At 48.1% G+C, this 70,254-nt stretch overlaps 5 protein-coding genes across 16 annotated transcripts in view; 3 read left to right on the forward strand and 2 right to left on the reverse strand.

Moving 5' to 3' along the window:
* The first annotated feature begins 4,067 nt into the window (after nt 1-4,067).
* Nucleotides 4,068-4,686, forward strand: LOC133930091 (secreted RxLR effector protein 161-like). Its single transcript, XM_062376795.1, has 2 exons — nt 4,068-4,190; nt 4,279-4,686. The coding sequence occupies exons 1-2, from the start codon at nt 4,068-4,070 to the stop codon at nt 4,684-4,686; spliced, it is 531 nt and encodes a 176-aa protein (XP_062232779.1).
* Nucleotides 4,687-10,495: 5,809 nt separating this feature from the next.
* On the forward strand, nt 10,496-13,277 carry LOC133931146 (cytochrome P450 711A1-like). Of its 2 annotated transcripts, XM_062377952.1 has the most exons (6): nt 10,496-10,902; nt 11,089-11,241; nt 11,411-12,206; nt 12,300-12,395; nt 12,521-12,888; nt 13,091-13,277. In XM_062377952.1, the coding sequence occupies exons 1-5, from the start codon at nt 10,670-10,672 to the stop codon at nt 12,866-12,868; spliced, it is 1,626 nt and encodes a 541-aa protein (XP_062233936.1). In that variant the 5' UTR covers nt 10,496-10,669; the 3' UTR covers nt 12,869-12,888; nt 13,091-13,277. The 2 variants fall into 2 exon arrangements, with proteins under 2 accessions (XP_062233936.1, XP_062233935.1); XM_062377951.1 differs by having other exon boundaries at nt 12,521-13,277.
* Nucleotides 13,278-13,725: 448 nt separating this feature from the next.
* Nucleotides 13,726-19,653, reverse strand: LOC133883570 (putative pentatricopeptide repeat-containing protein At2g02150). 7 transcript variants are annotated; one of them, XM_062322926.1, is made up of 5 exons: nt 17,174-19,653; nt 16,904-16,971; nt 16,553-16,737; nt 14,284-16,455; nt 13,726-14,086 (listed from the first exon to the last, which is right to left on the reverse strand). In XM_062322926.1, exon 1 carries the CDS (start codon nt 19,567-19,569, stop codon nt 17,479-17,481), a length of 2,091 nt encoding a protein of 696 aa, XP_062178910.1. In that variant the 5' UTR covers nt 19,570-19,653; the 3' UTR covers nt 13,726-14,086; nt 14,284-16,455; nt 16,553-16,737; nt 16,904-16,971; nt 17,174-17,478. The 7 variants fall into 7 exon arrangements, with proteins under 7 accessions (XP_062178910.1, XP_062178909.1, XP_062178908.1 ...); XM_062322925.1 differs by having other exon boundaries at nt 14,284-15,146; nt 16,452-16,737; XM_062322924.1 differs by having other exon boundaries at nt 14,284-16,359; nt 16,452-16,737.
* Nucleotides 19,654-27,714: 8,061 nt separating this feature from the next.
* Nucleotides 27,715-33,438, forward strand: LOC133883571 (ARF guanine-nucleotide exchange factor GNOM-like). 2 transcript variants are annotated; one of them, XR_009902915.1, is made up of 3 exons: nt 27,715-28,600; nt 28,962-32,648; nt 33,232-33,438. XR_009902915.1 is itself a non-coding variant. In XM_062322929.1 (2 exons), exons 1-2 carry the CDS (start codon nt 27,884-27,886, stop codon nt 32,502-32,504), a joined length of 4,260 nt encoding a protein of 1,419 aa, XP_062178913.1. In that variant the 5' UTR covers nt 27,715-27,883; the 3' UTR covers nt 32,505-32,923. The 2 variants fall into 2 exon arrangements, 1 of the variants encoding a protein (XP_062178913.1); XM_062322929.1 differs by lacking the exon at nt 33,232-33,438 and having other exon boundaries at nt 28,962-32,923.
* Nucleotides 33,439-63,715: 30,277 nt separating this feature from the next.
* The window catches only part of LOC133883573 (diacylglycerol O-acyltransferase 1-2-like), a 13,002-nt gene continuing 6,463 nt past the window's right edge, over nt 63,716-70,254 (reverse strand). For 2 of the 4 annotated variants that reach the window (XM_062322932.1, XM_062322931.1), the window contains 4 exons: nt 65,114-65,161; nt 64,789-64,851; nt 64,350-64,403; nt 63,716-64,262 (listed from right to left, as the gene is read on the reverse strand). In XM_062322932.1, the coding sequence (XP_062178916.1) occupies nt 64,155-64,262; nt 64,350-64,403; nt 64,789-64,851; nt 65,114-65,161 (273 nt within the window). In that variant the 3' untranslated portion in view covers nt 63,716-64,154. Of the gene's footprint in view, nt 64,263-64,349; nt 64,404-64,788; nt 64,852-65,113; nt 65,220-70,254 lie in introns of those variants that run through there. The other 2 variants (XR_009902917.1, XR_009902916.1) reach the window with 1 other exon arrangement.

The following is a 70,254-nucleotide window of genomic DNA, read 5'->3' on the forward strand; positions in this document are numbered from 1 at the left end:
GATGCGCATGAACTTGCAAGCCTAAGGGCTATGGCAGGCTGTCGAGACGGAGGAGGGCGAGGTCATTGAGTACCGAGAAGACCGCCTCACACTGGCGGCGATTTTGCATGATGTGCCGCCCGAGATGCTCAAGTCGTTGGCGAGCAAGCGCACGGTGCGTTTCGCTTGGGAGGTGGTGAAGACCATGCGTGTCCACGTTTAGCGCGTTCGCGAGGACAACGTGCAGCAACTGCTCAAGCAGTTCGGTGAAATCTCATTTAAGGAGGGGGAGTCTGTCAATGACTTCTCGCTCCGAATCGTTGGTCTTGCCAACAACATTCGCATCCTCGGCGGCAACGTCACGGATGCTGAGATCATAAAAAAGATGCTCCAAGTCGTCCCTAAGCACCTGGAGCAGATCGTGGTCTCCATTGAGACACTCCTCGATGTGAATGAACTATCAGTCGACGAGGTCACCGGACGTCTGCGTGCTGTTGAGCAGAGGAAGAAGAAGCCGACACCGCCACCACCCACCGCCAACAAGCAGAGTCGTCTTCTTCTCACTGAAGAGGAGTGGCTCGAGCGGCTGAAGATGTGCGACAGTGATGAGGGTTGCGGGTTCAGCAGCAGCAAGAGGTGTAGCAAGACGCGGTAAGGCCGTGGCGGCGGTGGTGGCGGCGCGTGCCACACAAGGAGCAGCACGTCATTAGGGCCAGAACAGGAGCGAACGGGGGATAGGTGCCCGAACTGTGGCATGTCCTACCACTGGGCCCAAGACTACCGCAGCAAGCCCACGAAGACCGAACTGGCCCACGTCGCCCATGGTGAAGATGATGAGCCCACACTGCTGGTGGCATCCGCATCACTCCTCTCCTCTTCCCCTCCGATGACGGCGCCTGCTCAGATCCCCTCCTCCGCTCCGCCGCGCTCTGCTATCCAGATCCATGAGGAGCACATCTTCGCGCAGCTCGGACCATGTGAGGACCGCGACAACCATCAATGGGTGCTAGACACGGGCGCCACCAACCACATGACAAGCACGCGGTCAACCTTCTCCGAACTCAATGAGGGCATATGCGGCACGGTCCGATTTGGCGACGGATTAGTGGTGGAGATTGAGGGGCGCGGCACCATCGTCTTCACGTGCAAGAATGGCGAGCATTGCGCGCTGACGGGAGTCTACTTCATTCCCCATCTAACAGCAAACATCATCAGTCTTGGTCAACTAGACGAGGCGGGCTGCCAGGTGGAGATCGACATCGGCATCCTCCGCATCTTTCACCAGTAGTGCAAGCTCCTCATGCGCGTGCACCGCTCCTTGTCTCGGCTCTACGCCCTCGAGCTGGACGTTGGGCAGCCGGTGTGCTTGTCTGTGCGCAGCATGGAGGCGGTCTGGCACTGACATGCAAGATACGGTCACATCACCTTCAAGTTGCAGTGTGAGCTCGCCCAACAGGAGATGGTGTGTGGGCTGCCGTTAGGGATGAAAACGAACGGGAACGGTCGGGAAAACCCCCTAACCGTTTTCATTTTCACATTTTATCTTGAAAACGGAATCAAAAACGGGAAAGCCAGAAACGGGTACGAACTCGGGAATGTCGTGATATCAAAAACAAACCAATCCGAACATAAATATGCGGGTATCAATCAGGAACTGATAATTTAAAATGAGAACACCGATCCGTAGAACAATGATTTCAAGCATCGGTGCGATACATAATTAATTCACACCAACAAAAGTAATTTATATCATACACAGATAAACCATGTAATGACATAAGTATCAACTGAAAAACAACTACCATATCGTAACTCGAGTACTCGACATAACATACAATCACACAAAGACTAGGATTGGAGGTGGTGCAAGAGCTTGAACAATATCGGTAGGTCAGCAGCCGACTGAGACTGGACCACTGGGATCTGATTGAACTTTGGGATAGAGGTTATGTTTGGACTGGCCAGCCGGGCTTGACATGTGGGCTACATTGTGATTTGTGAAGTTTGATCTCAATTAGAAAAATGGAAAATTCTAGATTAAAAATGGGAAATTCGAAAACGGTCGGAAAAACCCCATAACTGTTTTCATTTTCACATTTTCTCTCGAAAACGGAATCGAAAACGGATGAGAAAATATAGAAAACGGATCGAAACGGAACGGAATTTATCCCGTCCATTTTCATCCCTAGCTGCCGCCGCTTGATCATGTTGATCATGTGTGCGACAGCTGCCTTGCCGGTCGCCATTCCCGGACATGGCGCTGCGATGAGCGGAGCATATTTTTGATCTTGTCCACGGCGACTTATGCGGACCGATTGAGCCCATGATGCCCAGTAGTAACAAGTACTTTTTGTTGCTAGTTGATGATTTGAGCCGGCATGTGTGGTTGCGCCTGCTGTCAAGCAAAGATCAAGCACCAGCTGCAATCCAAAACTTCCAGGCGGCCGTGGAGGTGGAGTCTAGGAAGAAGTTGAAGGTTCTCCACACTGACCGTGGGGGGGGGGAAGTTCACCTCTGTGGAGTTTGGTGAGTATTGTTCCTAGTGCGAAGTCCAGCAGCAGCTCACCGCCCCCTACTCACCGTAGCAAAATGGGGTGGTAGAGCACCGCAACCAGAGCATCGTCAATATGGCGCGATGCATGCTCAAGGCCAAGAAGCTCCCTGGATACTTCTGGGGTGAAGCAGTGAACACCACCGCGCACATCCTCAACCGATCCCTGACACGAGCGCTCGACGGCAAGACTCCCTTCGAGTCTTGGCACAGCAAGCGCCCCGCCGTCCACTACTTTCAGACGTTCGGGTGTGTAGCACATGTGAAGAATACACGGCCGGGCCTCAAGAAACTCGACGATCGCAGCTCACCGTCCATCTTCGTCGGCTACAAGCACGGCTCCAAGGCATACAGCTACTACGACCCTTCAAGCAGGCGCATCATCGTGTCATGCAACGTCATGTTCGACGAGGCAACGATATGGAACTGGGGCGACGTGAACATCGACGATCTGGCCGGTAGCAAGCTCGTCGAGTACACCTCAGAGTACTTCCCCGGCACGCCACGGGTCGATGCGGCGACACCAGAGCACACGTCCCCATCCCCTGCACCTGTGCCACTTCCGGGACCCACGACATCACCAACACCAGAGCCGGTCAAGTTCACCTCTCCACCGGTCGAGCATGAGGAGGACTTGGATACGGACCACGATGATACTCCACTTCGATTCCGCGCCATCGACACCATCATTGGGCCAGCTTCCCCACCTGGACTCGTGCCTCAAGTCCTCGAAGAGGTGCTCCAGTTCACCACGGCGGATAAGCCTGCTTCTTTTAGCGAGGCAGAGCGGGAGGCGAGCTAACGGCAAGCGATGCGCAAGGAGATGAGGTCCATTGAGAACAATGGCACCTGGGAGCTCACCGCGCTCCCCATTGGGCACCGAGCAATCAGGCTTAAGTGGGTCTTCAAGGTGAAGTACGACAAGAGCGGCAAGGTCATTCGACACAAGGCGCGTCTGGTGGCAAAAGGCTACGTCCAGCGCGCGGGGATCGACTTTGATGAAGTTTTTTCTCTGGTGGCGTGGATGGAATCAATGCGCGCGCTACTCGCTCTAGCGGCACACGAGCGTTGGGAAGTCCACCATATGGATGTTAAAAGCACATTCCTCGACGGCGAGCTCAAGGAGGAAGTGTACATGTCACAACTGTCGGGCTTCGTCATCGACGGCAGTGAACACAAGGTGCTACGTTTACGCTAAGCATTGTACAGCCTACGTCAAGCACCAAGGGCCTGGAATGCCAAGCTTGATGCCTCCATGGTGTTGCTTGGTTTCCATAGGAGCAGCTCTGAGCATGGCATCTAAATGTGCAGCAGAGGGGCATCACGGTTGGTTGTCGGTGTCTATGTCGATGACCTAGTCATCACCGGCACCAATAGCGCTGAAATTGTTGCCTTCAAGTCCGAGATGAAGAAGGAGTTCTTGATGAGTGACCTCAGGCTGTTGTCATATTATCTTGGGATCAAGGTGAGCCAAGGGCCGGGGGGCATCACACTCTACAAATTTGCATATGCAGACAAATTGCTGGAGTAGAGCGGTATGACCTCCTGCAATCCTAGCTTGGAGCTGATGGAGCCAAGGCTCAAGCTGAGCAGGGAGAGCACGGTGCCGCTGGTGAACACGACGGAGTACAGGCGCGTCATCAATGGACTGCGCTATTTGGTGCATACACGGCCAGACCTCGCCTACGCGGTGGGCTATCTGAGCCGTATCATAGAAGCCTCATGAGGATCATCTCAACACTGTGAAGCGCGTGCTTCGGTACGCGGTTGGAACACGTGACTATGGCCTTTACTTCACCAGGAAGGAGGAAGGGCGGGCTCGGCTTGTTGGATACAGCGACGCCGACATGGCGGGCGACATCGACACGCGGAAGAGCACGAGCGGCATCATCTTCTTCCTCGACGACAACCCCATCACTTGGCAATCTTCCAAGCAGAAGGTGGTAGCTCTGTCCTCGTGTGAGGCAGAGTACATTGCAGCAGCTACGGCTGGTTGCCAAGGCGTCTGGCTAGCTCTGCTCGTGACTGACATGGTCGGCATCGGGCCTGGAGTGCCGAAGCTCAAGGTGGACAATCAGTCCATCATCGCCCTCAGCAAAAACCTCATTTTCCACGACCGAAGCAAACACATTGATATACGATTCCACTACATTTAGGAGTGCATCGGGAACAAGATCGTACTCAGGCATACTTCGACAGAAAACCAATTGGCGGATGTTCTGACAAAGGCACTTGGGCGTGTGCGCTTCTAGGAGCTGCGTGCCTTAATCGATGTCCAGAAAATTGGTGAGTGTGGCAAGGACTAGGGGGAGAAATGTTGCATATACTCCAGCGCCTCATCATTGTTCTTGGTCTTCTCTGTTTCCGTTTTTCTCTATTTTTTATGCATGCCTGTTCATGTATGAGAGCTTGAGGTCATACGTGGCAAGGAAACAGTCCTGGATGACACGATCACCATGCGGACATGCCATAGTTTAGCTTTCAGTTTTCCCTTTAAATAGATGAGATATATAAAAAGGAGTGAGTTTGCAGCACCAATTCACTGTGTTCATTGTGATCTCGAGTGCGTGAACTTCTGAGTTCGTCGGCGGTGAGAAATCGCCGGTCATCCACCACAACGGCGAGGACTTCCAAATCCGACGCGGGGGCTGGGGATCCACGACGAGTGAGGTCCAAGGATGTGCGCAAGCTCGCGAGGAAGACATGCACAGAAAGAATCGAACTCCTGCTCACCGGCGGCTCGGATTTCATGGTTGACGCGGCTTGGCCTCGTCATCGGCGGCGGGGAAGAACGCGCTCGAGCAGGGGCTGAGAGGAGAGATGAGGTGATGGAGGCCAGGTAGAGGGGAGCTCCTTTGCGGTGGATCTGGTCGAGTAGGGAGGGAGAGCTGCCACAGCTGCTGTTCTGCTCCTGGTCGAGAGAGAAAGAAATGGTGAGCAGAGAGAGCGGCAGGGAGAGGATAAGGCCCGCTCGGCTGGACCTTGACGACGTACGGACGACGTTATCATGGCATGGAGCGGGGATGCAGTGAAGAGCTTGCTGACGGCGTCAAACGGCGCTCTGACACGCGCAGGCGAGCTCGGCCGCGTGGCGCATGGTTTCTGCGTGCGGTCTGCAGGTGGAAGAAGACCACACAGAACGAGGATGATTAGTGCCCGTCCGATTCTAATTTTCCCCCGCCCTCCTTTTCTATTTGGTTGTTCTGCTTCAAACTTCAAAATTCATAAAAAAATTTATAGAGGTTCTATAATTTATAATGAATTTATTTTAAAAGGATCACTTCAATATTTCTTATAGATTTCAAACTAAAAATCTCTAAATATGGCTACTTTTATAAATTATAGAAATTTTAAAAGCCGCAAAGGAAGTAAAAAAATCTAGAAAAATTCAGTAATATTCCTATCATGTGATGTAATAATTTCTAAAATTATTTTAACCCTAAGTTATTTGGTAAAGAAGTAAGTTCTTTTGTAATACTCTATTTAATTATATTTTTATCATTTCATGTGACTTTCTCCTTTTAATTAAAATTTAAATTCAAACCAATTCACAATTACATAAAATTTATCCAAATACTTATAAAATACATGTAAATATGAATACATACAATTTAAGATGCGACAATAGCAATACAAGTGTGAGTTCGATCGCAATCCTCTTTCACTCCTATCCCATCCGCGCTCGGCTCTCCCTGATCCCCGATCGCCCTCGCCGAAATTGTCGTCCCGTCCATGGCTCGCTGCAGTTCCGACCCGTGATGGCTGCTGCCTTCCTCCCTAGTCGTTGATTTGTTCTTGGTTGCTAGAGACCCTCACGCCAAAGGAGTAAATAATAAGACAAAGTAAAGAATCGAGTATCTCAAAAAAAAAAAAAGACAAAGTGAAGAATCGAGTATCTATAGTAAGCAGGGACTCTTTTTCTTTATAGGAAGCAGGGACTCTTTATTTGTGTCACGTACGAACTCTTTTCTTCATTGCCTTCTATATGTCCGTTGATGAATCTCAGCCATTATAATTATAGCCCACTAATATCTACCGCTAAGATATTTTCTTTCACTACCATAAAATCAATGGAAACAGATGATGTGTCGTAGACAATTTTTTAAGAACTATCATTAATAAAATATTCTCATACAATTGTTAAAACAGACGTGTCTGTAACAAGACAACTGTCTAGATGTAACAGAACTCGTATACGATTTTTATAAATCAATTTCTAATATACAGACACATACGACATTTACAAAAACATATATGTGATATGAATAGATGGCTTTCATTAGGATCTTTTTTTTACACTGGTCTACATTCACTATTCTTCATAGGCACTGCACTTAAATATTTGTACAAATGAGTCCCGCTTCATCTTGTCACCGACAGTTTCTTTTAAGATGCATCTGTGAATTTTATGAAAACTGAATGTATTTGATGTCATGGAGGGGGTGAATAGGCGTTCCTGAAATTTAAAACTTCGCAGCAGATTAAAACAGACCCGGATACTCCGGTCGAGTCCGGATACTCCGGGAGTATCCAATCTAACCCGGATTATCCGACCTACACAGGAGCGCGAAATCAAAGTAAGTTGAAAGAAGTTTTATATGATCTAAAGGTCACCACAGGTCCTACCAGATGTATGAGCTTCTTTTCAACAAGAACCTGCAGCTAGAGACTCACAAGCACAAAGATCGGAAAAATCCCCAAAATCAACTAGAACAAAGTAACTTTGCAAGAATGTAAAGGAGACAAAGAATTTATCCCGAAATTTGGCCACTCCACAAAGAAGTGCCTACATCTCCATTGAGGAGCTCACAAAGAGCCGGATCTCTTTCAACCCTATCCTCTCCTAGCGACCACAAAGATCAAGCTAGGGTTCTTACTTAATTTGATGGTGGATTACAAATTTCCTGTGGCACAACACAAATCTTGGGTGCTCTACAGGCGACGCCTCACCGTCTAGGAGCACGAAGCTCCAAGAGTAAAAGATTGCGAATTGAAAGCTTGACAATGACTCGAATACTCAAATATTTGCTTTTTGCTCTCAAGCTCTTAATCTCACTCACCAAACCCTAAATTTCAAATCTAGCAAGAAACAAGGCTTAGATGGGGTTTGGGAGGGCTCTTGAATGCTTTGAAGGTGTTTGTCCACAAGTAGTTCAGCAGAAACAGCAGCATTCAATTGGAGGGGGAGAAGAGGTATTTATACCCTTCCCCAAAAACTAGTCGTTACTGTGCTAGTTGATTTTTACCGAAGTATCCGGACTCACCAGGAGACTCCGGCCAGCACAGGAACTTGAGCACAGAACGCTGTCAGAAACTAGCTATTACGACGAAATTTGAACTGACCCGGAGACTCCGACCTGAAACATTTAAGCCCAAACAGAGATGCTCTGGCGGACTCCGGCTAAAACGCCAGACCTCGGAGTATCCGGTCCAACCTGGAGACTCCGAGTGGCACTTAGCGCCCCCACTAAAAAACACTGCCCGGAGACTTGCCGCAGGCTCTGGCAGCTCCAGACTCCGGAGTATCTGGTACCACCTGGAGACTCTGACCTAAAACATTTAAAGACTAACCGAGACTCTCCGACGGAGTTTCACCCGGAGACTCCGGCCAAAATACCAGACCCCGGAGTATCCGGCCCAACCCGGAGACTCCGGACTCAAGCAACTCAGCCCTTTTTCCCGGTGTCCGTGGGTGATTGTGTCTCTCATCTTTTGGTTCTAAAAGGACACTTTGAGCACTGAGACACCATCAAAACTATCAAATGAATCCCTCTTGATAGTACGGTATTTCTAAACTCAAATTCAAAAGATAAAATTAATTAAAACCTATTTAAAGCCTTGTTTCTGTCATAGATATGTAATGTAGCAGTTCACGGCAATCAGGAGGTGGTAGGATAGGGTTGCCCTTAGGCCTGTTCAAACATCAGGCCAGGCTGGGTTTTGGATTGGGCTTTGAAAAGCTCAATAGGTAACCCGTAGGCTCGAGCCCAATGTCAAGCTGGGTTGCTAAGCCTGAGCCCAGCCTGACATTGGATTTTTTCGGATCGGACTTGGTTTTTTTTATCGGGTTGGATTTTTTGGGTTTTTGGCTTGTTTTGAAGCTTGAGCCCGATCTAGCTAAAACTGCAGGCCTATGTTTTAAAGCCCGAGCCTGACCCGTGCACTGATCTGGTCGGGCTAGGTTAAACTTTTTCAGGCCAGGTCGGGTCGAGTTCCTCGGACCGAGTTGCCTATGAACATGCCTAGTTGCCCCTATGGCTGCTTTGACAGTATGAATCCTTAGCATCGACTTCGGCCGTGTGGATTTCATCTTCTTCACTGCTGTGAAGGCCCCCTCCGTGGACCATGTGTATATTGTGAATTGTGTTCTCCATTTTGTTCTTTCAGACAAAAATTTCTCTATTGTTGTTCATCATAATAGAAATATTTCAGTCTATTGCTAGACAAGCTTGAATGCACATTTCTTGATGAACCATGACTGACGGTTTGGCAGCAACACAGCCTAGTTCTAGTTCATGTGTGAGCTAGTCAAGATGCAGCCTGATCCAGATGACTGCGAGATGCTTATTGATGATGATGCTTGAATTGACGTTGTGCTAAAATGCAAGGGGTTGAGATGATATCTTTTATCTCTTTTTTTTTATAGACGACGTTGATCGACCTAAGTTTGTTAATCACTTTTCATCTTGTCGGAAGCCGACATCGCCATGATTTCTATCATCTCATCCTTTTTTAAGACAGTACCGGTAATAATGTATAGTTAGGGATTGTGTTTAGCTAGCTAGGTTTATGTGCATGTGATGTGCATTTGTGCGATATTCATAACCCTTGTGATATGTAGATATCTTTATTTTGTGTTCTGAATAATATGTAATCTATATTATGAATAATGTTTGATTGATGTTTTGAATAATTTGTCAATGTATTGTTTAATTTGTGAATAATGAAGTGTGTATGCCATATCATAAGGGCAATCAAGAAGTAAATTTGCTTACAGGGAAAAGGTAACACAGACAGTTTAAAACTCTGTCTATAACAATTAGCACATACGAGTTTAAACAAAAATCATATGCGACTCTAACTACTCATATACATGTTTCAACTAAATCCGTTTGTGATCCTTATTACACACATACGGTTTTACAGAAAATCAATCTGTGTGTAACTCTATTGTAGATAGTTATGAATCTGTCTGTAATAAAATCAATATCACATACACTTTTACAGAGAAGAAATATATAATCTTCTGTGATAAGATTTAAAATATATGTGCAAGAACCCGTTCTAAGATAGTATTTTTTACTCAGATTAACATTGTAATTTTTAGACCTTAAGGATGAAAGAGGTGTCTCCTTCAGCCACCACTGCGCGTTCGAGCTCAGGCTCTCCCCGAACCCTATCTCGCTTCCTCTTCCTCTGTAAATGGAGCCCCACATTCTTCTCTTCTCCCCCGTCCATAATTCCTCCACCCGACCACCACATCCACATCACCGAAACCACTCCCTTTCGTTCTGCATTATTTTATTGATTGAGCAGCGTGACTGAAGAATTATTTTACAGAATGTTTGAGCACATCAATCTGCATACTTCGTTCAAAATTTTATAGACTACTTAATAATAGAACATTATTAGTTATTTTTATAATCCAATCTTCTATAGGTCAACTGTTTTTTTTCCTCTGACTCTGCCCCTAAAACTCATTGTCGTCCATTGGAATCCCCGATAAGAGTTTTTGGTGTACCAGTTCTTGCAAATGTCAGATCATGTTTTTGAACCATGGTTTAGAACTTCTATTCCAACAGGTTTTGATGCATGGGTTCCAAAAGTAGAGGTAGATGCCATAATTCTTGGCTTGACTAGCTTTGATTATTTGTTCTCCCAAATTCTTTAAGAAAAAGGAAGGCTTTCCCTTTCCCCACTTGGAGGAATGTGGGCGACAATGGCTGTCAGTCAGTCAGACTCAGACCCACACCAGGTTCTTCCCATTTCCTTGACTCAGAACACCACACCACTACCAAGGGCAACAAAAGAAGCCGAGGCAGCCTCTGCACTCTGCAGTGCAATTCCAGCAAAGTTCCCAGCAAATCCCAAGAGACCAAGCCTTGATATTGCTGAAGTGAGCAAGCTTGGCTAAGTTCAATGGAGGTGGCAGGAGCTGCGGCAAGGGAAGCATGGTGGCTGCCGTGCTTCACCACGGTGGCGTCCTGCGCCGCTGGCTTCTTCTTCCTGCTCTACTTCTACTCGCCATACTGGGGAGTCAGGGCCGTGCCCGGGCCGCCCGCCTTGCCCGTCGTGGGGCACCTGCCGCTGCTCGCCAGGCACGGGCCTGACGTCTTCGGCCTCCTCGCCAAGAAATACGGCCCTATCTTCAGGTGACAAACCTAAGAAATTTGATCATCATGGTCTTGCATACTAGTCCTGTGCAAATGTTTAATCTTGCAAGTTTCGGTGCCTTTTTTAAAAAAAAAAATCAGTTGGTTTTGATCTGTTTGAGTAATGAGTACTGTGCAGTAGCAAGATGTGTCTGTTTGTGTGCGAGTGAGGTTTTGCGATGGCAGGTTCCATTTGGGGAGGCAGCCTCTGGTGATCGTGGCTGATCCGGAGCTCTGCAGGGAGGTTGGCGTCAGGCAATTCAAGAACATCGCCAACAGGAGCTTGCCGGCGCCAATCGCCGGCTCACCTCTCCACCAGAAGGGGCTCTTCTTTACTAGGTACCACTACACACCATGTCAAAAACACTTCTTTTTCTTAGTTAATCTCATATCATTTCGACGAAATTAAAGTTTTCGAATGATCGTCAAAGGCTCGAAATTTCCGCACAGTTATCTCCCGGACTCGGTTGACACATTGCTAGCATGAACACGTTACTTGACATTCCAGGGACGAGAGATGGTCAGCGACGAGGAACACGATCATCTCGCTGTACCAGCCGTCGCACCTCGCCGGCCTCATCCCCACCATGCAGCTCTGTATCGAGCGCGCGGCGGAGGCCATATCGGCGGCGGCAGATCGGGAGCATGGCGACGTCGACTTATCCGACCTCTCCCTCAAGCTGGCCACGGACATCATCGGGCAGGCGGCGTTCGGCGTCGACTTCGGCCTCACCGCGCAGGGCGCGAACGAAGCCGGCGGCGAGGGCGCAGACGAAGTGAGCGGCGAGGGCGCGGAGTTCATCAGGGAGCACGTCCACTCCACCACCTCCCTCAAGATGGACCTGTCCGCACCGCTCTCCGTCGTCCTCGGCCTCGTCACGCCGGGGCTGCAGGGTCCGGCGCGGCGGCTGCTTAGCCGGGTCCCGGGGACTGCGGACTGGAAGGTCGCGCGGACCAACGAGCGGCTGCGCGCGAGGGTGGACGAGATCGTCGCGGCGCGGGCGCGCGGCCGCGGTCGCGATGGCGAGGGGACGAGGGATTTCCTGTCCGCGCTGCTCGACGCCAGGGAGCGCCGCCCGACGCTGCGGGAGCTGCTCACTCCGGACCACGTGAGCGCGCTCACCTACGAGCACCTCCTCGCAGGGTCGGCCACCACGGCGTTCACGCTGTCCGCCGCCGTGTACCTCGTTGCCGGCCACCCGGAGGTCGAGGCGAGGCTGCTCGCGGAGGTCGACGGGTTCGGGCCGCGCGGCGCCGTGCCGACAGCGGACGACCTGCGTCACAGGTTCCCCTACCTTGATCAGGCAAGCATTACAGTAACACATTGTACATGCTGTCGAGCACCTCGCTCAGCTAGGCTCGAACCTGAACGTCCCAATCCATTTGCAAATTCACAGGTCATAAAGGAGGCGATGAGATTTTACACGGTTTCGCCACTGATCGCTAGGGTGACGTCTCAACAAGTAGAGCTTGAAGGCTACACACTCCCAAAGGTAAAAACTAACACATTTACACTCCCAAAGGTCAAAACACATTTCAACTCGAGAAGTGCAAGCATGGGCAATTGAATGTCAAATCATCCTTGGTGTTCGTCTCGATCACGGTTCGTTTCCTCCAGGGAACGTGGCTGTGGATGGCGCCGGGGGCCTTGTCGCGCGACGCGGCCAGCTTTCCGGACCCCAGCGCGTTCCGGCCGGAGCGGTTCGACCCGGCGTGCGAGGAGCAGCGTCGGCGGCACTCGTGCGCGCACATCCCGTTCGGCGTCGGCCCGCGATCGTGCGTCGGGCAGCGGTTCGCGCTTCAGGAGGTGAAGCTGTCCATGGTGCACCTGTACCGGCGTTTCGTCTTCCGGCCGTCGCCGCGGATGGAGTCGCCGCCCGAGCTCCAGTTCGGGATCGTGCTCAACTTCAGGCGTGGCGTCAAGCTCGTTGCCATCGAGCGGCGGGGCAACGCCGCCACCGCCTAGGCTCGTGTATGGATGGATGGGTACAGGCAGCCCCATTGCCGAAGGTGTAGTCACTTGGAAGTAACTGGAGCCTCTGGACGATTAGATTCATGGAAAATTTGGTGTAGCATGTGCTTCGATGCAAAAGTGAGACAGTATGCTTTAGCCATCCTGGGATCTTGAGAAGAACGACGACGACGCGACAGTAATTTTTCTGGCCGTGCTTGCAATCAGGCAGGTTAGGTACAAGCATGGCCGTGCTTAAACTGCTAGGCCAGAGGTTTCCAAGTGAACGTGTGAACAAGTAGGGGCAACGGGAGCGCACCACTTGGAAAGCTCATGTGCATAAATGAAACAAGTGAAATAAGCTAAGTTAATATGTAATAAGCATTTCACCGAACAGCTCATGCGCATAAATGAAACAAGCTATGTGACAAGCATTTCACCGAACACACCCCTCTCTCTCTCTCTGCGCGCGGAGGCTGCAGCGGACAGAAGTCGCGGTATACGGTGGTGCATGCCCATGATTGCAAGACCAGGAAACAGGCCAACGCCTCGTCAGGCAGTACAGTACCAAAGCTAGCAGCTGTAGAGGGCTGGGCATACCACGATGGCACGTGAGCATGCCACAAGGCAGAAAATTACATTCGTTTGAGAGGAAATACCAGAATGGCATCGCCTACAGAGCAGCATAAATTTGGGATTCAACAGTCAGTGTTACATTTCGCGGCTTCAGAAAACTGACATTATTACGTTAAATGGTAAAGAGAGGGTGAATTACATGATGAGATGCCACACTGTTGCGGTAATCAATTCGCGGCATCACTAGCCAGCGAAAAAAGGAATCAATCGATCGATAGTTAGGAAACAACTCTATGTAGTACACTGCTCTATGTGCAAAACTGGTACTTGAAGAAACCAAGGCTTATCCATTTTTTTATTACATATCTGCCTCTGTTCACACATCTATGTAATGTTTGCGAGTAGTTATTCAGAATATCAGTTATCTGAAACGAGATGGTAGCCTAGAAAAATCGGCTCCACCATGTTCTGCAGCCTGTAGGACTAAGAATGCCAGCCCCCACAACTCGCTTAATCTTTTCTTAATCGCCAAAAAACACACTATTCTTCTTCCTCAGATCAATATATTTCAGTCTCATCCCAATCACCAATATGTTTCCTCTCCCATTTGTCCTGTTCACCGGAAGTACCACTTCTTGCATCGTTCAGGAATAAACCCTGAGCAACCACGAGATTGCATCAGTAAGGTGTAGTCATGAAAACTAAAAGCAGCACTTTGACTCAATTTATTGTAACATCAAAAGCATCAGAACAAGTAAAGCTCAAGAGCACCCTATTCCAAAAGTAAAAAAATCAAGAGCTGCTAAAGAAAGAAGCATTGGAATGCATCCAGCTTCTGTTGGTGGATTTCTCACCTGATAGTTACCATGAAGGAAAGGGTTGTCCTGGTCAAATTGGCAGGCCATATGTAGCCAACATCAAGATGAAACCAGTCAGTTGAGGCCTCTATGATACCCTTACCAATAGGTTTCTCCTTTTGCCAACATAAATTTGTGCCGTCCATCCTTCCAGGAATGAGATTCACCCTTCGCCATTCTGACCCATGTAAAAGTATGGTTCATAGCACTTTGAAGAATCTTGAAGAGTTAGGATCCGCATGTTCACATTTGCTGTATTAACACCAGAAATAAGTGTATGCAAACTTGCAAAGCATCCTGCCTTAGTTCACAATCATTTTTGTTTGCTTGTGCGGATCCGATTGAGTCAACAGGTTTCTCTAAAATTTATAGATTACCGGAAAACCTTGTCATCGCACACAAAGGTGCTAGAAGTACGGATTTCTTTTAAATATGTGTGACAGGAGACCCACTGACTCATAAAAGGCATCAGATTTGTGTGCACTCTTGACAATATTCTGTTGTCGTTGAGCAGATTGTAGAAGAATATGGTATTATATTCTAGCTCTAGGCTGTTTCTGATGCTGCATCCATCAGTTCAGTTAGGAATAATGGATCCTATTCATGGAAAGCCGGACATGTGACAAGAGGTAATGAGGTGCAAAATCTATTCTTCATTAGGTTTGTGTGAGACTTCTTTAGCAACATGAGGAAAGGATTATTATGTGTAGATAGGCCATCAATCCACTGACATTTTTCTATTGGACCAAATGACAATGAGGTCTTCATGAGACCATAGGAAAACTGAAGCAACATTCAATAACCAATTACCTATGCCATAGGCTAATTGATTAAAAATTACTTCATTGAATTTCCAATACCTGCAAAGTCATTCAAGTTTTTCAGTAAGATGGACCATTGAAAAACAACGGAATAACGGATGTTAATACACTTATACCACATATTTCGAAATCCACTCTACTTAAGACAGAAAAACATGAACATTGAGCAAGAAAGCAAAAAGGAATTAGGAAAAGAAATATCAGATAAATATTGAATAAGAAAGAAAAAGGAGACATGAACAAGGAATATCAGCCAAATGTTATTTGCTTGTTTCTCCATGTCTGGCAGCATAATAAGGATTATCCATAATAAAGACAATCACTGGGGAGTTTAATTTGAGTAACCACCTCATAGGATAATCCTATGATTTTGGTGGGATGTCCCCGTTCTCTTTTTTACAAGACTTGTTTATGAGGCCAAGGCAATGATTTCCAACCCATATTACTACTTAACAAACAAGTAGTTGGTTTATAAGTTAAGATCGGTCCCTTTTTTTTCTCGAACACACAAGAGAGCTGCGCGCCTTTTGTATTATAGATAGAAGAAAAGAGTCGGTCCCTTTACAATGCCCCTAAAAGCAGTAGCAAACAAACACGGAAACAAAACAAAACCAAAAACAAGTCAGCTATACACACGCCAACCAGCCAAGAGCGAACTCCAGCATCTAGTCATGCAATAGAGCCGCTAGCCCCCTCGCCCCTGCCGAGATCCATAGGTGAGCCTCCACAGATATTTCTTGTAAAACAACCTCCACTCTTGGGGCAGTGCCGTTGAATATGCAATCATTGTGATGCTTCCATAACCACCAAGCTGCAAGCATGATCAAGGTGTTGCGTCCTTTCCGCCTATCCTTGCTTGCCCTTCACTGTGCTCGGCAACACCAATCAGCAAATTTATCATCGGCATCGGATGGTGCGAGCTGCTGCAAGCCAACCCAGGTGAGAAGTCTGTACCACAAATCTCGAGCGAAGACACAAGAACACAATATGTGTTGAACCGTCTCGCCCTCTTGGTCATAGAGGGGACAACTCTCCGGATGAGGCATACCACGGAGAGTCAAGCGATCTGCTGTCCAGCAACGATTAAGGATTGCAAACCAGATAAAGAACTTGCAGCGGCATGGCGCCCAAGATTTCCATAGCCTTTTCCATGGTTCAAAGCACATACTACCAATGAAAAAGAAGAGATAGGCCCAACCGTGTGTTGAATTGACCTGAGGGATCCCGCAACCATGTGTGATGATCACCCTCTCTAGGATACAACACAAAATGTTGGAGAATATCCCATAGCTGTAGGTACTGAAACAAAGCCGTTGTAGATAAGCCTCCTTTTATATCACGTACCTAGCTGCGATCTTCCAAAGCATGAGAGACCATCCACTGAGATTGAATACGTCTCGGTATGAAAGATATAAGTGCTAGTGCCAAGTCTTGGATAGAGTTACCATGAATCCAGGGATCGGTCCAAAACAATGTGGTGGTGCCTTCACCAACCATTATTGTGACTGAGATCTCAAACAGGGCCTTGGCATTGGCATGCACTGGTAAGTCAAGACCTGCCCATGGTCGTTCTGGCTCAGACTTCTTTAACCAAAGTCATCTCATCCGTAGAGCCCAACCCATTCAAAATCTGGTTTCTCAAAACAAACATTCTATACATGTTTAGTACCAAAAATGACAAATGGCTTTCAAACAATGAAGAGTGAACAGACCAAAATATTAACACCAAAGAAGCAGATAATAATCAGTTATTGTAGATAATAAGCTGAATTAAGAGATAAGCATGCATGACTTACATGCTTCACACACTCAGTGATCTATTCTTGGCATTAGGATCAGTGGAAGTATGATAAATGGTATTGACCTGTATCAAATGCATATAGCATTGTTTGATTATCAATGGAGAATGATTTAGGAGTCTTATCAAATTAAAGATGGCAAATATTGCTAGTAAACGAATTGCAGTTTTATCTAGATAATGAGACTAAGAAAAAAATACTTGCAACCAAGTCATTATGTTTGTTTATGCAATAGTGACTTATTTGTAGCTATTGAGTTAACCTTACCATTGAAGCATTTCAAAACTTGTGTTCCTCCTTTGACTCCAAGAAAATCCCCTCTTTTGATATAGTGTCAACATTTCTGCAATTGAACTATATAGACATCAATAAGCTGAAACTGTTCTTGCAGCATGGCAGCACATGGCACTGTGTGGTTCAGTGGGCTTCTGATACTCTTATCTCGCTCAAGTTACTCAACAGTCTTCATCAGATGCCAAATTTGAAAAGGCATGATTAAATTTCCCATTAGCTCTGTTACAGAACCGAGCAAACTACCCATTTATACCTCGTTACCTCGTACAAGAGCAACCTCAAGTTTCACTACCAGAAGCAGTAGCATCTTCTGTACAAGAGAGTAAAACACTTTCCATTTCATCCTGAAGATTTGATGCTTCCTCCATGTTCCCCAATTTCTGGTATTTGCTTATCAAACAGTTGTAAACCATCTTATCAGGAGTAATACCGTTTCCAATCATTTCTGAAAGAACTTCTCTAGCCTCTTGCATCATGTTCATATTACAGAAGCCCCAGATAAAACAAGTGTAGCAATAGAGATCAAGTTGCAAACCACTTTCGATCATCTTGGCCTTGAGTGCAAAGGCATCCTCGAGATTTCCCTGCTTCAGGTACCCATCAATAAGACATGTGTACACAACTTTGTCAAGAGGCATACCCTTGTCAACCATTTCATTCAACAACTGAACAGCCTTATTCAAGGAACCATTCTTGCAAAAACCATCAATTAGGGCAGTGTAAACCTGTACATTTGGATCTAGACCTAAGTCTCTCATTTTGTTAAAATGGGAGACTGCCTCAGTGATTGATCCTGCTTTGCACAATCCATCAATTAATGCACAATAAGTTACAACATTAGGTTGGAACCCAGAATCCAGCATCTTGTTCAACAAGGCAATGGCCTCTGACTCTTTTCCTGCTTTAAAGCAAGCATCCATTATTGTCGTATAGATGACATTATTAGGTTTCAAACTGCACCCATCCATTTTATGTAACATACTTTTAGCTTCCTCCACCTTTTGAACGTTACAGAGACCCCAAATGAGGGTGCCATAGAGTGAAACATCAAGTTCCATTCCTTTCTTCTTCATCTCACTCAACAAATCCAGTGCTCTCTCACCATTCTTATTCATGAAGTGCCCGTGGATTAGTGTAGTGTACAGCAACCCATTGGCTTTAACACCAGCTCTCTCCATCAGCCTCAAAACACCACCCGCTTCTGCAACCTTACCCTCTTTGCAAAGGCCATCAACCAGCACGGTGTATGTGACCACGCTCAGTGGCACCCCATGATGTACCATTTCATCGAGCAATACAATGGCATCATCAAGCCTCCCTGCCTTGCAGGTGCCATCGACTAACGAAGTATAAGTGAACTCATTTGGCATCATTCCCCTCACCTTCATCTGTGCAAACAGCTTCATTGCCTCCCTGACCATCCCCTCTTTGCAAAATGCATCAACAAAGGTGCTAAATGTGACCACATTTGTCATCACCCTCTCCCTCTTCATCTCACCAAAGTAGTTGTACGCCTTCTCCATCCTCCCAAACTTGCAAAAGCAATTGATCAATGCATTGTACGTCACAACATCAGGTGCACATCCAGACCTCCTCATCTCCCCAACCAGCTGCTCCACCTCCTCCAGCTCCCCGCACTTGCCATACCCGTCAATCAAAGAATTGTAAGTGACGATGTCCGGCGAGCAGCCCGTCGCCTTCATCCTCTTGAACAGTTCCCTTGCCTCCGCAAGCTCCCCCTCCTTGCACAGGAAATCGATTACGATGTTGAACGTGAACACGTTGGGTGCGGGCAGCTGCTCGAAGAGCCGCCTGACGAGCCCGGCGCGGCGGTCGCGGGCGAGACGGAGGAGAATGTGGTTGCAGGTGCGGGTGTTTGGGGGCACGCGCAGCTGGCGCACGCGGGCAAGGGCACGGACGGCGTCGTCGAGGAGTCCGCGGTCGGCGAGCAGGGAGAGGAGCGTGTCGAGGACGGAGGGGAGCGCGCTGCGGCGAGGCCCGAGCTCGAGCGCCGCGCGGTGGAGGAGGTCGACGAGCGATGCGGTGAGGTAGGGCCGGTGGCCGGCGCCGAGCAGGCGGGCGAGGAGGCGGCGGGAGTGCGCGAAGAGGCGGGCGCGGGCGGCTAGGTGGGCGGCGAGGCAGACGTGAGCGGAAGAGGGTAGGGGATGGGAGAGGAGGTGGTCGGGGGCGACGGCGTGGAGGGAGCGGAGGAGGCGGAGGCGGTCGGAGATGGGAGTGGCTCCGGCGGAGGCGGCGGTGGGAGCGGTGGAAAGGGCGGCGGCGGTGGCGGCGAGGGACAGGCGGAGGAGGGTAGGATTCCGGCGAGCGCAGAGGCGGAGGAGGTGGCGGCGCGGAGGGAGGGATAGCATCGTTTGACCGCCTCCGGCGGCGGCGAGGGGGAGGGAATCGGACCATGGAGGGGAGGTGGCTGTTGTGTAGGGTTTTGGGGGGTTTGTTTCCCGAGTTTTTATTTTTATTTTATTTTCCGACGTTTTTGACGTGGTTTTGATTTCTAGAATGCCAAACAAATTCTTCATGGGTGCATATCATGTGAAAATGGGCCTAAGCCCTACTTAAAAGTTTTTTAAAACTTGGGTTGGAAGTTATGTTATGTTGTATATCTACACAATTGTTTATTTTTTTTATCATATTTCTACACTATGTTACTATGTTTATATGAATTTTATATCAATGCTATGTTTGACAACTTTATATGCTATAAAGAAAATTGTCGCCGTTTCCTTGAAGTGTGCTTCCATTAGAGTATTGAGATATTAGTAGAAACACTATAGCATGTTTGATAAAATTCTAGCTTAACAAAATTCATAGCTTTAGAAAGTTTTAGAGCTAGAGTCTGGTTAGACAAGTGATGTTTGTGTGAGTCACCTTATTCATATTTTAGAATAAAAATATAAATAATCTTACAAATTCTAGATCCATTATGAATCCTGGATTTGGAGCTTGCGAAACAAGGCTCATATGTCCACCTCTTCTTCCCATGTTATATTGCAAAGCACAAGTCTATTTAGGCTCACTAAGTATAATAGAAAAGTATTATTGGCATGCGTGTTCACCTGCTTTAGCTATGCTCTAATACTGTCGATGATACGGGATCTGGGGGTTTCCGAGTCCCGAGGTCAGGACAGCGCAGTGCCACGTGGTGCCTTTCCTCGGGGACCACCTCTCCGAGGGACCAAGGAAGACAGGTCCGGGAGGGGGTGCTCGGGGTCAAGAACGGTTGGTCCCCGAATACCCAGAGTTCCCCGAAGACCCGAGAAGAGCCAGGCCCGGGAGGGGGTGCTCGGGGTCAAGAACAATTGGTCCCCGAGTACCCAGAGTTCCCCGAGGACTCGAGAAGAGCCAGGTCCGGGAGGGGGTGCTCAGGGCCAAGAACAGTTGGTCCCCGAGTACCCAGAGTACCCCGAGGACCCGAGAAGAGCCTGATCCGGGAGTGGACGCTCGGGGCCAAGAGCAGTTGGTCCCCGAGTACCCATAGTTCCCCGAGAACCCGAGAAGCCCATGCCGGTGGACCCCGCAGGGACTCCACGATGAGGTGTCGATCGGTGGGAGGCTCGATGCTGCATTTAATGGGGAGCGTGGGCGGTCACTTCCAACCATTCTCCCCCACGCCTGCTGTACCGAATACGTCAATCTCTGCCACCGCTTGGCAGGAAGGCGTGGGGACAATTAATGCGGCGGGTCCCATCGCATGGGCCCATAAAGGAAGATGGCTTGAAGATATCTTTGATGGGCTTGAGGCTTATCGCCTATCGCCAAGCTTACAGATAAATGCTCAAGAACCAAGCGACCCGAGCACCGGGGAATCAGTACCCAGGGCGCTGCCGAGCCTCTGGGGTCCTCAGGTAATCCCACCGCTCGGACATGAGTGGTCGGGACCGCCTAGCCCTAGGGAAGTGCTCGGGTACTAAAAGGACGACCTGGGGGCTAAAGCGCTCTGCACAAGGGAATCAGAGTTCCCGGGCGCCCCGAGCACCGGGGCATTAACCCTTTCTTGGCCTGGTCGGCCGAGAGGTTGACACCGACTTAGTAAGTCACTAAAGTTATGTGAATTTCCGTTCATACATGCGTAATAAACTATTGTTCCCGAGTTATCCTCGGGACCCTCGTATGCTAAGCTGTTCAGTGAGGCAATCTCCTCGCGCGCAAAACCCCACCCTCGTGTTCGCTTTTTCGGAACGACAAAAACAAACGGTAGTCGGTGTACCACACAGGTGGCGATCGCTGACCTAAGTCCTTTATGGTGGGCTGTGGTGCCCAGCTGGCATGGCAGTACCCCGAGCACTACCGAGACTCTGGGGTTATCGGGTAGTCCTACCGCTCGAGCATAAGTGGTCGGGACCACCTAGTCCCCGGAGTCGGGCTGTCAGTGCTCGGCCTAGTCAGTCCTACCCCGAGCACCACCGAACCATGGGGACTCTTGGTTGCATTTCCGCTTGCGTGCATCTCCATTCTATTTGTTTGAGAGGTCGCGAGATGAAAGGCGTTCATGAGTCGCAGTGGGTACCGTGCTAGGTGGACTTGCTTCCCGAGCAAAAGAATTTTGTGCCTATTTTTGTCTATTTGACTCAACAGCCGTGTACTCGCAAGCGCCCTGGGGCTGCAAGCCCCGAGCACGGGATCCTACACGAGGGCTCAGGGATTGGATGCTCGGGTGGTCCTGCTGCTTGAGCGCGAGTGGCTGGGGCAACCTTGTTCTCGGGGGTAAACTGCCGATGCTCGGCCTGGTCAGTGCCTCCCGAGACATCAGTACGAACAACATCAAGGAAGAAAAAGCACAAAACGGAGTTCCATTCTAGGGACGGCTTCTAATACACTGAAAGGAGCCAATCGGTAGGGAATCACTCCCATAATTACAACTTTCAAAAAAAACAAAACTCCTAACTTATTACAGGCTAAGGAGTAGGTCCCACATCGTCGCTGCTATCACTGCCCGGGCCCAGCTCCCGCACAAAAAATTCCGCCACCTCGGTGGCGACGTCGCGGACGACTGCCTGGGCGGCGGCCTCCTCTGCCTCAACCACGCCCGGGCGGGGTCTTGGCTGTGATAGCAGGCAAGAACGTACTCGGCCACACCCTAGGCCAGCGCACGCCCCTCCCGGGTCGCGAACTCCTGGACAGCGGCAGGGAGAGCCTCGAGGTGCCGAGCGATCTTCGAGAACCCAAGGGCGAGATGGCCTAGCGTTTCCAGCCCCTGGGAACCCACAGACACGAACTTGAGCCCGGCTACCTCCATGGAGGCCCGCGCCTGCCGAAGGACATTCTGCATCATCGCCTTAACATTCGTCCGCTCTTTGTGGACGGCATTAAGGTCCTCCACAGCTTTCTTTAGCTGAGCTTCAAGACTTTTGCTGTTGGCGGTGCTGGTAGGGACGTCCTTCGCGGCCCGTGCTTCCTGGAGTTGGGCGGCCACCTTGGTGCGGGCTTGCTTCAGTCGCTCAGCCCGGACCTCGATGGCCTGCTCTCGGGCAGTTAAGCTTGCCTCCTGGTTGGCAACGTTCTCCTTCCGGGCTGCAAGCGCTGACGACGCCAGATCAACATCAATCTCACGCAGTGCAACCTACTCCTCCTGGTGGAGAACGTCGGTAAGGCCATGCTCGAGATCGTCGGCTTAGCGGCGGAGGTCCTCCTGGGCGGACCGCAACGTTTCCTCCCCCTTGCCAACCGCCTCCTCCCATGAGGCAACCTCCTACTCCCGCAGGGCAAGCCGCTCCTCGCGAGCGGCCAGCTCGCCGGCGCGCTTCCTCGACGCTTAGTCGCGCTTCGCTGCGAGCCGCCCCAGGCGGTCGGCCTCCTCCTATGCGGCGACGGCCTCTTCGCGGACCTCCTCCAGTGCCTCCCGCTCCACAGCCAGCTCCTGCATGGACCTTTCGTAGGCCGTGCGAGGCATAGCCACGCAGGTCTCCAGGAGTTTGCAGGCCTCCTCCAGCCGGCTCCTCTCGTCGACGAGGGCGACGCGCTCCTCTTCGAGCTCAGCCAGCTCTGCCGCAATGGCCACCTCAAGCCGCCTGATGACCTCTTGCGCGCTCCCCAACACCTCGGGGAGGGGTTCTGGGGCCTGGCCAAGGGATGGCCGAGAGCTTGGTCCCCTCCAAGCCCTTTCAGCTGAGGCACTCGGGGACCCCGACGGCGGCCACGCCAGCGCCACCCTTGTCGCGATGGCCTCCCCTGAAGCTGGTTGCTCCTCCTCAGTCGGAGGGCTCAGGGCAGAACCAGCTTGGGCTCTCGACTCAGAGACAAGGGAGGGCCTCGGCTGTTCGGGAGACGTCCGGCCTCCTGCAGAGTCCTTGGGCGGCCTGGAACAAAAACAGGTTAACCCCCAGCCAAGACACGGGCAAAACGAGCTCGAGAAAGAAAAGGGGGCTTACGTGGTTTTTGGCCCGCAGTACCACCATCGGGACTGCGGGATCTGGAATTCTAGGGCCTGCGGCCTGGGCTCCGGCCTTCTCCTCTTCGGGGGTGGGCTCTGGCCCCGGCCTTCTCCTCTTCGGGTGTGGGCTCTGGCTCCGGCCTTCTCCTCTTCGGGGGTGGGCTCTGGCCCCGGGGCTGTTGTGAATTGGTCCCAGCATCCTCCCCGGAACCCGCTCCCGAGGGCTGGCCAGTTCGGCCGCCGGCCGTCGTGTCGCTAGCCGTCGGCCGGGGTTCTTGGCGCGGGGATCATGGAGGTGATGGCGACGAAGAGGACGAGGACAGTTGGGGGATATACGACTGGGGACGCTTCCCCTTGTTGCCACGGCTCGGTGGCCTGCCGTCGTCTGCGACGGTGCCCCACACTCCGTCATCGTCCGCCCCGGGAATGTGCAGTGTCCCGGGGTCTCGGCACCCTGTGCGGTCAATAGGCAGGATCGCCCGAGCAAGGTCTTCGACGCCGGTCACAACCTTGAACAGCGCCGCCAGAGCCCTCTCGTCGAGGTTCCCGTCCTCGCCTACGCACGTCCTCATCACATCACGAGGCCCGGTGTACATCCAGGCGGGGTGGGCGCGTTCCCTCAGGGGGCCAGCGGGCGGCGTAGGAAGTTGGCGACCACCATTAGCGAGGTAAGCCCCGCTCGGCACAGGTCTTCGATGAGGTTCAGCACCGGGCGCAGGCGGGCATCCTTCGCGGGGGCGGACTCCCATACGTGTTTGTTGGGCTCCGCCGGCGATCGGGGTAGCGAAAAGCGGTCGTGGGGGTTGACGTCGACGTAAACCCAGTCCTGGCGCCAGTCGTCCCACTTGTCGCGCAACACCTGCGAGATGTAGGCATCGCCGAATCCCTCCCACAGGCGAAAATTGCAGCAGCCCACGACCTCCACGTCGTCCGACCCCTTCTTCTTCCCGGCCGCTTGGAGGATGAAGAAATGCTGGAAGAGCGCCACCGACGGTGGCACCCCTACGAACATCTCGCAGAGGTGGGCAAAGACCGCCAGGATCACCACCGAGTTCGGGCTCAGGTGGGCCAGCTGGACGCTGTAAGTGTCCAGCATTTGCATGAAGAACACCGAGAATGGCGGCACCAGACCGGCGGCGACGAAGGAGGCAAAGATTACAATCTGCTCGGGCCAACGCGGGGCAGGCGGATGGGTGGTCGGGTCACCACCGATGCTCCCCGCTGGCCAGCGGGGACCATCAGCTTCCGCACCTTCTCCGCGCCCTCCTCGTTCAGGAGGCGGGATTTTGGCAGAATGCCGCTGATGTTCGACGCTTCCCGGCGGGGGCCTCCTACCCTTGGCATTTTTAGAGGTGCGATGTGCATTGGAAGTGGCTGGAGTCAGGGTGCACAGAGGGCTGAAGAGAAGGCTCCCAGTGCTCAAGAATGACAAAAGGCAAGAAATGGCAACGGCAAGAATGGCGATTGAGGGGGTAACGGTCCGTTGCCCCTCCCCTTTTATATCGCTGGGAGTTCAAACGTCTTATTCCTTGACGCAATAAGCGAGGCACGTCTTCCTTGATCCGCGCGGAAGCCTGGGGCATCTCCCGCCTCATCATCACCTTCCCCGAAAGTCGGAAGGGCACGCGCCTTTTCGGCTCCTCCTTGGGTTATACCTAAAGTTTGGGCCTAAAAATTGCAAGGCCCGCAAAGACTTCAGCTCCGGCGATAGAAAACCACTTGACACTAATGCTATGATTCGGCCTCGAAGAAATAGGACCCCATCCGCAGTCTCTGGACCATCACCTGCTGATGGGCCCGGGGGCTGCTGTCGGTGATACGGGATCCAGGGGTCCCGAGTCTCGAGGCCAAGACAGCGCAGTGCCATGTTGGCGCCTTCCCTCGGGGACCACCTCCTCGAGGGCCCAAGGAAGACAGGTCCGGGAGGGGGTGCTCAGGGCCAAGAACGGTTGGTCCCCGAATACCTAGAGTTTCCCGAGGACCCGAGAAGAGCCAGGCCCGGGAGGGGGTGCTCGGGGCCAAGAACAATTGGTCCCTGAGTACCCAGAGTTCCCCGAAGACCCGAGAAGAGCCAGGTCTGGGAGGGGGTGCTCGGGGCTAAGAACAGTTGGTCCCCGAGTACCCGGAGTACCCCGAGGACCTGAGAAGAGCCTGATCCGGGAGTGGGCGCTCGGGACCAAGAGCAGTTGGTCCCCGAGTACCCAGAGTTCACCGAGGACCCGAGAAGCGCCATGCCGGTGGACCCCGCAGGGACTCCACGATGAGGTGTAGATCGGTGGGAGGCCTGATGCTACATTTAATGGGGAGCGTGGACGGTCACTTTCAACCACTCTCCCCCACGCCTGCTGTATCGAATACGTCAGTCTCTGCCACCACATGGCAGGAAGGCGTAGGGACAATTAATGCGGCAGGTCCTATTGCATGTCCCCTCGCGAGGCCTATAAAGGAAGACGGCTTGAAGATATCTTCGATGAGCTTGAGGCTTATCGCCTATCGTCCTGTTGCATCAGACCGTGTCAGACCTACTCTGACCAGACGGGCATGAGAGAGTACTCAGAGACTGGCTGGTGGGCCCCCTTGCACTTGCTAAAGTTGGGACATAAAGACCGACGGGACCGTCCGAGGGATATATTTTTAACCCTCTGTAACATCAACTGTAGATCCATGATGGTTGTTTTCCATTTATTGTATACGAGAACTTGTGCCCCCGTTCTGGGCACTCCCTGTAGGGCCTCCCCCCGGTAGATAAAAGGGGGGAGCACCACGTAGAAAGAAGAGACCTAGAAGACAAGCTAAAAACACTTGACCAAGAGACTTCGAACAACAGAAGCTCAAGATAGAAAGATAGGGCTCAAAACCTTGTAACACAGAGATCCAGAAAAAGACATTCGAAGAGCTTTGATAATGCACCAGACACACAAAAGTAGGGTATTACGCCTCCATGCGACCTGAACCTGTCTAAACCTTTGTTGCATTCATTACTACTAGCCAACGATGATTCATCCCGCTTAAGTTCCACACGCATTAACCCCACATAGGAGGTAGATCCAGGACCATCTCCGGTCGAATCTCAAAGGGGGTCTCTCAGGATCCCCGCTTGCGGTGTTCATCCACCGACAAATACCCCTATAAAAAAATTATCACAATCTAATGCAATTATAAAATATATTGTTGCTTAGATTGTACGATGATAACTTCTTTTTTCTTGCAAATCTAGGGTTCATAAGTGCAGATAAGTATCAAATTCAAGTTCAAAGCTAGCATTTTATTATAGTAATATAGTAAACTTATATGCGAGTTTATGGGATCCTTAGAGAGTATATAGGAAAAGTAAGTGTTGAACCCTAACAAATTTTCTATTTATGATATATTTAATTGCATTTAGAAAGTATTTTTGACTTTTTTTCTTTTTCATCACAAAATATAAATATTTTGAATACAACCAAGCTAAAAATCAAACAATGGCATTTGAGCCAAGCCACAAATTCAAATAAAATGGCCCCTTCTCGCAAGGATAGCTCACCTATGAATCAGACCGATTACTAGGTAATCATTAAATTAATCCAAGTCACTTTGGCTCAAATACCAGTTCAGTGGTACTCTAGGTCAATGAGTGTTAATTGATGCTAAAGTTATGCCCTCCGCTTCAGAATCGCATCTACCTAACAAATAGTTAGATGCACTAACAAATTTATCGTATCCACACGTAAAAAATAGCATTCTTCAATTGCTTATAACCTAGCTAAAATCCGAAAAGTAGCTACTTATGCTAATTCATGTTCAAATCAAACAAATCTTGTTGAGAATCACACTCGCTTGTCGTAGACCTGGGTGTTCACCTTCTTTATTTAAGTGACTGCCAAAAAATCTGACCTATTTTTTTTTTTTGAAAAGGTAAAGAAATAAAAAACTTATCTAAGCCACTCCCACCTAATTAAGATTTAAGTTAAAATATCCCCAAATCATTTGTTAGAACATCATCTTTTGCACTTCTTAAGCCATAGTAAAAATTCAAAGAAGTTGAAACCACCAGACAATTTAAAATCCGGACCAAACCAAACAAAACCACCCAAAACCCCATTTTTGTTGGAAAGAAATTTTGAAAACCCCAAACCGGAAAAGAATGAAGCAACCTACACGTCTGACTTTGGTCATCAGATCCAGCCCTTGGCTTTGCAACACTGACCAAACCAGATCTCACCCCGTCTCTCCTCTCAGATCCCAATTCCCGAATGCCCTTGTAGGCTTCGCTGCCCACGCGCCCGCCCCCGCCCCCGCCCTGCGCGCTCAGATCCATGGGCGGCATCAGGGCAGCGTCGCCGTCGCCGTCGGGCGCGGGGTCGTATCCCTGGCCGCTGCCGCGCGTGGCGATGGCGTGCGTGGTGGCGTCTGAGGTCGCCACGGTGCTCGCCGTCATGCGCCGCAACGTGCGCTGGGCGGGCGTCCGCTACGGCGGGGACGACGGCGCCGACGACGAGCACCTCGACCACCCCCTCATCTCGGGGCTCAAGTCGCTCCGCCGCCGCGCCGCCGCGTGGGGCCCGCGGTGGCGGGACGACGTCGAGCCGCTCCTCTACCTCCGCCCCTTCCTCGACGTCGTCCGCTCCGACGAGACCGGGGCGCCCATCACGGGCGCCGCGCTCTCGTCGCTGCACAAGATCCTCACCCTCGACCTCGTCGGCCCCGACGCGCCCAACGCCGCCGATGCCATGGGCGCCGTCGTGGACGCTGTCACAGGATGCCGCTTCGAGGTTACCGACCCGGCGTCAGAGGAGGCCGTCCTGGCCAGGGTCCTGCAGGTGCTGCTCGCCTGCGTGCGTGGCCGCGCCGCGCCCGCGCTCGCCAACCGCCACGTCTGCGCGATCGCCAGCACCTGCTTCCGGGTCGTGCAGCAGGCTGGGACCAAGGGGGAGCTGCTGCAGCGCGTCTCCCGCCAGACCATGCAGGAGGTTATCCGTTGCGTCTTCGCCCGCCTGCCGGACGTTGATGTCACTGTGGTTGCCGATGAGCAGGTGCGACTGATTACTTTACCTCTATTGATTCGAGCACTGTTGTACTCATACTTGTGCTGTGCATATGAACATTGAAAATGTTGCCTTTTCCTCTTACCCCTTAAGCTTAATACTTTAACTTGCTATTCTGATGTATGCCAGTTTGAAGTCTAAGGAAATGATGTACATGTGGTTTTTGCGTTGAGGATTACTCTGGAGTCTTAGTTTTAAGTGTTTTAATTCTAGCAATTTGAACCTGCGCACACTGGCATTGAATTCAACTCTACTGGCTTATACGCCTAGAAACATGTGTTTGCTACTAGGAAGGTCCATATGTTCGTAGACTAAGTGTATTAATGTGCTGATAGCATTTGTACTGCAGATTGCCAGTTGCAAGAACCAAGGTTTGGTTATTGGGGAGATGGGGAATGGGAAGAGTGATTATGTGTGTTTGAACAGTTCTGGCGATGAGGTAGGGGATGGATCTGATGTTGTTCAAGACGAAGCTATGACGAAGCCTTTTGGGGTTCCTTGCATGGTAGAGATATTGCAATTCTTGTGCTCCCTCTTGAACATAGCAGAAGATATTGAGGTGAACCTAAGGATGAATCCAATCGACTTAGATGAGGACGTGCCTCTCTTTGCTCTGGGGTTGATTAATTCGGCTATTGAGTTGTCGGCTTCGTCGATACACAGACACCCAAAACTGTTGGCTTTTGTACAGGATGAACTGTTCCGCAATCTAATGCATTTTGGCTTGTCAATGAGCCCCTTGATCCTGTCGACAGTGTGCAGCATTATTTTTACTCTTTTCTACCATTTGCGCCATGAACTTAAGCTGCAAATAGAGGCTTTCTTCTCATGTGTGATCCTAAGATTAGCCCAGAGTAGATACGGAGCTAGTTATCAGCTGCAAGAAGTTGCCCTGGAGGCTCTAGTGGATTTCTGCCGGCAGAAAGAGTTTATGGCTGAGATGTATGCAAACATGGACTGCGATTTACAATGCTCAAATATTTTTGAAGAGCTAGTTAACCTTCTGTCTAAAAGTGCATTCCCTGTGAACAGTCCTTTGTCGGCCTTAAATGTGCTTGCTTTGGATGGTTTGGTTGCTGTCATTCAGGCAATGGCAGAGCGGACTGATAATGCATCTCAGCATCATGATCAAACAGTGCCAGAAATAAGTGAATATTTCCCTTTCTGGCAGTTGAAGTGTGAGAGCAATAATGATCCGGATCAATGGGTTAAATTTGTTCACCAACAGAAGAGCATCAAGCGGAAGCTAATGGTTGGTGTTGAACATTTCAATAGGGACAAAAAGAAGGGCTTTGAGTTTCTGCAAGGTGCTCATCTCTTACCTGAAAAACTTGATCCACACAATGTTGCTCTTTTCTTCCGTTACACACCTGGGTTAGACAAGAACCTTCTTGGGGACTACCTGGGTAATCATGATGAGTTCTCTATTCAGGTCCTTCATGAATTTGCTAGAACCTTTGATTTCAAGAAGATGAATTTGGATGCTGCCCTAAGGGTTTTCTTGGAAACTTTCCGGCTGCCTGGTGAGTCACAGAAGATTCAGAGAATTCTTGAGGCCTTTTCTGAGCGGTACTATGAACAATCACCCCAAATGTTTGTTAATAGGGATGCTGCTCTGGTGTTATCATATTCAGTAATCATGCTCAATACCGACCAACACAATGTAAGGGTTAAGAAGAAGATGACTGAAGAAGACTTTATCAGGAACAATCGCCGTATAAACGGAGGGAATGATCTTCCAAGGGATTTCTTATCAGAGCTTTATTATTCTATTTGCCGGAATGAAATCAGAACCATTCCTGAGCAAGGAGCTGGGTGTTCTGAGATGTCTTTCAGCCGTTGGGTTGATCTGATGTGGAGGTCAAAGAGAACATCAGTGTACATTGTTTGTGACTCCTACCCGTTTCTTGATCATGACATGTTTTCTGTCATGGCCGGACCAACAGTTGCTGCTATCTCTGTGGTTTTTGATAATGTTGAGCATGAAGAGGTTCTTACAGGATGCATTGATGGTTTCCTGTCGGTGGCAAAACTGGCTGCCTTCTATCATCTTGATGATGTGCTGAATGATCTTGTTGTGGCACTATGTAGGTTCACTTCGTTGAGCTATTCCTACATTGATGATCCTGTAACAGCTTTCGGGGAGGATACCAAGGCTAGAATGGCAACAGAGGCCGTTTTCACTATAGCAACTACTTATGGTGATCACATACGCAGTGCATGGAGGAACATAGTAGATAACATTTTAAAGTTGCATAAGATAGGCCTTCTTCCTGCTCGCCTCACTGGCAATGCAACTGACGATCAGGACTCCTCAGATTCATTGCACAGCAAGCTTGCCTCCTCATCTGCAGCTGCACCTCAACTTGTGCCAATTAGCACCTCCAAAAAATCTTATGGACTGATGGGGAGATTCAGCCAACTGCTGTATTTAGATGCTGAAGAACCAAGGTCCCAGCCAACTGAGGAGCAACTTGCTGCTCAGAGGAATGCTTCAGAGACTGTAAAAAAGTGCCAAATAAGCACCATCTTCACTGAAAGCAAATTCTTACAAGCTGATTCACTCTCAAATCTAGCAAGAGCCCTCATTCAGGCAGCTGGCCGACCTCAGAAGATCACCAGCTCACTTGATGATGAAGGCACAGCTGTCTTCTGCTTAGAGCTTCTAATTACTGTCACATTAAACAACAGAGACAGGATTATTCTTTTGTGGCAGGGTGTTTATGAGCACATAACCCATATTGTTCAGTCCACAGTGATGCCCTGCAATCTGGTTGAGAAGGCTGTTTTTGGGCTCTTGCACATCTGTCAGAGGCTGCTCCCTTATAAGGAGAACCTGGTGGATGATTTACTGAGGTCATTGCAGCTAATTTTGAAACTTGATGCCCGTGTAGCTGATGCTTACTGTGAGAACATCACCTTGGAGGTCATGCAGCTTGTCAAGGCCAATGCAACCCATATCAAGTCCCAGATGGGTTGGCGGACTATCATTTCTTTGCTCTGCATCACCGCACGCCATCCTGATGCTTCTGATGCCGGTTTCGAAGCCTTGGTTTTTATCATGTCAGAGGGAGCACACCTCTCTCCTGCCAACTTTGTCCTATCAGTAGAGGCCTCAAGGCAGTTTGCAGAATCTCGGCTTGGGTCTACAGAAAGATCTATCCAAGCTTTGAACCTAATGGCAGATTCAGTGAATTGCCTTACACGGTGGTCACACGGGGTTAAAGAAGCTGGTGGAGAGGCCGACAGGATATTGGAAGGAATTGCTGAGATGTGGCTTCGGCTAGTGCAGGCTCTACGAAAGGTGTGCACAGATCAGAGGGAGGAAGTGAGGAACCATGCGCTGTTATCGTTGCATAGATGCTTAGTGGTTGATGGAATATCAGTTTCATCTTCAGCATGGTTGATGTCATTTGATATTATTTTCCAGTTGCTTGATGAATTGTTGGAGATTGTGCATAATTACTCACCAAAAGATTTTAGAAACATGGAGATGTCCCTCCTGCATGCTGTAAAACTGTTATGCAAGGTGTTCTTGCAGTCCCTTAAAGACCTCTCAGCACAGAGCGGCTTTGGTAAGCTGTGGTTGGAAGTCCTTGACATGATAGAGAAGTTCATGAAAGTCAAAGTGAGAGGGAGGAGGACGGAGAAGCTACAAGAGGCTATCCCTGAGCTAGTCAAGAACATACTGATGGTGATGAAAGCGAATGGGATCCTGTCAAAGACGAGCTCCAGCGAAAACAGTTTGTGGGAAGCAACATGGCTTCAAGTTAACAATATTTCGCCCTTGCTGCAGTCAGAAATTTTCCCTGACAATGAGGGCGACAGCACAACACAAGGTGAACAAAACAAATTGGATACTCCCGCACCTGACCAAAATGCTGAGCAATAGGATGTGATATATTCTGCCATCTGATCAAGTTAGTTGAACTGAAACTGGATCCTTCAAGGCAGGATGACCTTTAAAACTTTTTTGTCTAGGGCCATACACAAATGCTTGGGAATGCTCTCAATGGACGCTAGGGAGAGTAAGCTGGTACATTGTAATCTTCTTAGTTTATATATATATATATTCTTTTTGTTATTGACAAGCTGTTGCTATTGGGCTTTATTGTTGCAACCCCAAAGTTGTGTGATAAGTATATAGCAGATATAGCATTTTTCCCAACGAAACATATGATTTGTTACAGAGCTGATGTGGTAGCACAAAGGCTCTATACTGTGGATGCATGCGAATTACTGTACCGGTCAGAACTTTTAACAACACAATATACTGTACAATTCTTAATGCATTACATTATTGCCAGTGAATTGGATTGGTCATGTACCCATGATTTTAGTCAGGCTTGTCTAAGTCATAGAATATTGTTAAAGAGGCTGTGTTTCTTTGAAGATGTACATGCTATCTGATGTTGTTTGATGGGTAGCAACCCCAGTACGGTTGCTGTACATTTTGGTAGAATCTTGGTATAGGATTTTAGAAACATTGTGTCTCATGTAAAAACTCAATTTTGTTCAGGGATTTCTTTCCCATGTGAGTAGTATCAAGTTGGTGGAAAGAATATCCTGAGTTTTTTTTTTTGGTGTAAAGCAAGAAATTTATTAGACTGTTTTGTCAGGTTGGTTCCAGTTCCAACAGCTTTCACAAGTTCGTGCATTCTTTCTGCCATCTGGATTCAGCAGCAATCAGCTGGTTACATCACAGAAGCTCAAAACAGTTCAGAACTTTCATATTCTTTGGTTAACACTTGTCCTATAGCAATGCTACATGAATCTGTTGAGTCACAAACTGAATGGAATGTGTCTTGCTCCTGAAAATCTGATACTAGCACCTGCACTAGCTTTCTTCCAAAGAAATAGCACTTGTATAGTTGTATTATTACATCACAAAAATCTGGTGCTGTATTGTTCTAGTAGAATAACTTCACTGAATGCAAGCATTAAACCTGGAGCGTCATCCAAAAGAAGGAAAAAAAAGGTCGATCCCATTGCACATGAATCAATAGAAACACCGGTCTGAATTACGATTAACTTTAACTTACATCGACGTACGGCGGCGTGGGAGAGGAGGCTGCGGATGGGGTGATGGGCAACACGTTCTTATATAGATTATAACTAGTTAAGTATTTGTACATTATATGATAACATTAAGTATAAATTTAATGTATAGAGATAGAAATATATTATTAGAGTGTCGTCGAATGAACATGTTAGGAACGATAATATAGTTTGATTTTAGATGAGGTAAAAAAAAAGGAGACTATCTACTATTTTTTTCCTTATATTTTAATTTATTTTTATTAAAAAAATAAGTTTTATATCTATAACAGATAACGAAGTGGAGAGGCTGAAGAATAGGAGTGAATGATAAAAGTAAGTAAATTATTTGAATTTTAAGGATTCTAGTGTAAAGGGTAGAGATTATTTTCTTATTAAGAAAAGAAAAACAGAGAGAGAACAACAGAGGTCCCTGCTCTAACTCGGTACGGCCTGTTGGGCTGCTAAATTCGTCCCGAACAAGTAGCACGCGCAGACGGGTTGTCACGGGAAGAGATAAGGGAGAGACAGCAGAAGCAACCAAACTGTTTAGTACCACATCGACCAGCTAAACTGCAGCGAGGGGCTAGGAGCGCTATAAAACTGCAGCAAGTGTAGTATTTTTTTTATTAGTTTAATTTAATATTTAATATTAATATTTGATAGTATATTATAGTGGCTTGGGGCTCTCAAGCATTGCAGTACATCTTTTTGTAGACGTGGATAGAAGTTTTTCGTTGGTGACAAATTATCTTTTTTTCTTCCTAGATGTGGATAGTAGATTTTTGTTGGGAAGTCATGCTGCTAACATATGTAATAATACAATAAGACTGTTGTTAATATATGTAATAATACAGTAAAACTTTTATCAGATCATCAACGCGATATAAAGGTGTATTGCTCCTTATGGATATAAAGGTTCTTTTATTGTCGTATAAATTCTTAAAATCTATTAAATTCTCTATCATTGTATTCATCATTTTTCTTAGCATTGCAGATTATTTGCTCTAAATTTTTAAGAATATCATCATAATAATCTTTTCAATGTCCTTGTCAGGAATAACTTCATACACATCAGACTTAAGATCTCTTGCTTTATGCATATCGCTATCAGGTTCATTCACGTCTTCTTCTCCATATTTGGTCCAACATATATAGTTCAGTGTGAATTCACGTATAATCAAATATGTATGTATATTCTGTAACTTTAGAAACTCTCATTTCTGGCAAAAATCTAAAATTAGACAACATACGATTGTATTTGCTGAAATAGACAACATATCGTCGTATTTACAATTTTAGCATCCATATTCGGCACCTCATTTATCAAAAATTGAGTTTCGGTACACCGTACGCCGAAAAACGCGAGCCCCGCCACAGCATTGTAGCCCATATAGCCTGGCCCCGGTTGTCGCGTCTGCTTTTGTCGCATCGCCGTCGCTTCGATGTTTACTTTTTCGCAAATGGCCAGCATGCATACATGTTGCTTTACTTTTTACGTGTAGACGCGTCGTTTTGTAGCTTTCGGTGCGTCGCGTTACCCACAGCCCGCTATAAAATGAGGAGTGAGGAGGAGTAGCAGAGGCGAGGAGCAGCAGAGGCGAGCAGCGGAGCGTGAGGTGAGGAGCAGCAGCGCATCGCGAGGCGAGGAGGAGTAGCAACGTAGCATGAGGTAAGGAGCAACATTGCAAGGAGAGGAGCAGCAGCGCGAGGAGAGAAGTAGCAACATCGCAAGGAGAGGAGCAATAGTAGCACGAGATCAGTTATAGTAAGTACTTAGATTATATAGGTAATTAATATAGATTAGTAGTAATAATAAGAGTAAGTAGATTGTTTAAATCGATCAATTAGATTTGATAAATTATATTAAGTTGATAAATTAAAGTACTTAGATTATGTATGTAATTAATACTTAGATTAATAATAATAATTAGAGTAAGTAGATTGATTAATCTGTTAAATTATATTAAGTTGATAAATTATAGTATTTAGAGTATCCAAATAGTTTGATTATATTAATTTAATTAGTCAGTGTAATTATATTATTGACTTAATTTAATCAGTGTAATTATATTATTGACTTAATTTAATTGTATGCATATCATTAACCAGTATAATTAGAGTATTTACGTAATTTAATCATAGTTATTAGAGTTATATAATTAATCAGAGTAATTAATTTAACAGAACTAATTTGATTAATTAGCTTAATCACTTAGGTTAATGTATTTATTATTTATCGAGTGGCGTAATTAGTTGTGTATCGTACATACATCTAAGTAGTTATTTTATTACATGTATATTTGTTTAGCAGATATGCTATTACTATCCATATTTATTATGGAGAACGTCCCTCTATTTTGCACGAGAGGCTCGTATCCATTCACAATTATCAGCATATAGAAAGTACGGTTGAGGTATATATTGATCTAGATGGCCTAAAATCATATGTTATGAGCCTTTTACGTGTGAACCAACAATCCTATAATTTTATCTTAGAGGGTGTGCGACCACGGTTTGTTTCAAACAGCTCGGTCGTTGTCCATACGTTGTTCGAGATGAGAAAGAACAACGCATGGACTTTGTACTCACGGAAGACATTAGATGAGAACTTTGAAATAGGGGTGTACGTAAATATAGTGTCATGACTAGTGCAAGGTGATGCAGTGACTAGCGTGGAAGGTTCAGGCCAGCATGTGATGCATGAAGAGGAGGGAGGGCATGTTGGGGAGGGCAGTTCCGATACAGAGGGAGCTGGAGTGGACCCTTCTGAGGTAGATGCAGGATGTATGGATGATGAAGTCGGTAGTAGCGGGGATGAAGAAGCTGCTGACAACGATGACCTGGTGCCAGCGATCCAGTACTTTCGTGGTGTTGAGCTGCTGGATTGTGCCATCGTTAAGTATAACACCCTATCAAACCGTGGATACCATAATAGCGACATCCAGGTCGGACAACGGTTTCGTAACAGGGAGGAGGTCATCCACTTTATTAGCAACTATGATGTAATCACAAGATGGGACCACAAGTGCGGTTGGTCTAACCATACATAGTATGAGATCAGGTGTATGAAGCACCCGAATCGTTTTTACTTCGTACGAGCACATAAGCCACAATATGATAACTATTTTGTGCCCAGTAGGCACACCCCACGTACATGCAGCGAAGAGGCTATTAGGAATGTGAGCCACTCTGTTGATGCGAGGTTCATAGCCCAACTCCTCATCACCCTTATTGGCACGAATATATATTTGTTGCCAAAATCCATTATGGAGGAGGTGAAGACTAAGACGGGTATTGTCGGAGGGTGAACTCCTCAAGCGGGGATCCGGAGGGACTCCCTTTGAGATTCGGCCGGGGGATGATTCTGAATCCGCTTCGTAGGTGAAATAAATGGGAGTAAATGAGATGCAGGTGGAGGTGGAATGATCGGATGCAGGAAGGAGTAAATGCTCAGAGTATTTTTAGACAGGTTCGGGCTGCACTGAGCGTAACACTCTACTCCTGTGTGTATGCTATAAATACTCTGAGAATGTCTCTCTGAGGATCTGCTGCGTTACAAGAATATTTGTCTAAGTCTAGAGCTTCGGTTGAGCTAAGTCTCGGTCTTCTGTGTCTTGTGTTCTCCGAGACTCGTCGATGGGAGTTCTGTTGTTTGTCTTTCGTGCTTCGGTCGTGTGTAGGACCCCTTCTCCCTGGGGAGCTCGCCCCGCTTATATACCCGTCGGGGCGGTAGCGTGCCCAGAAAGGATGGCGCAAGTTCCAAGGCGCCATAAATGGAAAGCAACCATCATGATTTGATTTGGTTTGGGTGCCCTTCAAAGGCTCCGGCAGGGACGAGCGCCCGGGAAGAGGCCAGGTGAGAGAGGTCATCGGTCAAAGCGTTGTCGCGGCGAGATATGTACCGCAGCTCCAGGCCGTTAAAGTGCCTCTCCAGCCTCCTGACTTCCGCCACGTACGCCGCCATCTGAGGATCCGTGCACTGGTATTCTTTGGATACCTGGTTGACCACCAGTTGTTAGTCTCCCTTGACCAGCAGGCGATGAATCCCGAGGCCCACCGCGGCTCGGAGGCCAGCGATGAGGCCGTCATACTCTGCCATGTTGTTGGTTGCTCAGAAATGCAGCTGCACGATGTACCGAAGTACTTCACCCGTTGGGGAGGTGAGAACCACTCCAGCCCCCGCGCCTTTTAGCGTGAGAGAGCCGTCGAAGTGCATGACCCAGTACCCAGGCGCATCATGCCCGGGGTATGCGGAAATTTCTTCATGGTCGATCTCGGGGATGGGCGTCCACTCTGCCACAAAGTCAGACAGGGCCTGGCTCTTGATCGCCTGGCGGCTGACAAAGTGCAGATCGAACTCCGCCAGCTCCATTGCCCACTTGACGATGCGCCCAGTGCCTTCTCGGTTCCGGAGGATCGGCCCCAGTGGATACGTAGTAACCACCGAGACCTTGTGCGGCTGTAAGTAGTGGCGCAGCTTCCTGGAAGCGACGAGCACGACGTAGAGCAGCTTCTGGGCTTGGGGATACCTTGTCTTGGCATCTCGGAGGACTTCACTGACGAAGTACACCGGTCACTGTACACGGTCATGCCACTCAGTCTGGTGGATCTCGCACCACTTTCCCAGCTCGGGCTTCGCGGGAGCAGGCGCCCTCGCGGGAGCAGGAGCCCTTGCTGGAGCTGGAGCCCTCGCGGGTGCGGGCGTTCTGTCGGTGGCCGCCTGGCGCGCCGGCCTGCGGTCAGGGCCCTCGGCCAGCCTACGGGCAGGGCCCTCAGCCGGCACGACAGGGGCAGCATCGCGCCTTCTTCTCTTTTTCTTTTCCCGCCTATCAAAGCGGGAAGAACCTGGTTGGTCGGCAACGGGTTGCTCAGGTCGCGGGACGTGCCACGCTCGAGCCTCCGCCGCCTTAGCGCACTTGTCGACCAAGGCGAAGAGTTCCGCGGTGGTCTCGACCTCGTGCGTCCCTAGGTTCTCGAGCATCCGCTCGTCGCGGACGCCCTGCCGGAATGCGACGATGATGGTGTAGGGGGTTATCCGCGGGATGGTGTTGTGAACCTAGCTGAAGCGCTGTATGAAGCACGGCAGCGTCTCCCCCTCCTCTTGCTTCACGGTGTGGAGGTTGCACTCCAGGCCGGGGCACGTGAACGTGTCCTGAAAGTTGGCCACGAACTGGTGGCAAAGATCATCCCAGGAACTAATAGACCCTGGGGGTAAGTTCATAAGCCAAGAACGGGCAGAGCCCCTCAAGGCTACATGGAAATAATTGGCCATCACCTTTTCATTGCCGCCCGCCACTTGGACGGCGGTGGTGTAGATCTGGAGGAACTCGACGGGGTCGATGGACCCGTCGTACTTCTCCGGCAGTTCTGGCCTGAACTTCATGGGCCAGTTGACCCGACCGAGCTCGTTGGTGAAGGCGCAGCAGCCTGTGCCGTACCTTGCAGCGCGGGCAGCGCCCTTGGGAGGCGAACGCCGACGCGCTGGGGAACCCTGGCGGTCATGTGCCGGCATAGAGGAAGCCTGGTCCTCTGCCTCGGCCTCGTGCCGGGACTCCCGATGGCTCTCGAGGGTGACGCGTGCATCTTCGGCAGCCCTCCGCTCGTTGAGGTGCAAGCGGAGGTCCTGAGCTCCGGTTGTGGCCAGGGGGGTGGCACTCCGCCTGGAGGCCCCCCGGCCGGTTCGGCCGCCACCTGAGGATGGACCGGCCTTGGCTGCGCCACGGTGGGAGGTGGCACGGGAGCTTTCGACCAGCACCTGCCGGTGGGCTGTGCCCACCAGAGCGGCCACCTCCTGAAGCCAGCAGCCTTCTGGGGTTTCCCCTGCCGCCTGGACAGGCGGGTGCCTGAGGAGCGCTTGCGCTGCAAGTAGCGCGCTCCCCGGACTGGCGTCGCCGAAGGTGAGCCTGCACCGTAACGGCGCCCGGCGCTGTCCGGACATGGATCTCGCGGTAGGAGTGTCTGCCACTTGCTGAGGGTTAGGCGGCGCGCCTGCAACGGCGGCGGTGGCCCTGCTGGGCCCAGCGCCATTGTCCCCATGAGAGGGGAGCGCCGTACGTGCGGACCGTGGCTATTGCTGTTGAGGAGCAGCAAAAAACTGGGGCCTCCTGAGCGATGGGCTCCACTTCTTCGCTGGAGCTAGAGCTGGTGCATTCGAAACGATGTCCACATGCCATCTTTTCTGCAGAGAACAAAACGAATTCAGGGATGCAACCCACCTACCTGGCGCGCCAGCTGTTGGAGGGTGAACTCCTCAAGTGGGGATCCGGAGGGACCCCCTTTGTGATTCGGCCGGGGGGATGATTCTGAATCCGCTTCGTAGGTGAAATAAATGGGAGTAAATGAGATGCAGGTGGAGGTGGAATGATCGGATGCAGAAATGAGTAAATGCTCAAAGGATTTTTAGACAGGTTCGGGCCGCACTGAGTGTAACACCCTACTCCTGTGTGTATGCTATAAATGCTCTGAGAATGTCTCTCTGAGGATCTGCTACGTTACAAGAATATTTGTCTAAGTCTAGAGCTTCGGTTGAGCTAAGTCTCGATCTTCTGTGTCTTGTGTTCTCCGAGACTCGTCGATGGGAGTTTTGTTGTTTGTCTTCCGTGCTTTGGTCGTGTGTAGGACCCCTTCTCCCCGGGGAGCTCGCCCCGCTTATATACCCGTCGGGGCGGTAGCGTGCCTAGAAAGGATGGTGCAAGTTCCAAGGCGCCATAAATGGAAAGCAACCATCATGGGCTGCTGTGCGAGGTGACGGGGAGAGTTGAAAACGCGCCCCCGTCCGGTCTTGTTGGTCATCATTCGGCTTTTTGGCGAGTGCTGCAGGAAGGGCCCACCGGGCAGCCACCTAGCAGCCCCGTGTGCCTGCGCGGTCAGAGCAGGCCTGACATAGCAGGGCGACAGGCGGTGTGCCTCGAGCTCTGCGACGTTATCCCGAGGCGCACCGGATGACGCGCGATGGGACTCGTGAATTAAATACCCCCACGCCTCCCTGCCAGACTGTGGCAGGGACTGACAGCAGGTGTGGGGGGAGTGGTTGGAAGTGACAGGCCACGCGCCCTCTTAAATGCAGCATCGGGCCTCTCACCAGTTGATACCTCACCGTTGGGCCTCTGTGGGGACCACTAGCGAAGGACTTCTCAGGCCCTCGGGGAACTGTGAGTGCTCGGAGGCTGTTGTTCACAACCCCAAGCACTTTCTCCCGGATATGCCCTCTCTTGGTCCTCGGGAAACCGAGTGCTTGGGGGCTGTTCACGGCCCCGAGCACTCTCTCCCGGAACTGACTGTTCGGTTCCTCAGGGAACCGAGTGCTCGGGAGCCACTGTTCATGGCCCCGAGCACTCTCTCTCGGAACTTGGTTTTTCTTGGGTCCTCGGGGGACTCGGGTGCTCGGGGGCCACTGTTCGCAGCCCTGAGCACTCTCTCCCGGAACTTGGCTTTTCTTGTTATCGGGGAACTTGGGTGCTCGGGGACCACTGGGCATGGCCCCGAGCACCCTCTTCCCGGTACTTGGTCTTCTCGGGTCATCGGGGAACTCGGGTACTCGGGGACTACTGTTTATGGCCCCCAGCACCCTCTCCCGGAACTTAGTCTTCTTGGACTTCGGGAAGATATCCCCCGAGGGAGGGCGCCATGTGGCACTCTGCTGTTCTGGCCTCGGGACTCGGGGACCCTCGGTTCCTGTGTCACGACAGGTATGCTGATCAATTAACACACCGCATGGCGAGTGAAGCAAAAGGCGTTGAAGATGTTGTTTGGAAGCTTCGAAGAGTCTTACAACTATGCTCCGAGGCTGCTTCAAAAGATTGCCAGGGGCTCAGTGGGCCATAGCGGATGAGCCGATCAAGGTGGAGGATGAGTCATACAGCACCACTGACTGATACCTCATTAGGTTTTTCTGGTCCTTTGGACAGTGCACTAAAGCTTTCAGACATTGCAAACCAGTTGTATGCGTAGATGCCACATTTCTTAGCGGCAAATACTATGGTAACCTTATGACAGCGATGACGGCGGATGCAAACAATCAGATCATTCCTCTCACATTTGCAATGATTTAGAGTGAGAAGGTGGTGCATGATAGCTGGTTGTGGTTCCTCACCTTGGTGAGGACACGTGTCGTGGCCAATAGGGAACGAGTTTGCGTTATCTCAGACCGCAACAAGGGCCTTCTGTATGCGTTGGATATGCTGCATGATAGCACAAACTACTCAATTACATGGCCTGATGTGGAGAGAAGGTGGTGCATGCGACACTTGGGCGCGAACCTATACACAAGGTACCACAACAAGGCTCTTATAAAGAGGTTCAAAGGGTTATGTCTTCAGAACTAACAGGCGAAGTTCAATGAGATATGGAGAGAGTTAAATGAGACCACTTGCAAGATGATGGCAGAGTAGGAAGCACAGGAGGACCATCTGCGGACGCAAATGGTGAGGGGCCAAACTATCGTTAGCCATTCACGTGCTACGTTTAGCCAATGGATAGCGGGAAAGCCAACGGAGCATTGGGCCCTAATCCATGACACTAACGGTGCTAGGTTAGCACATAACATTTTAATGATCGTATTATACCCTTTGTTATGCAAATATCCCTTCTAAAAGTATGGCCTCCCATGTTAGATACACCATCATGACAATGAACATAGCGGAGACGTTCAACAATGTCCTAAAGGGTGTATGGTGTCTCCCGTTGTGTACCATTATTAAGCTCACATTCTATAGAATGGTGGACTACTTTCGAGACCGTGGTATAGCTGCTATGGAGTGCAGCACGTGGTTCGCATCTAAGGTGGAGGAAATCATATCCAGAAGGAGGAACAAGCTACACTTTCATCGGACTAGGATCTATGACCTGTCCAACAATGAATTTGAGGTCATGTGCCGCCGTAGGTATGCTTCAGGGTATAACGCGGGGGACACCGTGCAACAATATCAAATTGGACCTCACGAGGTGAAGTGCGCATGCAATAATCCAAAACTGCACCATATCACATGCTCCCATGTCTTTACCTCTTGCAGGGACATGGGTGGTAACGACGGATCACAGTACATATCACCGTACTTCACGATCAATACATTGAGGAGCATATGGCTTCCAAAGATACGTTCCTTCAACATCGGAAGCAACTACAAAGCGATCGAGGGGCCTAAGTGGGTACCTTATCCCCAAACATGACGCATGGATCCTGAAAGATCTAGATCCACAAGGCTGAAAGGTGACATGGATGCAACAGATGCTGTTGACGGCCTACACAAGTGCAAAATTTGCAAACAACCTGGCCATGACAGGAGGACTTGCCCGACCCGGCAGTAAACTATCAGGCCACGATCGAACTGTATTGTATTAGAGTTGTTGCAATTTAGTTTGTTTTATGAAGTTGATCGCAGACATGGTTTGTATTCTAAATTGTTATTCACTATTAGTTGTACTACCTATTTTGTAATATATCGTAATGGTATTGGCATCACATACATGTTCATGTAATGTATTGTATTGTTGTTATTCACATAATAGCTATTGTATTACGTTGTTTTTTTATTGAACCATGAAGCTTGAAATTGTTGTCATGTCTCATGATCGTCTTCTCGAGCTTCTTCAGCTGTGGTATGACAAGAACCATATGGGGAAGATGATTTTCATAGGGCAGCAGATACAATGATTATATGTGCTTTTGAATTGCCACGATAATTAGTTACTTAGTCAGTACATGTATTGGATACTTTTGCAGTTGGTTCCGTTGCGTGCCAGGAGTGTTCACACGATTAAGGAGTTAGACCCTCGATTCCACGAGCCACTCGCACGGGTAGGACTACTACCATTTGCTCTCTTGATGGCCGGAGCTGCCATGCCGGGTGGTGGCAGGACACCTCTCCCGCTGATTGAGGCGTCACTGCTCACAGCTCTTGTGGACCGGTGGCGTTCTGAGATGCACACGTTCCACTTTCCTTTTGGTGAGATGGCCGTAACATTGAGGGAAGTGGCCATGCTGACCAGGCTACCGATCAGGGGTGCCCCGTTAGTAGTTTTATGGCCAACAAAGGAGTAGTGGAAGGGTTACATTCAAGGTAGGTAATTATTTGTTATGTAATTCACTTCATATGCTTTAGTGTTGTTCATGCTTCACTGACCCTCTGCATTTTGTAGATTTGGTGTGCAATATGACATGAAGGATGTTGGCCTCTCCATGTCCTAGATTCATGGCTTGCCACAATTCGGTCCATGCCCACTGGATGCGGACGAGGCTACAGTTATGCAGCATTATGAGGTGTATTTGTACATCTTGCTGGGAGGCATTATGTTTTGAAACACGACAGACGATTATATCCTCCCTCATATTGTATGGTTTGCATGCCAGCTCGCGTTACATTCTTATGAGTCGACATCTTACAGTTGGGGATGGGCTGTGCTGGCTGCTATGTACAGAGGATTGTGTGTCGCAACCCAGCAGTCAAAGAAGAAGGGATCTGTTACAGACTGTCTACACCTGTTATAGCTATGGAACTGTGAGTACCTTCCGGTTTGTCGACCTTGGGTGAGCAAGAGCTACTATCATGTCCCCATCTCTGATGGCGTTGCAGATGATATAAGGCCTATGATGGGGTATCAGTGGATTCATGCCAAGCTGAGATGGAGTCAGTATCAAGACCATGGTAACTACTCCCGGGTAATCAGTGATCTAGACGTCCTCAGCGCTGATATCGTAGAGTGGGATCCATGGCGTATGGCACGAGGCCAAAATTACGACTGGAGGCCTCATCACATCCTCTTGTTTACGTGACTCACACTTATGGATGACCAGATGCTTCTTGTTGTACATGAACAACATGGAAGTTTATTCTCCTGAGCATGTATAGAGGCAGTTCGGGTACTGGTAGTTGATTCCAGTACCTCCCCCACGAGACGTTGGACGAGCGCACGAGTAAGTGTGTTATTGTATGTACTATTATTACCTTAAGTGATCCATGTTAAGAAATTATAACTGTTTATGTCACATACAGGAGGAGCGCATAGGGGACCGCAGGCATGCAGGACAGGTCATCCATTAATGCCGAGCACATAAACAGGTGGGCGGAGTCACCCGCGGTGGATGTCGTCGTTCCTGCTGGACAATACAATGATGATACGTACTGGGAGTACCTTTCGTGGTACTGTTCGCGCACGCATGCCACCTTACTCAGCAGACTTGTAGAGCTGACCCCCAGACCCTTCCCCGAGGATCGTGCCCACCTTCTTCATGTTGTGGTAAGTGATGCGGTACTTCTAATGATTTTCATTAGTTAAACCTATGTATTACTGACATAACCCTTATCTTATACAGACCGAAGCGGCGTACGAAATGCATACGCAAGCGGAGCAAGCTTGTGGGGAAGCAAGCGGGTCATCAACGCGAAGGGATCGGAACCATCTTCGGGACTACATGAGGACGAGAGGGTCTCGCTTGCTGTCCGTGTTACGTGGTCTAGGTGGTCCCGTGCCTCCCACAGCAGGCGCTTGTCCAATACCCGCGAGAAACCCGTTCGGACATAGTCACGAGAGGCACCTTCGGCTGCGGAGCATCATGTGTCACGTTCCGGTGCTGAAGCCGAGGAGTGCACAGAGGCTCCTAAGCTCGAGTAGTGTACACTAGGTTTGCAACCCCATAGTGGACACAGTCTCCTCAGATTACGATGACACCTATACCTGTAGTATCAACTCATCACGAGGACGTCATTGACTCCAAGCAGCAGACACCTAACCGGAGCGGCCCGCATAATTTTGACTGGGCTGTTGCAATGCAGGCTGATAGCTTTGCCGAGCTTCTAAGCAGCCAGTACCCCTAATATCCTGATGCACCTAGGGGTTTGCAGTGGTACCATCATGGTGAGGCTTCGGCACATCGGACTCCATCGAAGCACGTACTACAGGCATCCACACTTCCGCATGAGGATCCTTCATCATGGTATATGCAGGACCGAGTTAGTGGTTCCGGATACACATTCGGTAGGGGTCCAATAGGATAGGACGATGATGATGATGAGCAAGGGCACACATGGCAGGGGCCAGCGCATGCTGCTGGGATGAGGGTCACACACCCGTCAGACGCTTACACTCCTGGGGATTGCAAGCGACGTCGCCGTCGTTGAGTATGCAGTGCACTTGTACTTGTTCATGACACATGCATTATTCACTTTATTTTCATAGTCATCTCTATTATGTCTTATCCACTGTATTGTTAATGTAATTATTTTTAATTTATTTAATATTTGTCAAATAATTATGGCACATAACTTTATTTATTACTTATTTATTAAGCATTGTTACATATTAATTATGATATTTAATGTTTCTTAAATAATGAGGGATTCGTGCTTTGATGCAGAGCCAGAACGTTGTAGTCAAGGAGCAATAAATCTATGGTGGGATCTTCTAGTATAGGCTTTTTATGGACACCTACAATGATCGATATAGCATTAAATGCCTCATTGCAGGTTGTGCGTGGAGGGAAGGATGATCCCTTCAAGGAGAACAACCTAATTCAAGCCGTGTCCAAATTGCATGCAAGACCCTTCTGTTCCGGATTAACCGCTCCGCTCCAACATGTAACCACCGATGACCTTAGGGTCCTCTTGCATGAGCGACATCAAATGTATCTCAGGGTGTGCGAACTAGCCGACCATCTTTCTGTGCTAGGTTTCTCTACGAGATAAAGAAGAATGACGATGTTGCTCGAGCAGTATGCATCCCACATCCAGGTTCGTCATTTTCTATTTGGTCACCATGCTTATCTTTTTTTTCATTGATTCAAATGCTCCTTTTTTGCGTTAGGTGTTCCCGGAAGACGTTGAGTTGATCAACAAAGAAATCCCAAACTTCTTGCTGATGTATATGCTCTTAGGCGGAGGTGTGATGCCTGGTTCGTGTAGAAGATGACGAAGATTAGCGAACCTAAGGGGTACAAGGGCACCCTCTACTATTCAACTAGAAAATGACGAGGCCGATGAGGATGGTGATTTCATGCCACCAATACCTTGACGTTCTAGCAGTAATATATGAGAAGGTTCAAGGAACACTGCAAGAGAATGTTAACGCACCACATCAACATGACGTACGACCAACAAGGAAATATGATGTGCTCCTACCGTGATGGATCAAGATGACAACGAGGACAATAATTTTATGCCACAACGACCCCTTCTTCTGAGGCTTCCATCTCCGGAGGACACTGAGGACCCTGAAGATTATGATGGATTTGCTTCTATCCATCCTCACAACTTCTAATCACTACCTCGGCGACGATAACCATCTTACCTTGATAGCATGGACTGGCACAACTGGCATTCTTTCACTAGATTACGTTGCCACTTTCCACCGCCATCTTGAGATGATCTAAATAATCAATAGCTATGCACTATACATCTTGAGATCAATGATACAAGGGGGATATTGCACTACTACATTTTAAGGCTGCTCATAGCCTTTGAGACTACATGTTGAATTAAGAATTTTAAAATGTACATTTAAATTAGCAAATAATTTCTAATTTTATCGATACTTGGCAATTTCTAACATTAATGTGCTTAGGCTCAAACCATGACATATGTTCATACCGATGTTTTGACTCAGCCTTTAGACAAGAAGTGACTAGAGCTTTAAGTATAAAATAACAATACCTCTATCCTGACTCTATATCTTTAGACATGAAGTGACCACATAACAGAGCTTCAAATATGAAATGGCAACACGTCTCTTTCTGTCTCTGTCGGCGGTCATTACGTGATGCAGCTGGTCCCGACATAAAATAACAAACACTAAGTGTTATGTGATGTAGCACTTCCCAGCATAAAATGACAACATCAAAGAGGCGGCAACCAGGGCCAGGCCATATTCTGCACCTAGTGTGTCAAATATGGCTGGACCCATATTTTTTCGGCGTACGGTGTACCGAAAGTTAATTTTCGGTAAATGAGGTGCCGAATATGGATGCTAAAATTACAGATACGACAATTTATTGTCTATTTCGGTAAATACGGTCGGGTATGTTTTCTAATTTTGGATTTTTGCCCTCATTTCTATAATCAATGCATGGATGAGATATAAAAGTCTCATTCTTGTTCAATATATCCGTCTTGGCAGCACACATGAATCTAAATATACCATTCAGCAACTTATCTCAAGTTTGATTCTCCATGTACATCCAACTTCGGTCGGTCATCTGCTATTTCCAAAATTTAACATTTATTGAATTTTGAAGCTAGAGAATTATTTTGGGTGTAAATTTTAGATGTAATATAATGGTCTTAAACTAGAAAACGACAACATATGTATATATACGAAATATTGAACAGAAACTCAAATATTTTTGAGCTATGGTGTTGTGAATGTACCAATTTAGAGCTAAAGAAAATAAATACTAGTTTGTAGGAATTCCAACAGAGGAAGCTTGTATTGCAGAGGAATCTACAAACAAATCATTCAGCAGAGGAAGCTAACATTGCAGAGTTCAACAAAAGCTCAAGTATTTGGACGCAATGGTTCTCTAAATGTAGCTACCAATTTGGTGCTAAAGAAGGTAAATACTAACCTCTAGGTATTTGAACAGAGGAAGCTCACGCTGCAGAGGCAACTCCAAAGAAATCGCTTCGCAGAGGAATAGCTTAGCCCGCTGTGTTAAGACACGCGTGCGCTTTTGTCTGAAAAACTCACGCCAAATGGCACTGTCTTAAGACCAATAATTAAGAGACACAGACGGTTATTAGAATGAACTATATACATGTCCACCTTCAGGAATATGATCGTTAAGTCTAAATGATCTGTCATTTTCAACCGTTTGTAACTACCAGAGAGACACATATGAGTTTTAAAAGAAATCGTATGTGAAAATGTTACAAACGGGTTTTCTTAAAACCCATCTGTATCTATCAAAGATACATAGATGGATTTGTAAAAGTCGTATATGACTCTTGACACACTCATTGGTAGGGACGTTACAAATATGTTTGTCTTAGCAATCATTTATGGCTACTTTATTAATGATGGATCCTAAGAAATCATATGTGACACTCTATTTGCTTTTATTATTTCTATGGTAGTGATACCGCACAGTCGTTGTGATATGTTGGCTCCACCAGCTCCTCGGTGAGCTTCACCATTCGTTGCAGACCGCCACAATTGTATATTGTGACAACATAAGTGTCAGGGAACAGGTCCCGCTGGGCGCCGTTCATGTGTTGCATGTTCCTTCCCAGCAGTAGTTGGTAGGCATTTTTACCAAGGGCCTCCTAACGGTGTTGTTTTAAGGGGTTTTGTTCTAGTCTAGACATCCGTACATCTCCCGCTTTGACTGTGGGGGTTGTTTAGCGAGATAAGTATGTGCATACTTGCTGTCTGACAACTAACACGACACTCGTTGTATCTATTTTTAATTTTCTTATCTCTTAATTATTTCAACCGCGATAACATATTGTTGAGATCTGGTTGTTGTAATCTTGTACACGATATACTCATGCCAAGAGTAATCGCCCGATCGTGTGGTGACTTCTCCCAATTGAGTCACACTTTCAACAGAGATTAAGTCTCTTGCCAGAATTAAATTCAAGTACAACAACACCCGTGCCTTTCACTTGTGCAATGGATGAATTGCCCATGTAAACTTTGACACCTTCTTCGAACGGTTCATAGGTCTCAAAGAATTTCTTGTCCTTGCACACATGCTTGGGATCTCCGGAGTCAATCCACCATGCTGCATCATCTTCGAGGACATTAGCCTCTAAGATCATTGCTACAAAGTTTTTCTTTGCAATAGCACCATTTTTATTTTTACTTTAGCGTGGCAATCTTTCTTCATGTGGTTAGGTTTCCACAAATCCAGCAACCAGTAGTATGCCTTTTGTTCTTCTTGCTATCATGTGGTGCTCCAATTCCTCCACCTCTAGGACCTTGGCGTTTCGAGCATCATCTTGCTCTTTACCATCATCTTGCCGACAGTATTCCTCTTCAATGCAGAGATTGTTTGCCAAATCCTCAAGAGTCGTATCCTCTTTGCGATGCTTGATACCTTTCTTGATCTCTTTCCATGATAGAGGAAGCTTGTCAATGACGGAGGGACTACAATTTTCTCATCCATATGCAAACCATATTGATTGGATGAATTGGAAAGATGTGGCTACTTCATAAAATTGCTCCATGATAGACGTACCATCAACAATCTTGTAATTGTTAAACACTACGTGAAAAAAACATCAAAAGTGACGGGTCATAAGCTAATAAGTGACGGGTGCGAGACCCGTCACCCTAAACGCATCACTAATGACTACACATGAGTGACGGGTGCGCACCCATCACCAATAACTCACATAGTGACAGGTCTGGATCAAGACCCATCACTGATAACTACATATTAGTGACAGGTTTAGATCTAGATTCGTCACTTATGAGCAATTAAAAAAATATAAAAGAACAATTAAAAAACTGACCAACAAGAACATCAAATGATCAGTGTTAGATCATCAAGATAAACAATGCCATCTAAGATTTGCACAGAGGAACAGAGAAACAATCTCCTGGCAATTCATCAGCCAGCACAGTTGCTCCTTCTCTGAGTCCGTCAGGTACGGATGCGCCTGCGCGCCAAAGACACAGATGCAAATATATGCTTACATGGCTCAATCCATTCAAGACTCAGGTGCAGCACAAGAACAGTGACATGCAGTTGCTTTACCTCGAGGGAGATGTCAATGGCGCGGTAGAGGCCGTCATCGAGGGCCCGGGCGTAGTGCATGTGTCCTCACCTCCGGTGTTCTAGAGGAAGTGTGCGTAGGTGGCGGCGTGGTGCCAGTTGCTGGGGTTGGCTGCGATGGCCTCCTGGTAGGTGTCCTCAATGGCCGCGAGGTTGTTCCGTGCCTTCCACAGGAAGGTCGCATACCAGTTCAGCGCCTCCGCATCCGTCGACTCCACGCGCACCGCCCTTTCAATGTAGTGCTCCCCCTGCAACAAAATGAGAGTTACTATCGGTAACAGCTGTTGTCAAACAGTCGGACAGGTGGTGGGCGTCGCCGAGAGGACCTACCGGTCGTGGTCATTCTACATGAGGTAGAGGAACTACGCAAAGTTGGCGAGGATAAGCGAGTTGTTCAGCTCATTGGAGACGGCTTGCTCGTACCTCTGCTGCGTCCTCGCGTGCTCGGTGACGCCAACCACCTGTTCGACGACGGCGTAGTGCATCAGCGAGACGATGATGTTCTCAGGGCTCATGCCTCTCGATCGCATCGCCGTGATGAGCCTCTTGTACACGGGCAGCCTGAGTGACGACGCTGCTTGTACCACTAGTCCGCGCCCGACGATCTTCGCTTCCCAGCAGTGCTTATGCCATTCCAGATCATTGTCTCCTCGAGGCTCTTCATCGTGTATTGCTCCATCATGGGTCATCGAAGCGCCTCGGGCTACCGCTCCCTATCGTCACCCTTGGCCCGTTGAGGAGGCGAAGGAAGAGGAGGAGGCCGCGACGGCGACTGCGGTGCAGTTTGGCTCCTTACCTCCATGGATCTGGCCCCAGCCTGTTTGGATTTGGCCCTGACCTCCATGGATCCGGCCACCGCCTCTATGGATCACGACTACTAGAACGCCAAGCGCGCTCGGCCACCAGTGTGGAAGAGAAAGAGAGAAGAGAGACGAGATACAAGAGAGAGACGAGAGATATGACAGAGAAAGAGATAAGAATGCACTGTAAAGAGGGGATGCGAGATAACGACATAAAACCGAAATCAATTAAAAGTTTAGGTCTGACCCGCACATAGGTGATGGGTGGTAATATGACTCGTCACCGATGATTAGTCGTAGTGTTCAGTAACGGGTCACTTTGTGACCCATCAATGATGATCTATTATTAGTAATTGATTATAATGTGATCTTGACCTGAAGCTATATAAATGACAGGTTGTGGCAGGATTCGTCACTAAAGATTCTTTAGTGACAGGTCTCTATGATCCGTCACTCATTTCGTGTTTTTTTTGTCTATTTTTCACGTAGTGAAACAAACAATAAGAAATTAACTTGTAGTGTCCTCCGACATGTAGTGAGTCTCAAATTTCTCCCAAAGTGTCTTCGCGCTGCCTACATCATGATACACGTCGAGCAAGTTCTCCGCCATGCCATTCAGAATGTGCTCACGACAGATGAAGCCATCCTTATCGCACTTGTTGTGTTCACTCTACGTGTTCTCACCTTCCAGCCTAGGAGCAGTGAGCACATGACCCACATTGATAGTGGTGAGGATCAACTTGATCATATTCTTTTGCCAACCGAGGAAGTTGCCGTCGTTGAAGCTCTCGAACAGGAAAAAGTCCGAGGACATGTCCTTCAATGTCGCGGTAGTGGAAGAAGCTACTGCGACAAAAATAAGCCTCAAGATTATCGGTGTTGCCGTCGTTGGAGATGACTCAAAGATGATGGAGTGACTTCAAGACACGTGACAATGTCACTTTCCTTAAAACTTATTTGTCCCCCACCAGAAGGTGTACACTGGGTTGCCAGCAATAACCTCGTAGGATACACAGTCAAGCCTGTGGCTGGCAAGTGCACTCTTGACGAAACCTAGCTTGGACTCTCTTAGAATGATTCAGGACTATCTATGCTACTAGCATGCAACACCCTGCAGTTAACGCTGCATGTCAGCGATCTAGCCGGGCCGAGAGAGCACTTCGCGTATGGCGCCGTGGCCGTGGCTGTGTCCCCCATCGAATGAACGAAGTGGTCTGCGATTTATACTTTGCTAAGGGCTGCAAAGCAGCATCATGCCTGTACTGAGCAGGCATCTATTCATGGATCGGTGTCCATTATTCCTTGCCAAAAGGAACCTTTTCCGGTTTTATATATATTAACCAAACGTCCAGAGCACGTGCCAAACGCAACAGGTTACGCTAGCACGTGCCAAACGTCCAGAGCACTCGATAACCATCAAGTAGTACTGTTGTTCGGTGTTCAGCAGAGCACGGCAAAAGTCTTCACGTTAGAAATTAAGTGCTTGCATGCGCTACAGTGCATTCAAATATTGCACCAAAAGCCATGCACGTAATTAGCCATAGCTAACCAAGCTGTGTTCCTTTCTCTCTCTATTCTATTCACATGAGACAAATCCAAATGCCCAAAAGACGAGATCTTTGTTTTGAAAATATCTAACATAGCCTCTGTCAGGTTGGTTCCAGACTTCAAGTTCCAACAGCTTTCACAAAGTTCATGCATTCTTTCTGGCATCTGAATTCAGCAGCAATCAACTGGTTACATCGCAGAAGCTCAGATCAGTTTACAACTTTAGTCTTCTTTGGTTAACACTTATCCTATAGCAATGCTATATGAATCAGTTAAGTTACTAATTGCATGGAATGTGTTTTACTCCTGAAAATCTGATACTATAGCACCTGTACTAGCCTTCTTCTTCCAAAGAAACAGCACTTGTATTATTACATCTCAGAAATTTGGTGCTTTTCTAGACAAAAAGTCACAGGCGATTGTACGTTGTAGAAGCATAACCTCACCAAATACAGGCTGGCCTGGAGCATCGTCACACACACAAAAAAGGAGATCCCTTTCCACATGAGTCTGAATTCCGATTAACTTGAACTTGCCTACGGCGGCGCGGAAGAGGAGGGACCGGAGGAGGCGCCGCGGGGACGGGGAGGCGGCGGCGTGCGGTCAGGGGTGGCGCCGTGGCGGCAACATGTTCCCATTGCGATTTTATTTTATTTTTTTAGAAAAAAGAACAGGGAGAGAGAACCAGAGAGGCCTCCTCTCTAACTCGGTACGGCCGGTTGGGCTGCCGGATTCGGCCCAAACGAGTAGCACGCGCAGATGGGGTCTCACGGGAAGAGATCAGGGAGGAACGGCGGAAGCAACCAAGCTGTTTAGTACCACATGAACAGCTAAACAGCAGCGAGCGCGAGGAGCGCTATGAAACAAGGCGTGGTTCTCCGTTGCGCCTCATACCTTTTTCGGTTTTTTACTAAGATTAAGTGTAGTATATATTTTTATCAGTTTAATATCTAATATACATGTTATATGTCTGTCAGGAGTGGATCTCTAAAAGTGATTCCGGGGTGTATCGGATGACGGGTGCATGGTTTATGGTCTAGGGATGTGCCTATGCTAATCTAAAAACATCAGAGTTTATCTAGATTCAGACCCCCTTAGGATAATAACCCTATATCCTGTGTATTATTTTCATCAAGTATAATTTCTTTTTTGTATTTTTTGCCCCCCTCCCCAAGGCAAACTCCCTTCCCCTTATAGCCTAGGAGGGAAGGAGTCGTATACATGGGCCTATCAAATAGATCTATGCCTACCTAGACGGTCAACATAGGCTATCATTACTGAGCATGCATGCGCTGTGCCTGCCCTAGAGCGCTGCGATACTAGTCGCATCCGCTAGCTACTTTCCCACTTATCAAGTCCGGGTTGCCCGATCTGCCCTGTTCGATCGCTGGTTGCCCACACCCGTCTGCCACACCCTTTGTTTGTCTAAGAGCCCATCTCGTCACAATTAATGTTGCAGGATGGAACACGGAAGCTCTGTGCCAGCCATGGTCGCCTCGGCCAGAGTGGTGCGCCTGGGGAAGGAAAACGACGTGGGTATCAGTATTAAATGAGAGTTGTCTGGTTTAGACGAGTACCTACCCCGCGACTAGTCCCTACTGGTCGCGGTAAGTCCAGCGTAGGTCGGGGGTGTGGTCGCGCGGTGCTGAGTGGTCGCGTGGTGGACCCTGTTTAGAGAAAAGGAATTAGTCCTGCAAAAACTGGTCGTTGTTGGCCATCCTGGCGGGGAGACCCCATATTCTTTACAACGACACTAGCCCCCAAGCTCCTTCATGGATACGGTGGTCTGAGCCGATCCTTATACGGACGTGGCTAGGCTTGGTCGTGCCAGTCGAGCCCTGGGTGAACCCAAGCCTTGCTCTAAGAGTGGTCGGCGACACGGCCCACCATCATGGTGGGTTCAGAAACCCACATCCCAAGGGGAGGTTAAGCATCCACGGAAAAAGATGGTGGGAGAGAGAAAAAAGGAGAGCGTGCACAAGGGAGGGAATCATGGGAGAGAGAAACCTTAATAGCCGCTAGATTTCAAGGGAATTCGGTTCCCCAGCGGTTCCTCGGAAGCTGATGTGGCGGAACCGAGTCGATCCTATAAATTGGAGGACAAAAAGCCCCCATAAACCTCTTCACCTTCGAAGCCCTTGCACTAGAGACCTCTCCGCCATCAATCTTCCCCCGTGCCTTTCGCAGAAACCACCGCCAACTCCCCATGGCGCCGTGCACTGGAAAGGAGCCTTACTTCCCCAAGTCCAAGTGTACCGCCACGAAGCTGAAGCAGATGTACAAGAATCGCCTGCTTCCGCATTGTCTAGGCCCTAACCAGACTCGCCATGACTCGGTGCCCCGCGACCAGACCCGACCAGGTTAGGTCCAACCAGAGGCCTCACGACTAGGCCCGCACTGACCAAAACGTCATGGACCAAGCGTCTGTGCAGTGTGGGAAGAGGCCGATGGAGGACTCGTCCACCGCGAAGGCGACCAAACGCGCTCACGGGACCCCGAATACTGTGTGGACCCATAGTGGGTTGTCTTCCTCGATCAGTCAGTTCGGTGGTTTCGTGAGGAACAGACTTGTGCTTAGCTCCCCGCCGCCGTGGTAAGTTTCTCTGGGCAGGTATAGATATCTTGAATTTCCTTTCCTTCCTGATTTAGTAACTCTGTTGTTTGCTGCAGGCCCATGGTAGCTCCTACGGCTCCTATCATGACTCCTCTAACAGTGCCCCCGCAGGACATTCCAGTCCCTTCACCAGCTCTGGTTTTGTCCTTTGGAGTGTCGGTGACGGTTCTAGTCCCCGTGGCACTAATCGAGGAGCCCATGCCGTCCCCTAACTTGTTCGCTCTGGTCAGCTGTATTCCCTCTTCTGTTCGCAGAATGGTCAAGGAGAAGGAAGCAGTGGCCAATAGGTGTGCCGAGCTGGAAAAATAGCTGGCCCAAGAAAGGGAGATCGGGCGCTTGCTGCAGCAAAGGTGCAGCGAGCTCCAGCGGGAGAAGGCTGCGCTTTCCGCTGAGCACTCCCAGCTCAAGGAGGATAAACGCACAACCTTCAGCATTCTCCAGGACACCTTCAAGGCACTGGTAGATCCCCTAGGGAACCTCGGGCTGGGAGCCACCAAGCCGAAGGACAGCCACACCGCCCGGGCCTAGGCCTACGCCATCAAGGTCCTGGCGGAAAACTATGCTAAGCTCCTCGCTACCCTGGCACTGAGGGGTGCAGAGGACATGACGCAGGCGGTGAGGTTGACTGTGGAGTAAATTTTCTGGTGCTACCACAGCTGTGACCCAAACTTCAACCTGGACCTTGTCCAGAAGGGAGCCGTGGTTGCCGGACCCGAAGCTGAGGAGAGACTGCAGCGGGAGTGTCAAGGAGCGGTGGACTATGTGACGTCTATCTTCTAGGTGGAAGGCACCGAGGAGTAAAAACTCTGATTGTAACTTTTGTTCTGTAATATATTTGAATGAAGCCCCCCGTCTCACTTTTCACTCTCTGATGAGTTTGTGTCGTTTGTGGTCGTAGAGTTCCTGGAGTGTCCGCACCATCTGCCCGTACCGAGCCCCCATCTACATCGACCAGCCCCTAAGCTCTCGGTGGACCCCGACCATCCCCACCGACGATCCCGCCGACCAGCGTATTTTGGAGGCGGTGGCCGAATGTGAGCTGGGGTTTGCGGTCGAGCGAGCAAGTACACCGAGCAATCTTCAAGGTGTGTTATTCCGACCACTTGAGCCACATGCTGGTCCCAAGTTACCTATGCAGGACTCGACCAGCTAACTCCTGTGAGGCTTAGACCTATTTCGTGACCAGCCTGTCGGGAGGAGCTACTTGCGACACAGAGGGATCTAGAGCGGGTGACCAGGGAAAGCGTCCTGCAGAGAGAGGAATTCTACGACCACCTTCGCCGTTGTCGGGAGGATCTGTTCGTGGCCTAGAAAGACCTAGAGCGGATGACCAAGGAGAGTGATGAGCGACGAGTGACATTCTATAACCAACTCAACCGGGCCTTTACCCCCCTTCAACTCATTGCTTCGGTCCGCCAGTGTTCAGGCTCGCCCGACACCTGGGAACACCATGGTCGGTCACATTGAGTGGTTTATGGCAGCCTCCGAGGAGGCACGTGGCCTCGAGCAAAGGATTCACGAGACCGTCGGTGACCATCTTTTTGAGGTAGGGGTCTCCGGTGCCTGCCTTGCCCTCGCCTGTGTCCGTGACCACTTTCCTGACCTAGACCTCGTGCCAGTAGTCGCTGCCGGTTTTGAAGGTACTCGGTTGACCACGGAGGAGCTTGGCACCCATTCTGACTTATTTTTTTTGCTGTTCATTCCTGCCTTTGGACCGTCCAGTTCAACCCACTTAGGTGTATGTTTGGGTCCTAGGAGGAATGTCTTGAGGTCGTTTGGAATCAGCCCCCAGGCTTTATTTGAGTGGTCATTTTGTAATGAAAAAAATACTTGTCTTCATGAGGATTACTTTCATGTTTGGGTGATGAATAGCCTCGAAGTGTTTGTAATTCTTAGGGAGGATCGCGTCGACCCGCTCGACAAGCCTTTTAGCACCAAGGATGACCTTTTAGCACGACAAGCTTTTCGGTGGCGATCAGCGCTCGACCTGAGTTGGGACTTGTGGCATCATGGTCATTAACCCTCGGACGCCGTGTGAGCGATCAACTTTCGGATCTCGATCCCAATCATCAAGAGCGAGTGGGCTAAATAGACCTGGCTACAAGAAAACAAATCACATATCCTAGTAATTCTAGCCCCCGACTGTCTGGTCGGCGGAAAAACTACCAACTAGGTGGTGAAGTTCTTAAAATGGGAAATCTTACAATTTGGTGGGAGATCGTGTTTGCCCATGAAATCCTACAAAATAGAAAGCTTTGTTTCTTAGGCTTTAAATACTTACAAGTTATGTTCCACATTCGTTCAGAAAGTCCTGCAAAATAGACAAACAGGCTCATCACCAAGCAACCTTATACACAGAACTGGCGCTTCGCAAGTTGTGTAATTTGCGGCCGACCACCTGGCAAAATTTGACCCTGTGAGGCTGGGAAACTGAAGGTTGCCAACGGCCCGTGTTCAGTCTCCTCTTGGTGGTCGCGGCCGCGCTTGAGGCCCTGTTAGGACCTGGCTGCTCGAGCCATAGAGCACGCTCATAGAACTCTTCGCTTGAGTCTTCATCATTGTCTTCGCTAGGCCATCTAGTTGGGCCCGACTAGCTGGCCATCCGATACGACTAGCGTGCGACCATCGACTGGCAAATTAGGTTTTGTTGTCTGTATTTATGCAACTTGGACTGCCAAGTCGTGTTACCGGCACTCGCTTGAGCTTAACCGTTGCTGCGGCAGTGATGTCCCTAACGGGCTCGGCCTCAAACCTCTTTGTGAATTTGTTGATTGCCACGAGTAGGAATTTAGAATCTTCAGGGGGTTTTTAGGGAATGGTCCCATGATGCCGATCCCCTTGATAGCGAAAAGTCGAGAGAGTGCAACAGTTCGTAGTGCCTGGGCAGGTAGGTTGGTATTTCGGTCATGGTACTGACACAACTCGCACCGTTTCACCTGCTCGCAAGCATCCTAGAGGGTAGTGCGAGGTTCGACCTCTACGCGTGCCTCCGAGGATGTTGGGGAACACTGTGCTCTCTCCATCCTGAGCGATGTATTCAGTAAAAAGTCATTGCTCCTTTGGTGGTAGAGGTGTCCCTTTGCCAAGGAGTATTGTCGTAGTCTACCCGCGTGACCCTTTCTGCTAACACATCGTCGCCAGGGGTTGCTTGATTCTGAAGGTAGTCCAAGATCTGATCTATCCAGGTCATACCCAAATCGAGCAGGGCGACCACATGATGGCCACCCGAGGTCGACGGCACCGAGGGAGGTGTTTCCTCCAAAGTTGTTACCTCTGGTATTTCATTTCAAGGCGTAGCATCCCTTCCACGTCAGCCCAAGACCGCAGTGGGTGGTTGTGTGAATCTTTTTTCAAAGACTCCAACCAGGGTAGGTTTGCAAGAAGAGGCGATAAGGGCCAGCCCATCGGCCAGGGCAGTAGTCCTTGCGAGGGACGTGCGTGACCCTTATCGCTAGTAAGCGTTTTTCCCCGGCACGGGTGATGCTCGTGTTCTAGTTAAGAGGCCCTCATACTCCGCTACGCATTTAATAATAAGAAAAACAGAATTGAACCATGTGCCTGACAATGCAATGTGCTATGCTCATTTCCGGTTTAGGGGAAGCGTTTCTCGCCTGGCGACCAGTATTGTTTTGAAATCCCGCAAGGTGAACAAGGATTCCTCCTTTGTTATGAGACCCTGGTAGGCTGCCTCCTCCTTCGATATCCAATAGGAATGGTCACTACTCATGCCATAAGCTTAAAGTGTAGACCCTTCTGTGTCGCCCTCGGGTTGAACCTGCTCGAAGAAACAACACATCCGGTTAGTTTCTGGGTACTCTCTTACCTACTCGGATCATACCTAGCCGAATGTTTCGGTTTACGCCGTGAGGTTCTGTTGGTTGCCTCGATGCGATGAGCACTATCGAGACCATTTTAAGAAACAAACCAATCTCATCTATGTGCTGAGCTCAGGAATCAATCTCAATATATAGTGACTTCATTGATGATAATCATTACAATATCCATACTTAATCGAATTAACTGTCTTACAAAAGTGACCTTCAAGGGTCGAAGAACCAAATAAACTACAACAGAACTAAATGAACTACAAAGACTCTAATCCTTAATGACTCTCCCACAGGCATCATCGACGTAGAAAGCATCTTAGAATGATCCACCTTCTGCGTACTCCTCGATACCTTCTCCAACTGAGTATTTGGTGATAGCAAGAATGAGCACTTGTTGTACTCAACAAGTTGTGAAGGAATAGTATGCATATAAAGGTTTTAACAAGAAATGGGTTGAATGGCTCCATAAGTCAACATTTAAGTAAAAACATTTGAAAAGCAAATATAATTAAGTGAATAACCAACCACCTCAAGATTCCATCCATCTTGACCTAACCAACTAACCAACACCTCAACCAAATTTCCATCCACTAAGGTTGAACCCTCAATCATAGTTCACACCACTATGATTGACCACCATAAACTATGATTCCCACCATCACAGTTGATCCGACTAACCAAAACATCCAATTATAATCATGGTAGGGTTTCTGTGCCGCTCATGACCTTGATCATGACTGAATATTCAATTTTAACTCTACAGAGGTTGTACTTTACTCACAAGACGTATCATGCCATTTTGTCGAGCATTCATTTACCGACAGATAACTCTTACACACTACCAATGTGTGCGCTAGGAATCCACTACAAACCCTTTACAATGCTCCCTCTTAACACATATCTACCCTCTAAGATTTCACTGTCTCGTGATTCCACCTCAACAATGGAGGCCCCCTCTTGCACCTTTCAGATCCCAAGATATCATCCATTCACCGCTCTTCTGCCTAGTCTATACTATACTGAGAATAGGCAAATTATTTGGCTAGACCTGTCTCATTCCAGGCTTGTGGTTGTACTATAAATACAGAAAGGTCACCCAACGAACCGGTCCTTAGATTTGAGCAAGGCTATCATTTTTCAAACCATACATCCCATCATACCACATGCTCAAATCTCTATATCATGTTGCTACAAAAGTTATTCCATCATATTTTACCATTGTTGCATAGGACCATTATCAAGTTCGTAGAGCATTAATCATGATTACCATCCCAAAGCAAGGCTAAGCATCATCTACCCATCCATAACCCGAAACCATACTATGGCGACAAAGATGATAAGAAAAGAACTAGGGTAAAGCCTAACACTTGGGAGTCCCAACATATTATTAGCATGCATGTTTATAAAATAAAATATTTGTAAAACTAGAATAAAAATGATCAAGAACACAACTTGCCTTCACTGAACTCAGTTGGGTCTTCAAAATCCTGATCTTGCAGACCTTCTAGCTCCTCCAAAACGTTGGCGTCTACTCACAACATACGCAGAAAAACAACAACACATAAACACCAAGATCAAAAAATAACGAAACATCACACAACAAATATCATCATCACAATATTACACTATTCCGGATAATTCGGCGAAAGAACGGGTCAGAGCGGAGCTACGGTTTACAAGTTATGATTTTCCAAAGATCAGAACATGACTGAAAAGATTATCTATAAATGAAATTATGTTGCTAGGAGTTTTCTAGGATTTTTTCAAAGCCATCTATGATTTTTTGGGTTTTTTTTGGATTTTCTAGTATTTATTTGAATTATAAAACTATTTAAACCATTAAACAGAATTAAATAAACCTATAAAACATTGCTGAGTCAGCAGCCCAGTCAGCATTTGTTTTTCTTTTTAATTATTTTTATTGCTTTGAGCGGTGAGCGGCAGAAAAGGTTCGGGGCGGCACGGGGAACTCACCGAGAGCTCGTGTCGACATCGGAGATGCTCCAGCGAGGCTGGCGACGACGAGGGGCGGCGCAAAGCTTCGGACCTCATCGGAGATGTGTTCTGGGTGTCAATTTCTTCTCGATGAGTTGGGCAAATGCTGCGCAATGACCTAAGGAAGCTCTAGGGTCGCATATTTATAGGCAGGCGGTTACCACATCTCCAATTCGATTTGGATTTGAATAGAGAGGCGACGGCGGCTCAAACTTGATTTCGATGATCCGAACGTGCTCGGGACTCTATCTCTTGGACAAAAGTGCATGTATAGCTCCTGGATTCTTTCCCTTTTTGATATGTAGCCTAACTCTATCTCTAACTCGTGAATTTGGTTGGGATTTGGGGCGGCCGGTGGATGATCTTGCATGCACATCTCGTGATTGGCTTTGGCTCTAGCAAAACCGGTGTGGGCTCAAGCTTCTAGATGCTCTGGCGAACTCATTGGGTGGTTGGGCTGTCGATTTCCGTCTCGGACACGGCGGTGACTAGCGGGCGGCGGTGGCCGGCTGCTGCTGCTGTGCTGCGATACCGAGCTGAGCAGAAAGGGAGGGAAGAGAGGAGAGAGCGGGCTGGGCTAAGTCGGGCGGGCCGAGCTGAGAGAGGGAAGGAGAGGAGGAGAGGAATGGGCTTGAAGCCTTTTTCATTTTTAACAGCCTTTTCTTTTTCAAAACTATTTCCTCGCATGTATATGCACGTATATACATACAATGCATATACCCTATAGATATTATACTAGCTCACAAAATCAACAATCAATCAAGCAATCAATATATACACATATATATATCTATAAATATTATTTATAAGGAAAATAGCCTTCAATGTGCATATGTATTTATACACATAACACACATATTCACATATATGCATGTACATGTATAAAGACACACACACACACACACACACACACACACACTTAGGGATTTTATTTAATTTTGGAAAACCCTTTTATCTTCTTTGGAAAAGTTTTCGACTTTCATGATTTTATGAACTTGGGCTATTACAAACACTCTTCCGGGTGGAGCTGCTGTGGTCTATGAGCTCCCCCCAGCGCCGGGAACATGGATGTCTCTGCTGCCCTCCGTCGAGTCTCGAAGCCTTTGGCTTCAGATCCATTGTCTGGAATCTGGAACACATCGGGTTCATCTGGGTTGTGTCCAACGAAGAACACCTCGCCACGACCTGGATCCTCGGGATGGGATTCATCAGCCATTGGGGATTCGAGTATGGATCGCCTAGAACGATTAACAGCACTTACCAGAACGACAAAATGCACCCCCCTACCTGGCGCGCTAAATATCAGGGGTGGATCCCTGACAGTGATTCCGGGGTGTATCAGACAACGGGTGCGTGATCTATGTTCTGAGGGATGTGTCTGTGCTAATCTAAGAACACAAGAGTTTATCTAGGTTCAGACCCTCTTAGGGTAATAGCCCTACATCTTCTCATTGAGTATGATTTCTTCTTTGTGTTTTTTGGCCCCCCTTCCCCAATGCGGACTCCCTTCCCCTTATAGCCCAGGAGGAAAGGAGTCTTACATGTGGGCCCATCAAATAGACCCATGCCTACCTAGACGGCCAACATAGGCTATCATTACTAAGCACGCATGTGTTATGCCTGCCCTGGAGCATTGCGATACCAGTCCTATCCGTCAGCCGCTTCCCTGCTTATCAAGTCCGGGTTGCCCGGTCTGCCCTGTTCCATCGCTGGTTGCCCACGCGCACCTACCGCACCCTATGTTCGTCTGAGAGCCCATCCCATCACAATTAATGTTGCGGGATGGAACATGAAAGTTCTGTGCCGACCATGGTCGCCTCGGCTGGAGTGGTGCGCCTAGGGAAGGAAAATGGAGTGGGCATCGGTATTAAATGAGAGTTGTCTGGTTTAGACGAGTACCTACCCCGCGACCAGTAGGGACTGATCGCGGTAAGTCCAGCGTAGGTTAGGGGTGTGGTCGCGCGGTGTCGAGCGGTCGCGCGGTGGACCTTGTTTAGAGAAAAGGAATTAGTCCTGCGAAAACTAGTCTGTGTTGGCCATTCTGGTGGGGCACCCATACTCTTTACAACGACAGTGTCAACTCTGATATTAAATTTATTTTTTGTGGAGAGGGTTCACTACAATGGTTTGCCATTAGGGCCCCTTGAGCATCACTTAGGGGTTGCACTACAGCCTAAGCTTGGCGCACCCAAACAAAATCAAGTGATAAAGTTTTGTTGTCTTATAATATTTCTCTTTTCGGATATCGATGCAGATTTGCAGTAACACAATGGAAATGCTGTTTCGGCTCAAACAAAGTGTGACGCTGGCAGCCTGGCAAAACCGTTCTACAGTTACAACATCACCAACCATAACAAGTAACAATGATAAAATTTGAAGTCGAAAAGACATCTCCAATGCTGATTGGCTGGCTCTCATTCACATGTCACGAGAAAACAGGTGCATAACATTGACAGAGAGATGATGCCTCATTATTCTTCCAGCAAAGTTAATACACAAATGTCACGGGCCATAGATGCTGCCTCATTATTCTTTACAGCGACGTCAATACACGACGTGATAGGACAGCCATTATCATAAGAAGTTTTCTGAAACAACGATTCAGAACTCAAAACAAAGTTAAGTTCAGGTTTTACTGTCTGTTCTATGTACCTCTGCCTGTCTCTCAAAGTGAGCCTTTTGCTCATTTGGACCTTGAGACGTTATGTATCATGATACATACATATTACATCTAGCACGACATTATGCACACAGCACTGCAGACAAGTAGACTGAAAAATGTACAGTGCCCATATGGCAGAAACACCGTCCGATGATCTTCAGTTGCATCACTGAGACATCATTAATACTTTACACTCTGCTACACCAGCATCAGTCGGATGGATTAGGAACATGGCAAGCCTGACTATCTGACAGCTGATGTTGAAATGGGAAGGATGCAGTTTGCTTCCTCCCGTCGAGTCGAATTTCTTCTGATCATTTGTATTGCAGTGTACATGTTTCAGCAGAGCTATCTATTTGCCTGGGCTTGCCTGTTCATGACGTCATGGTAATATAGAAGGACACACATCGGTTGCCCAAGTATGCTGAAGAAGAACCAAAATATCATGTTGCCCACCTGTCAAGTTCGATAGAGTTTAGGTAAGATTACGCGGTAGGAAGAAGCAATGGAAGACACAGAAATTTTATTTTAGTCGCAGCATACCATTATGTTCTTGAACTTGTCCTGAAGATATCTCGTCAAGAATATCAAGGGTATCTGGGGACGACAAACATCAATGGCGTCAGCCTATACAATAACAGTGGAAAGTAGATTGTATCCAGGACAGTGGTCCAGAACAAGCATGGCATGGATGCAAGTATAGCCAAATGCATGTGTCAACAGCCCATACATATGCAGTCTACCCATTGTACTGCCCTATTATTTTTCTACCAGCTACCCAAGACCAGAGTTTTCTGCTGGTACACATCATGACAAATTTCGTACGGTACCAGCTCATTGGTTGCAAGGGAGGTTCTAAAACCCAGTGTAATGGTTCGTCAATGATGGAAATTTTGACAGGGTAAGAAGGAAATAGATGCTGATAGAACTCGAAGAGGACGCAGAGGATATACAGAATTATACATCAACATTACATCTATACCTGAAACATGATCCCGAAAAATGCCCAGAATTTGAAAATGTGGCACGGCACAGCAATACATATCTGCAATTTCACAATGAAAAGGAAATGAGATGATGAGAAACTGGAAAAGATATGCTAAAAGGCCATCAAAATGAAGAAGGAAAGAAGCCAGGGTCCAAGATTCTGTTTATATCGATTCCCTTGATAATATGCCATTGGAATTCAAACCAAAGGATTTCTCAATAAAAGCATGGAAGCTTATTTTTTCCTACTCTAGCTGATGACTAAGAAAATAAATCAGAAACGATATACATGCAATCATGATTTCTGGAAGAACTAGTACCTCATGAAATACAGCTGAAACCAGAAATGAGATTAGAATAGCTACACCCTGCAGTGTAGATACAACATGAATTTGAGAAGCAGGTACTGAGAAAATCATGTCAGTTCTGCAAAATGAAAATATAATAGATCAACAAAATTTATGTATATTCTGTATTTACATATTGCAGTCAACGGAAGGCAGAATTTTAGAAATTGTTCCTAATTTAATTTCAGGTATCCTTCTGTTCAAACTTCTGTACAATCCTAGGTTTTTCAACGCACTCCTTATTCATGCATACTTGTAAATCTTCTATATGTTTGTATCCAAACACATTATTAGCATAAAATCATTTAACCATGAAAATACACACATAACCAGTAGTATTCTGACAGCATTATCAACCACTTCTTCTGTTATTTTCATTAGGATTATGAAAATGGGATGCTGATCCTCTGCTCTGTTTTATCTGAACCACCAGATTTGCATACTGCAACTGATCTTTGTAGCCTATAATCTATATAGCACATGTCACACCCGTGTTTTCCCAGGAAAAAAAATTCTTAAAATCTCTATTTCTTTCTCCCCGTGGCGCGGCACCGCTCTCTGCTCTGCGCTGCGCGGCCATCCTCATGCCCCGCACCGCTCCCTCGAGCCCCGTGCCGCCGCCGTGCCCATGCCGTCGCCCCCTATATAATAAACAATACCCTTTCCTCCTCCACACCACACAACGCCACCTCCCATACCTTCATCTCTCTCCCTCTCTTCCTCTCGAGTGCCACCGCCGTCGCCACCAGTGAGCACCACCACTTTCCCCTCTCTTTCCCTCTTCCTTCCCCGAAGCCAACCCGAGATCCCTTCCACACCCTAACATTATCACATACCTTTGCCACTAAGCCAGATCCTCCTTTGTCGCCGACCGCCGCCTCTTCACCGTGGCCGACCCTCGCCCCCGCCCAGGCCGGATCCGGCCACCGCCGCCCTACCCTGTCGCTCGTCGGAGCCATCCATCGCCGTCGCCGTCGCGCCGCCATCGGCCACCCCCATCGCCTCTCTCCCTTCGCCTCTCCCTTTCGCTCTCTCTGCTCGATCCGCCCGAGCTGGCCGTCTCTCCCTCTCCCTTATCCTCTCCCCCCCTCGCTGACAGGTGGGCCCGCCCTTTAGCCAGGCCGAGCCGAGCCGCCTCCAAAGCCGAGCCGAACCGAAATTGGAATATTTCAGGAATATTCCACTCTTTTCCTTTTTCTGATTTTCTCTCCCGACAAAACTTCTAAAACCCGTTTCTCCTTCGTCCTAGCTCCGTTTTCGATGATTCTTCCACTGATATTTATCTAAATTCGAGATCTACCCAATCATGTCAATTTTATAATTTTTGTAATTTAATTAGTTAATCATTTGATTGATTTCTTGTGTGCGCGCTTTTGCCGTTTGTTGCATTTGTTAGAGGAAATCGTGTTCGAGGAAGACCCAGATGATCCGAAGTTTGAAGAAGAACCGAACTAGGACTTCAACGAAAGCAAGTCCTACTCCGTTGATCATGTTAACCCTATGTTTTCAAACACAACCCTTAGAGTCATTGTTTCAAATTATAGAGATATGCATGCTTAAGTTAATAACTATAATTTTAAAAATATGCTAATATAGTTACGACCTAGCTTGTTTATGCCATACCTTGATATTGTCACCTTTATTCGTTGAAACCCTAGAAGGTCCTCAACATCAACTATAATGATTATTTGGATGAATACTTTTTACTAGCATGCTTATGATTGATTTACTCAAATGAAAGAACCAGGATAATTACATATATTAATCATGTCTTTTCAAACAGTGTTAAGTATTGTGTGCTTGGTGTGTGTGTAAGATATGTTCATGAAAATCTAATGTGTTTTTGACGGGGGTAAGTAAGGTACCCCACAAAGTTGAGAAATACCTTAGAGCAAGGTTCGTCTTTGTGGTGTTGTTGCTAGGAGATACTTGCCTCAATTGTATAAGAACCGGTTCGCTGTGATATCCTACCTAGTATTCAACCGTATAACCATATGACCTGAATGGGCAGAACTTAATCCAACCATTTCAACTTAGTTTGGTACCCACTCGGAGGCTGGTAGTGGCAACGGGGACCAGGAGAAGACTTGGGCAGCACGTAACCCAAGGTTCGGCTGGTGATGTTGTTAAGACTATGTTAGAGCTTTAGGATTGCTAAGTGGTCCTTCCTGGGAATATTCTAAGGCCCCTGGTATCTTAGTGTCCCGTGGGTGGATATTGTGGCTATGTTATGAGGACGTTGAGTCTCGTTATAATAGTTCCACCAGTAAGAGTGTGCATATCTTGTAGGTAAAGTGTACAACCTCTGTAGAATATTCAACTTATCAAGATAGCCGTGTCCTCGATTAAGGATATGATATGGTTCGGTCACAATGATTAGCTTTTCGGCGTGTGTATCTCCTTAGCATGTGAGTGGGCAATGTTCCCGTTTTTCCAAAAAATATTGACTATGTGCCTGGAGTATCCCGGACTGTGTCCATCGTCAAAAGAAGTGTGAGAACTGGTAGGATGGAAATATCTCCCCTAGGGCCAACAACCCCATAAACTCAACTTATATGTTCCCTCAAAAAATATTTTAAGAGACTTTGAAAATTGAACCTTGCATCGAAAACTAGCTTTCTACAAAACCTAAAGATTCTACAGTCTTATCCTTGATCTACCTTTACGCATCTAATGTCTCCCCTTGAGATAGGATTTGATGAGTACCTTATGTACTCACTTTTGCTATATGTGGATTCAGATGATCCAGAGGGCAACTTCGTTGAAGGTGAAGATGAAGAATAGAAAAGTTTGGTTTCTTCTGCACTCAAGTTGCCTGTAGGGCTTGAGTCACTTTTGCGTTGTTTCTGTTGTGCTATGAGGCTTTGTTTAATTATGACTAGGAGCCTTTATTGTAATAAACTCTGTATTGTATTCTAATATTGTATTTTAATCGATGTATGCCTGTGATGTCAACTTCTGTTGAAAATATGTGCGTACTAGCTACTAATCTAGGAACTAAAATGAGTTGCACAAGATGACCCAAGGAGGGTTCTGACAAAGTGCTATCAGACCCATACTTGACTGTAGGGCGAAACCCTAGGATTGATCGAGTAAACTATTTTAATAAAATTTTCTATCATCCCCATTGCCTATTTACCTTGATGTTCTGTTTTAATAAAAAAAGGGTTTTTCACTCGATCCCGACTCACCCTTTTTCAAAATTTTGGCAGATGAAAGGAGACGGATGGACCACCACCTACTACTTGGACGTGCAAGGCTTCTCCCTCATCCTTTGAGAGACCCTGATGCGGTTTGGGTACACTCAGCACCCGGAGTATCGTGGACGAGACTACCGAGAGAATGACACCAACAAATGTGAAGTCCAGGTCCTTGCGTTCGAGACACCTGAGTATACAAACTGGTAGCCGTGGAGTATTGTCGCCTACGAAGCTAAGTATAGCGATATCTATCAGGCAACAGCCCGCAATACCCTCCTTTACTTCTACCGGAGGCATGAGAAGGATACTGGACGTACCCCTGTGAAGTTCTAGTCAGTGTAGCAGGATAAGAAGGTTGGAAGGTCTAGGTCAAAGGGAGGACGACCCTACCTTGGTCGCCACAGTAAAATACCTCATTGCCTGGACTAGCTGTATGAGACTCATCGCTTTGAGTGGAACGCATGCATTCAGAGGGCTAAAAATTCTGAGACTCGAGAGAGAGCTCTGAGGATGCAGCTACAACAGGTTCAAGCGCAGGCAACAACTGCAGAAAAATGTGTTGAGGAGACACTGATAGAGACTTCTGAGTATTATGTCAAGAAGCTCAACGAAGCCTACTTGTCTTGCCACAGGACCCACGGAGGACTCCACCGCAAGCTCATACAAGGAAATGACCTTTCACCTACCCGCCCGATTGACATCATCAGATGCTTGGAGTTACCCAGAGTTCTCCTCCCTCTAGGAGTAGCCAATGCGATTGCATCAGGCAGAGTTGTACCAGCACCAGTTGCAGTTTCACCGCCACCTCCACCAGCTATAGGAGTAGGGCAGGATGACCAGATGTATGAAGATAATGTCGAAGAAGAAGAAGACCCCATCGAGCATGAGTTTGTACATGACGATGATTCTGAGAGTAGTAAAGAGTATGTTGGAGATAACATCATCGACCTGGATGGTGAGGAGAACATGGCTAGAGCTTTTAAGCAGATGCAGGACCTGGAACTAGCTAACTATGATGACATCAACCTCGCCGCAGAGTGGCGTGCAAACCACCCTTGAAGGCAGTCTCTCCACCCTCAGCAGTAGCAACGTGACTCAAGAGCATCGTCAAGACCAATGCATCATCAGTCTACTGTGTGCTAGTTATTCCAGTAGCATGTATTGTGTGATAGTACCATGTATCATATTGTAGTAACACAATCCATGCCTGTAGCAGTTCAGTGTTGCTTAGAGTCCTTAGCTCCAGTGCCTATGTGCGTATTGAACCTTGTGTGATGTAATGTTATGTGCTTGATGTTTGTACTAATGTTGTGTGCCTTAATCAACCTAAGTGTTCTTAGAAGAAATCAAGTAACCTACTGCCTAGCTATCCCCATGGAATCTTACCGTTCTTCTACCCTCAAAAACAGATGCCGCCCAAGAGGTCAACCAGGATCCAACAACGCCAGGGACGTCAAGCTCAAGCTGGCCATGAGACCATCAGTAGGGCTCAAGTAGGACAATCTAGAGAAAGGCCACAAACCAGAGGTGGACATCAGAACCAAGGTGGATGGGTTAGGCATGTACCCCTGTTTCCCTGAGCCCTAAGAGCAACTATGGAAGAGCAAGACCATGATGATGAAGTGAATCAAGAACAAGAGAGATATGGCCAGAATAACTAGTTGAGAGGACAGTTGCCACCCCTACTGTCTGTTGAACACTTGTGGCAGTAATGACTAATCGTTTGACAGAAGCCATAGCACAAGGAATACAAGCAACTGTGGAAATAGACAAGGGCTACAATCCAAGATGACTGAGTTCATGAGACTCAGACCAGCCACCTTCAATCACGCGAAAGATGATCCACTAGCAGTAGATGATTGGCTAAAGAGCATCAATAGCAAGCTATGTCAGAACCTTGGAATTGCTAAGTAG

This window comes from Phragmites australis, chromosome 10, assembly GCF_958298935.1.
Source record: "Phragmites australis chromosome 10, lpPhrAust1.1, whole genome shotgun sequence".
Classification (NCBI taxonomy): Eukaryota; Viridiplantae; Streptophyta; class Magnoliopsida; order Poales; family Poaceae; genus Phragmites; species Phragmites australis.

What these genes read in the sequence shown, in the direction of transcription:
- LOC133930091 (XM_062376795.1), top strand. Translation starts at nt 4,068, where the DNA reads ATGACCTCCTGCAATCCTAGCTTGGAGCTGATGGAGCCAAGGCTCAAG. An exon ending in TCAATGGACTGCGCTATTTG is followed by an intron (nt 4,191 to 4,278) that starts GTGCATACACGG and finishes AACACTGTGAAG; the next exon opens with CGCGTGCTTCGGTACGCGGT.
- LOC133931146 (XM_062377951.1), top strand. Translation starts at nt 10,670, where the DNA reads ATGGAGGTGGCAGGAGCTGCGGCAAGGGAAGCATGGTGGCTGCCGTGC. An exon ending in AAGGGGCTCTTCTTTACTAG is followed by an intron (nt 11,242 to 11,410) that starts GTACCACTACAC and finishes TTGACATTCCAG; the next exon opens with GGACGAGAGATGGTCAGCGA. An exon ending in GGTTCCCCTACCTTGATCAG is followed by an intron (nt 12,207 to 12,299) that starts GCAAGCATTACA and finishes GCAAATTCACAG; the next exon opens with GTCATAAAGGAGGCGATGAG.
- LOC133883570 (XM_062322928.1), bottom strand. Translation starts at nt 19,569, where the DNA reads ATGCTATCCCTCCCTCCGCGCCGCCACCTCCTCCGCCTCTGCGCTCGC.
- LOC133883571 (XM_062322929.1), top strand. Translation starts at nt 27,884, where the DNA reads ATGGGCGGCATCAGGGCAGCGTCGCCGTCGCCGTCGGGCGCGGGGTCG. An exon ending in CTGTGGTTGCCGATGAGCAG is followed by an intron (nt 28,601 to 28,961) that starts GTGCGACTGATT and finishes TTTGTACTGCAG; the next exon opens with ATTGCCAGTTGCAAGAACCA.